Raw genomic sequence first — 55,913 nt, 5'->3', positions numbered from 1 at the left:
GGCTCAACACTGATGCCGGTCGGCCTCAACTCTTCATTGATGCCGGCTAGTTTCGGCTCGACTCTGCTGCTGCTGCCGGTATCTCCTCGGCATTGCTGCGGTGTCGGGTCTGTAGAATGGGCTGCTTCTGGAACATTTTCTGCGGCTGTACTGGCATGCTTCGGCTGATGGTGGCCTCGGCGCTGCCGGGCCGAAAAGCGGATGATGCGGACGATGCTGTTTTGCGAAAAGTTGCGAGTGCTGTCGAATCGATGCTGCTGTGGCTTTGCTTGTCCCGGTTAGAATGAAAGAAAAAAAATCGTTTTGCGCTATTTTATGCCGTCTCAGCAGACCCAGCGGCAGCTCATTCGCTGGTGTCTGCACCAATCAGAACGCGGTAATGGATACTTTGCATTGAAAACAGTTTTAGGCCTATTGAAACAAGCTCTTCGTGTCTAATCAATGATGAATATGAAACGTGTACTTATAATCTTTTGATTAAGGGGTTTGTTGTATAAATCTGTTCAGTCAGATGGACGCTATTCACCTTCAAAATCTTCTATTCCAGCGTAACGCTCTCGATGCTAAAATATTGAAATGACACCCGGTATAGTAAAGAAAGACATAAGTCCTACGTCAAAATTAACCTTCAAATATGTTCTTCAGAAGTTCAAATTATCCTATGCTGTGCTGTAGGATCTGTCAAAGTTAACAGCGTCGGTTGTCTAGTTCTTATTTCTTTACTTGGATTCATCTATACCATTGTAAATCAATTGTAAATCGATTGAGCGGACGAACATCAATCGCAGCGGCAGTGTCGGTAGCGATCATCTTGTGTCGTCGAGAGCAGCAGAGACCATGCAAGTCTCGTTTGGATTGGTAATTTTGCTGTCGGAGATTTTCTTTACAAGATTGGGACCATCGTTTCCTCAAGTGACAAGACATTTCGAAATGATTCGAAATGAAAATATTTTGCCATTATTTCTTCAGCATAGCATAGGAACCCAGAAGCCGGAGCCGAAGTTCCGCCTTTTCGATGGATAATACCGTTATAAACCACTTGTTGGCTCCTACTTTACATTGACCAATCAAGAGGAAATAATTTGTCACATGTAATCAATGTTTTGAGTTTCAAACTCCGCCTTTTTGGTATTGTTAGCGTTGTATGCCGTTCTTTGGCACCACCTTTTTATCGACCGATATCGTAAATCACTTAGAACAAGAATAATCAACAACTTTCTACCAATCTTTTAGAAGTAGCGCAAAATACATTAGCTGTTTAGTTATGTAAATAATGAAACCAACATGATCAAATGCCCATGATAGCTCTCTATTTCGAGAACATTTTCCCAAATTGTTCACGAACAACTTACACTCAATATATGAATTTTTAGGGCTATTTTTATAAAAATATGCCCAAATCTCTCACATATTGGAAGAAGAAAACGGCGATATCATTATTATTACCATTTTCGTGACCAATTTAGAAAAAATATTTTAAAACAGAAAGCTATCAATCGATTTTTTATTTAATGTTAATATTTTTGTCATTGATGAAAATATGAAAAAAGATAATTCTTTGACTTCTAGAGATGACACCATTATTCTCCCTGTCGTTGGATGTTGGTTCCCTGCCGGCTGGTCAAGATAAAATTTAAGCCGGAACTGAACTCGCATGAGCCATGATTTTGTCATTATATCAGAACAACTCTAGCCGAAGCTCCACCCCTTTGATGAATAAGACCATTGTAAACCGCTTGTTGGCTCCTCCTTCACCTAGACCGACCAAACGAAAATGTCATGTTGTGAATTACAGACTGTCTGTCAGCGTAATTTACCATTTGTAGCACCATCTATACTTCAACCAACACTGAAAACTACGTCGAACAATAATAATCAAAAATGTTCCAGCAATCTTTTAGAAAGTATCAAAGAGTCATTTTTCTACATATTTTTTACCAAAATCAAATAAATCCAAAATTCAAATAAATCCAATAGATAGAAAATCGATTCATAGCATTCCGTTTTGGGATATTGTTAATTGGCCACGAAAATCTTGAAAATCTGCTACTTGCGTATAACATTTTATCTCTAGAAGATTGAATTTGGCACAAAAGTACTATTTTTAAAGCGGAAGGTATTGAAAGCTTTAATATTAAACTCTTTAGTAAGTATCAGTGGCTCTCAGAAGAACCGTTTGCTTTGATGGCATGCATTTTCTATCTCCATCTGCTGCGTCATGTTGCAGTGGACTGTGAAACTGAAACTGGGTGCTCTTTGGTGTGCGACGTGTGCTGGTTCCCCAATGGAACCAGCGGGATGCAAACTGCCTTAATGCAGCGACCGACGAACCAGTGATGAATGCCAACCAATTGCGAAAATTATAAACAACTCTCTTGGCCCTGATAAGGGCCGGAAATTAACTCTTTCAAAAGCAACTGGTTGACCGTGGGAGTTTCTTGCTCGAAACCAAAACTCACACACGCGATTTCATCTAGAACACCGCCGTAAAAGCGACGAATTCCAACCTATTGCGAAAATTATCACTAACTCTCTTTTATGGCTTATTTTGGTGCGCAGTTGCAGCTTATCCGCTGGCGTCTGCACCCATCAGAATCAAGCGAACAAATGACGCGAGGAACAAGCGGCACCCATATTTATAGGTTTCAGTGCAGCCAATGTTTTGCTTCGAAAACAGTTTTAGGCCTATTGAAACAAGTTTTTCGGGTCATATCAAGTATGAATATGAAAGGCATACTTGAGATCTGTCGATTAAGGGGTTTTCCGAAGAGATCCGTTCACTGGGACAAACGCTATTATCATTCAAAATCTTTCAACACAGCGTAACGCGGTCGATTTAGAAATATTGAAATGACACCCGGTATAGTGAAGAGAGACGTAAGTCCTACGTCAAAACAATCCAGCATGTTTATGCATCTTCAGCATCAAGAGCCGAAACTAAAATAAACTCCACTTACCGTACAAATCTGGAACAAACTGATACAATCAGGCTTTGTTTCACCTTATTATTCCGTACAAGGAACAATTTGGCAGGATCGCCAAATGTGTGGCCTCGTTTGGCCATGGATAGCTCCATTGGTGGAGTGCATGCTCGCGTCCGCACCTGCTGGTTGTCCGATGATGAAGAAGGGCCAGTCATGGCCCGCTGTTGGCTGATCGAACATCATGAAATCTTTCGTTATACGGGAGAAGCTTCCATCTGTCAACTAAACACACACAGCAGTTGAACTTCCCATTTTGCAACATATATTTTACCCTCACAGAGACGAACCAATAGATTTCCGGTGGCGATAATTTACAATATCATTGATATATGTACTCACGACGCGTTTCATCTTTACGTAGCTGCCCATCCCGAGTTTCGACCAGAGGAATAAAGTAAGAAGAAATATTTTTTGGATTGGCTATCCAAAGAAATGGCTTTGAACCATGTACGCAGACGGGAATCAAATCCCAATATCCCGAAAGATGTGTCCATGAACGTAAGAATTTTGTTGGACAACTATAAACGATTGTATGGCACGTGCTACAAATGCAATTCGCATCAAAATTTGAGGAATTGTACAAAGTGTGGTGGCTCATGCTGCCCCTTATACACTTGTCCTTCGTGTGCCAAAATAGATCAAGTTAGCACAAAATACTTGAAAGGCACGAATATAAGACGATGTTCAGTTTGTCCACGTTCACGAGATGTTAAAACAACAGTAATCTGTCGCAGCTGTGGTATTGCTATATGCAGTCGACACGAAGACCGGATTGAAGGTAACTATGAGGTTTGTGGAAAATGTTTGGAAGAATAAAACTCTGAAAACCAAAAACATTCAGGTCTTGTTACAAAATACTTCCTAAGGGTACCGAAATCCGATACATTTCCAGTTCCAAATCAAAGGAAGTAAACACAATGGCTGAATTTCATTGCATGAAAAGTTTTTGATCGATAAGTAGCCACTTCAAATATCAGGGATATGACCATGTAGGTCCAAATAGGAACAAAAAAGACAAAACGATTAACTGGAAGAGAGAGTCATTATGATTGATTAGCCGCTTGATGTGGTTCCATTCCGGTGGCCACTTAGGGGTACCACTATTCAGGGCAGGTTCCTCCAGTTGTTTAGCCTTCCAGGAAGTCTAGTCAGAAACATGCACAGGTGGAAGCGAACATTTAAATAGTGATCGAAGTGATCAGTCATGAACTGGTATTGCAAAATTATGAAGTTTGATGCGCCGCATGACATGGTTTGAATCGAACCTATAAGTGGTCATTCCCACCAGGGTACCTAATCTGGAATATACTCCGGTGGAAACAAACAGAATTATTTGCGCGGAAAGACCATCTTTACACTGGTGTTGAGCAAACATGAAGATTTATATGTCGCATGATATAGTTTGGATTGGATCAACAAGTGGCTACCTAGTGGCAGGATACCTAGTCCAGAACCTTCCCAGGTGGAAACATACACATAAACAGTGTACCAAATGACCAGCAATGAACCGATATTGCAAAATCTTGAAGATTGATACGTCGCATGACATGGTTTGGATCAAATCGGTATGTGGCCACTTCCCTCAGGGCACCTAGTCTGGAATATGTCCAGGTGGATACATACATAGAAATATAACACGAAATGGCCAGCGATAAACTGGTGTTGCAAAATCATGAAGTTTGATACGTCTCATGACATAGCTTGGTTCGGATCGATGAGCGGCCACTTCCCCCAGGGTACCTTATCCCTAGTCTAACCAGGCGCTTCTAAAGGGGCCTGAATAAGCACAGGGACTATTTTTGGTCATTTCACATAATGTACTAGGATATATGATTGAAAATTCTATTTTGTAATCATCAAATTGCTGTGAAAAGTTTGATTCTCCATACAAAAATAATCTATTACCCCAACGGAATCCGGAATATCTCCGGAACCATGAAACGGACCGTTTTCAAATTCCGGGAACAAAAACTATTTTACAAAAACCGAATTTCTGGATCGAACGGTACCTTGATCACCCAAATCGGTGGATATTTGACCAAGTTAGAGCAGATTCAAGTTAAAAAAGTGGCCGAAAAAACAGGTCGGTACAGTAAAGGTTAAGAAAAATGTTGGGGTTGTATACAAGATACGACCGCTCGACGTAAACTACGTAAAACCAAATATAATACATATATACCACATACAGAAACCATCCCACATACAGAAACCATCCCACAACACTACTACCCAGCTTTACCTGGGCACCTCCCACTCTATGAGGGAGTAGGGACTCCACTGTCTAGCGGCTGGGCCACCCCATTCATACAACCCAGTTCAATAATAGATAATAACCTAAAAGTAGGCAATTACCAAGGATTGGAACGCGCTGTATGGGGGATGCATGATGCATAAAAGAACTAAAATTTTCAATAGTTTAGAGTTGATAATCAATAGTTTCAATACTACTGGCAAATTGGTGGAAAGTTTACGAATCGATTGATATATAAATCATTAAAATCCATTGAAAGATAAAGGACCTATTAATGTTACAACTCTTACATGATTTCGTGACGGTCTCCAGTTTTGAAATTCTCATTTGACACCCTGTATCCGAGTCTTCCCCTTAGACGTAGTTTACGTCAAAAGAAAATAAGCACTTACTTTGGTTATTTTGAAAATGTATAAAAAATATGTACCGAATATTTTCTGGCCCGCCAGCAAGTGACCATTCTGAAAATCGGCCCGTGGCTTGAAAAGGTTGGGCAGGCCTGTTGTAAATTAACGTTCAAGTCGGGTGGTTTAATCCCCAGAAATAGGCAATTAACTTTGATTGAACAGAATCTTCGCAAGCACAGACATCAAAATCGTGCAACCTACGGGCTCGACTCCAATCCTCAGTTCAACTATTTTTTTTCATTTAATTGATTCTGTTCGTCCTGCTGGTGCTGCTGTTGCAGTTGTTCCATCTCTTCAATTTCACGGCGCAGGTGGTCGACCGGAGCCTTCCCGACCGCCCCCCGCCTCTTCTTCCATTTGTTTTGGGCTGGTGGGCCGTAAAAAATTGGTTTGCCGCACTTATGACAATAGATCATATTCGGCATTGTGACGAGATGACATCAACGAGTAGTAGTAGTAAAATTCTTCTTTATTTAAACATTTTTTGTTCTACAATTTTTTTTAACATGTACAGTGATCGGCCGGCTTGGCCCTCCAACTTCGATTTTAATTATTATTATTATTATTATGTTGTTACTTAATTTTTTAAATATAATGTATCATGACGGCCTTCAGGAGGCGCTAGTGTTTTTTTTTTTAATTTGATAACCTAACTACTATGTACACTAATATTTACAATAAAAATTTGATAACCTAGATTGGAACTAGCGCCCTAAGCGCTTGTTGGTCCGAGTACAAGCAACGGACCCTAAACTTTTCTTTACACTCACCAAAGCGTTCATGTAAGGTTTTTATTCCGGCCAGACGGTCGACCTCGGATGTTCTTGTCCTGGGAGGGGTGTAGAGGATCATCCTCAGGAATTTGTTTTGGACCCGTTGAAGTTTGAGTTGGTGGGTTTTAGCACAGCTCTCCCAGACCGGCATGCCATATTCGATCACAGGGAGTATGATTTGCTTATAGACAGCAAGCTTATTTTTCAGGGACAATAACGACCGGCGGTTGATCAAAGGGTACAGTAGTTTCAACAAAACGTTACACTTTGTCACCGTTTTGTCAACCTATTGCCTGAAAATAAGCTTGCTGTCGAGGGTCAAGCCAAGGTAGTCGGCCTCATTGGCCCATTCCACAGTCGTGTCATTGAGGATGGTTTTACAGTCCCCAGGCGGAACAAGTTTAGGGGATTTGGAGTGGGGGAAAATGATGACCTGGGTCTTCGCCGCGTTGATACAGATCTTCCAGCTGGTGAGGTACTCTGTCAGGGCATCCAGGCCTCGTTGGAGTTTTGCCACTAGCGCTCTGATCACTCTACCGTTGTAGACGATGGATGTGTCATCTGCGAACAGAGACAGAATGCCGCCGTCAACGAAGTTCATTCTGAGACTTGATACCAGCGAAAGACATGTAAATCTAGCGATGGATAAAAGCACAAATAAAGAAGTGCACGGTTAGAAAAAAGTACCTAGTATGATTATTTGCAATAGTTGTCCTACCTCTATATACCAGTACTGTGTCAATTATGCGACTATTTCTCAGCACCTTAGCCCTACCGAGGTAAACTAAACCACCTGGGACCTTCTTAGTACTTCCCTTGATGAGGCCACGGGGTGACTGAAGTGCCTAAAACACTCTACCTGAGTAACACACTTGTTACATATCAATTACTGTGACTGATATGCGACCAAATCCAGTCACATTAAAGTTGCTACAACAAAATCGATCTGAATGTGCTACTAGGGTAACTATTGATTATTTGCAATAGTTGTCCTATCTCCATATACCAGTACTGTGTCAATTATGCGACTATTTCTCAGCCCCTTAGGTCTACCCAGGTAAACTAAACCACCTGAGACCTTCTTAGTGCTTCCCTTGATGAGGCCACGGGGTGACTGAAGTGCCTAAAACACTCTAACTATTGATTATTTGCAATAGTTTTTTTTTTAATTTCCATATATTAGTAAGTTTTATTTAATCGAATTAAGCCGTTCTTATGAAGAACGAAAAAGGATTTTCATTGTCGCATCATACCTTATAGCGTTGTTGAAAAATACATTTTAACCACAAGGTGGTTCATCATCTTTGTTTGTGACGATTCTTTCAATTTATATCCAGATCAGATTCAGATGTACGAATACCATAAATACAAAGATGGTTTATTTCAGTTTTATTATACTACAACATTTTTTTACTGCTGCAACGATTTTCTGTTTAATATATGCGTCAGATTTTCTTTTAACCCAGTATCATTCATCTTTGCACCTTGCTGCGGCAAAATTTTAAGATTTGCGCGAGCACCTTGCATGCAAGTCTCCAACCAAATCATTAACAACATTCTACGCAACTCTTCGCTTACTTGTACTTACTCTTTGTTACCATTTTCTAACACTGAACTCAAGACAAACACTGATCTCGGCATGCAGACAGTGCCATCTTGGATAAAACTACCCGTAAGACGTGATGGGCGAGATGATCCTCGAGCTGAAGTGGGGCATCTCGCAAAAGGGCGCCGCCTGCAAGAAGTCCTAGGCGAGACGGTCAAGGTGAGGGCACTCACTACGGAGTTGAATCTAAGGGTTAAAGACCTGGACGAGATCACCGAAGTCGAAGAGCTCGTCACGGCACTGCGGCGACAGTGTGAAGTAGAGACGCCCACCGCAGCCGTTCGGCTACGGAAAGGTCCGGCAGGGACGCAGGTAGCATTGGTTCGGCTATCTGCAGCGGACGCCTCCAAGGTAGTCAAGTTAGGGAGCGTCAAGGTGGGATGGTCGGTATGCCCTGTGGGCATATACGAGCAACCCGAAGTTTGCTTCAAGTGCCTGGAACCGGGGCACAAGCAATGGGACTGCAAAGGCCCTGACAGAAGCAATCTCTACCGACGCTGCGGATTGGAGGGACATAAGGCACAATGCTGCACGAACCCTCCCAATTGTTTGATTTGTTCCAGCAAAGCTGTGAACAGCAAGCACCCCATGGGGGGTTCGATGTGCCCGGCGTTTAAGCGTGCTGCAAAATCACAGTGCAGGTAACGCAGCTGGCTTGCTTGTGTTTGGTGTGCCCACGTTTTCAGGCAATGCGTGACCACATGCTTGCCACATGTGGTCTGGACACTACCCCGGACAACCTAGTTCGGAGGATGTGTAAAGATGAAGTTGGCTGGAACGCCGTTTTATCGGCTATCGCCCAAATTGTCTCGGAGCTACACAGAAGGTGGCGCGTGGACTCAAGGATGGCTAGTTCAGGCTCAAATAAGAGGTGGTTCAAGGGATCGGAGTCGGCTTCATGGGTCATACCGGTGGTCATGCTCTGTGGTCGAACTCGATCCTTTTATCGAACAAGTGGCCGCGCGAAGAACAACATGGTATCGTCGCTTTCACGGCGTCGGTCAACCGGGCGGGTTCCGAGCCCAAGGACGGAAAGGGGTCCTCGTCAAGGCTGGGGCAGGCGTAGGCACCGCGTCGGCAAGTCCCTCTGTGTGCTGGCGAATAGGCCCTGTCGCAGAAAGGTCAATTTGGGGTGCACGCGGCATCATCATTCTTGATACCAGTCGTGCAGAGGGAGGCCACCCGGCGTGGTAAGGCCACCTGGAAAGCCGGCAATGCGCTGGCACGATACCATGGTGTTCTTCTAAAAAAGCGAGTAACGAAGTTCGGTGCTGCAAGGACACGCAGCTAACCTCGAGGGTGCGTTGTGCACTGGCCCCCTTTTGAAGCATTACTTTCTGGTTGTATCGAAGGGATTATGGGCTTGGCGGCAATGGAAACGGTTTAGCGGGTCGGGGATGTAGTCCTGCCTCCCTCGTTTGCTGTTGGAGGTTGTCCCTAACCCCGCACTTCCTGGACAACCCAGGATGTCTGTTGAGCAGATTCCCCCTCCATTGCTTAGGAAGAAAAAAAAAGTTTTCTAGGGTCAAATAAGCGAGACATCTCCGACACTACTAATCTTTTTGTGACTGGTTTTGCAGCGCAGAATTGTGGTATTTTGAAACTTAGTGTATCTGATTGTGGAAGCCATAGAAGACCTAAGGTTTTGACTACTATGTAGAACTCCACCAATTAACGAGATTAGTTGCTTGCAGATTTCTTCAATGGTGGTTAGGTCGTCGTGGCCTATCAAAATGTCATCCACGTAAGTTCCCTTTCGGATGACTGGCACTGCAAGAGGATAATGTTGTCCATCATCTGATGCCAACTGCTCGAGGACTCGTGTGGCTAGGAACGGAGAACTGGCCAGACCGTACATAACTGTCTTCATTTGGTATATGCGAATAGGCTCCGACCGATAATCTCTCTCTAAAGTTTGTTTTTGTGTTTGATACTTGCGATCCTCCGGATGGATACAAATTTATTGGAACATTTTTTGAGCGTCTACAGTGATGACAAATCGTGGCATCCTGAAGCTTAAAACCGTAGCCTGTAGAGGTGGCTGTACCGTAGGACCGATGAACATGACTTCATTGAGGGACAATCCATTAATGCCGCGGCTTGATCCATCAAACACCACTCGAGTCTTTGTGGTAGTGCTTTCAGGGCGACAGACGGGAACGGGATTAATTCTTCCCAGTGGTAGACGAACAATGTAGCGTCCCTTATCATCTCTTGATACCGTGCGACTAAAATGCTCCTCAACCAATTGTTCGTCTGGTGTAAAAGATTTTACGACATCCATGTTTTCGATCTCCCAAAATCGCTCCAATTGGGAGTCGAGAGATTCATTCATGCAGAGGTGGCTAGACGTAAATGCGCTCACTATTTCTTGTTCTGGAACTTTTCCACAAACGACAAAGTCGAGAACACATTTTTTTGTAGTATGTAGATACCCAGTATTAAGTATAATTTGCTGGTTTTCAAGAATAGTGTAGACGAGCTCTGCACCGATTATAATGTCTATCCCTTGACGACCATTGAACTGCGGATCGGCTAGGGGTAGATGTTGAGGAATCTTCTACTTTGTCACGTCAATGTGACAGCTAGGTAAAGCAACTGCTAATTTGGGTAATACGAGGCAATTCAAATTAGATGTGAAACTACCAAATCGAGAAGCGATTGATATTGCTATTCCATATCGAACGTTGTCTACAGACTGTCCAATGCCACTAACCGGCGAGTTTAGTTTTGTGCGCCGCAAGTGCAGCCTTTGACACAGTGTCTCCGAGATGAAGCTGGGTTGTGATCCGCTGTCTAGGAGTGCTCGCGCATACTGATATTTGTTATCAATATCCATGACCTTGATAACTGCGGTTGATAGAATAACCATAGTAGGGGAGAACGGTCCAAAATGCACCCCTTAAGCTTTTTCGATGTTTTCGCCCATACAAACAAAAATACCCAACCGTTTCAACGTATAGGTGCAAAATTTACAAACCCAACTACATTTCACAATGATCTCCTATTCAAAACAATGAGGTTTTCATGACTTTCTAAGGCATTTAAAAAATGTTTTAAAAATAGGCCTGGGGCAAAACGCCCGAATGGTGGTCTAAAATTGCTTCTTTACAATTTCTTATAATCCATATTTGACTTTATTTAGGAAGAAAATGATCAATGACTGTGATGGACCATATACAGATATAATAACAGTACTAGATGTAGCTTTAATATAATTTTGTATCCTCTGAAGTGAAAATTGTTTCGTTTTGGTTTCACAAATACATTTAGAAATTATGTGGTTCAACGGTAAAACTATTATATGCGTTCTTTTTTTGCAATGAGTGTGCGTATCTCTTAACTGACATCAGACTGCCTTGTTTTGTTTAGATTCGATGATTGCTTTTTCCTAAACCAGAAAGTTTTTTTTTTTGTTTGTGCACAGTTTTGCAGTATTTTATTTTGTTGCATCACTAAAAAGGTAAGCACATAAACAAATATCTATATAATCTACAAAATATTACTTCAGTTTTCATATATGAATAAATTATTATTCCCCAGTTTCAAGCGCTGTAGCTGCCGCAAACGGGAGGAAACTTGTCCCGGTGTTCTTATCCACACGGAACTGATACAGGGAATACGCTGCCCGATTGATGCAATGATGACGAAGTACTGGTCGTACGTGGTCACTACACTACAATCGAGTCGGCAAAGTTTTGAAGGTTTACCGGAAATAGTTCATTGCCATAGGACGGATCCAGCGGGAGAGCGCCTAATCAGAAAACTGAAGATGGAAAAAGATTGCAACAAGACCCTGGACCACCGGACCGCTTGACGACAAGCGGCGAAAGTTAAGAGCACGTATACCGAGGAAACGGCCACGAATTTTGCCCTGGAAATCAACTTTTCTTGTCCTCTCAGTCTTGCTTTCCTTCATTCGTAAACAAAAATGCAGAATTGATTTATAATAAGAATAAGAATAAGAGGAAGATAACCCATGATTATAAGTAGATTTTCCTAATAAAACAGAATTATTATGTAACATATTTATCGTGTTTTCATTAAATAAATGAAAAAAATACCAATAACAGTTCCTACGCGTTAAAGATAAGGGGTACGGTCCGTCGATTTTTCATATATCATTCTAATGTATCTATGTTATAATCCATAATGTTTCATCGAAAAACAAGGATTGTAACTGAACTACATCACATATTGTGTGTGGATAAAAATGTTCCGAAAAACGCCGTCTTTTGAATAGTAATTATACTTAACCGCCTATTACCCATGTGGTTGATAAAACACAATATAACATACTGTAAGAACCACTTATGATGAGGTTAGTTTATCATAATTATAAACAGCAATTGGAATAGTAGGAGTAACATAATTTATCATCAGAAATCATATAAGAGATAGTTCAATTATGGTTCAGAATTGTGCGGGTCGACTGTGCAAACTAACAAAGAATAGCAACGTGGTTGCTATCGTTGATAATTCACCATACAAAACGTTTACTGTCCACTTTGAGTTAGTAGCACTTCACTGCGAAACATACAGTTCTATTCGTGCCAACGGCGACAGAATAACGCCAACCACGCACTGTTGGTGTTCTGGACACTGAACAGCTTTTTTCGGTTCTGTACGAGGTTGCGCGTAACACAAATGGAGATTTATACCGTCGTGGACGGTTCTAAATTGAACGTGAGGACACGGTCCTACAAAATCCTAATGTTTTACTGGACATAACTGAGTCTCGGGCTTCGGCACCATAAATGTTTCGCCAAATTACTTGCTACTTAGCAAATCACACCGATTGTTTCGACGGAGGAATTTTGGATGTGCGAAGAATAAAGTGTGGTAACTTTAATGGTCTCGAGCATACTAAATATTATCTTTATAATTCAGAGTTGAGTATAGGTAACATTGAGAGTGAGTGGAATGATTTGTGTGGGTACAAAGAGCGAGTATTAGAACTGTTCATGATTTGGGGTTAATGATATTATCGCCAACAGAACTTAAGATAAACACAGTATCGGAATGCGGTCAAGGATAGAGCTTAACAGGTTCTAGAACGTCATTCTCTTGCATCGAAATCAGAGAAAAAAACATGAACAATATTCAAGGCAATTCAATGTTTATTCTGAATTTCAGTAAACCTTTGATTTCGAACATGCAGTCATGAAAAGAGCGTGCCAGGTTCTAAAGCATCAATCTTGCCTTCAAATCATACAATTTTCTCTACGCGCACACATAATCATTCTCCACGCGAATTACTAATAAAATATATATCCAAATAAACTTTATGTGTGGTCTCGAATTAGCAATTATTTAATTTATGTGTGGTTCTATATCGATTATATTAGGGTGGAGCTATTGCAAAAATGTATAAGGGCGACACATATATCTCATATAGTTATTTTTGGCAGTGCATATAAAAATCCAAGATGGCTGAATCATGAAATTGGCATACTGCTACACCTGTTTGTATTTACCTTGGACAAATGACACCCATACCTCCTACATGTGGCTGTTTCGTAAATTTGTTACTCGATATCGACTCATGGAAACAAATTATACCACATTAAAAAAAGATTTTCTAGGCTACTGTAGTGGCCCCGTCAAGCAGCTTTCCAAGGATTTTCTATTCCTCATCTCGATATTGTCGATGGTCCCTTCAATATCGACTCATGGAGGTTTGACTATAATCGATTTCGAGCGCATAATCACCTATTTGGAGGAAAATCACATCGAAAGAGCCGCCGCTCAGCATATATTGGTGTAAAAACGGAAATGTCCCCTTCTGCGGGTTCCCCGGGGGCACCTCATAGATCCCAAGAGTGGCCAATGTGGTCACTTATCAATTTCGATCGCATAACAATCTGTTTGGTGGAAAATCATAACGAAATAGTCGCCGCACTGCAAATTTTGGTGTTGAAACGTAAATGTCCTCTTCTACGGGTTCCCCGGAGGACCTCTCTCTCATAGGTTCCAAGGGCGGCCAATGTGGCCACTTATCGATTTTAAGCGCAACGAAAGAGCTGCCGCACGGTATATTTTGGTGTTAAAACGGAAACGTCCCATTTTTGGGTTCCCCGGGGACACCTCATAGGTTCCAAGAGTGGCCAATGTAGCCACTTATCGATTTCCAGTGTATGAGCAACTGTTTGAATCAGAATCATAACGAAAGAGCCGCCGCTCGGCATATTTTGCTGTTAAAACGGAAATATCCCCTTCTACTGGTTCTTCGGGGCACCTCATAGGTTCCCCTGGGTGGTCAATGTGGTCACTTATCGATTTCGAGCGCATGTCCATCTATTTGGTGGAAAATCATGACGATAGAGCCGCCGCACGGCATATTTTTTTGTAAAACGGAAATGTCCCCTTCTGCGGGTTCCCTAGGGGCACCTCATAGATTCCAAGAGTGGCCAATGACACTTATTGATTTCAAGCACACAATCATCTATTTTGCGGAAAATCATGACGATAGAGACGCCACACGGCATATTTTGGTGTTAAAACGGAAATGTCGCCTCCTACAGATTCCCCGGGGGCACCTTGCAGGTTCCAAGAGTAGCCACTTTCATCGGAGGCCCTCTCATGGACCATACAGTACCGTTTTATGAGAATCTATGTAGAATTAGCGATCGGAAGCCATATATGGAGCGATTTTTGTGCTCCCCTTATATGACCGACAAGGTCCCAGTGGAAGTCGTTTCCCGGTGGCCATTGTCTCCAGAACCAGCATATCACCACATACAAAATTGACGAGTTCATCTTTCGAACGGTATACATACTTTGTAATTCGGTTATAATTTGACTATTTTATGAGCATTTAAATTTCTGGGTCAATATGACCCTAACATCTTATTCGTAACTTTTTTTGTGGGGTCGTTCCTGTTCTTGTTGGTCGTTCCATTAAATAGTAGTTTGTGCAACAAGTTGCAAAAAGATGAAATCGAGTTTTGCACCGAGTTGCACACGCTTTTTTTTGCAATGACGAAAAATGAACTTTAATTTGATAAATCTTTTTCAAAATTGTAGTCCAATTTTCTCCACATGATCATTAAGGATCCAGTACTGAATCAGTTGAGCAGATCTGGGTAGCGATAAAATTTCATTCACACACTCTATATATATATGCGTGCTTTATATTCCTCCTGATCGTACTAATGATTCTAATGTAATCGACCAGCACATTCATTCGCTTCACCAGATCACCTCTAAAATGAACATCAAGGATAATCTATTGATTCTCGGTGATTTCAACCTACCTATCATCAAATGGAAACCAAGCCCATCGAATTATCTCTACCCTGACGCTGCACACTCATCAATTAGTACCACTGTTGCTAAGCTTTTGGACAGTTATAATGTAGCACGCGTGTTTAAATTAAATTTCATTCAAAACAATAACGGTCGTATGCTTGACCTTTGTTTTGGTAGTACTGATGGTGATACACACTACTCATTGACTGAGGCACCTTCCCCTCTTGTTCGTTCATCGATTCACCACATGCCACTGTTAGTCGAAGTACGCAGCATTTCTCCATGTGTATTCAATGATCCAGTAGAAGCAGTTTATTACGAATATAGAAACGGCGATTATTCTGGAATGAACAACTTTCTCTCCAATATCAACTGGCTCGAATTATTCAATCAAGACCTCAACTCATCAGTTACTGTCTTTTCCAATATTGTGTTATATGCTATTGACCAATTCGTACCAAAACGATCTAGGAAGCCTCCGCTAAATCCACCGTGGACCAACAATTATCTCAAGCGCTTACGGCGTGGGAAGCGATCTGCTTTGCGTAAATATTCTAAGCATAAAACACACCGGTGCAAACTTCTATACAACTCCATGAATGTCCGCTATAAACGCCTGAACAACAAACTTTTTTTCGCCTACCAACGCAAAGTTCAACGGAAACTTCGTCGCAATCCAAAAGGTTTTTGGAGCTACGTCAATCAACAGAGGAACGAGTCTGGTCTACCTACAGTCATGTTCAAGGGAAGCAACGAATGTTCATCTCCAGAAGGAATATGCGATTTGTTCCTAAGCCATTTTTCGAGTGTTTTTACGCAAGAATCACTTGGTGTCAGCCATGTTTCCAAAGCCGCCAACTTCATTCCCCCGCGTCCTCCAGTAGGTGACCATCCTTTAGTTGACGCGCAAACAATAGCCAATATGTGCTGTTCCATGAAAACCTCCACTAATCCTGGACCAGATGGTATCTCAGCATTCGTATTAAAACAATGTTCGAGTAGTCTATCCGTACCATTGTCATGCCTATTCAACACATCGCTTCAAGCTGGAATATTCCCCAATCATTGGAAAAAATCGTACATCTTCCCTGTCTTTAAAAACCCAGATTAATCCACCTAGCAGTGATGATGCCTTTCTCGTGCATTATAAAATATATTGAAAAAATCACATTAGAAAGGTCAAAAAAGCTCTTTGGGGGAATAGATCACATTTTTTCGATCATTTTTAATATTTTTGCCTTGCCACCATTCAAAAAAAATTGTTCTTTGAATTTTCAAGGGGGACCTTTGGGGAAAAACAATGTTTTTTCAATAATTCCGAAAAGCAATGATCGGGCCCGTTTCCAATAGCCAACAATTCACCGTCGAATGCAACTTGTTGCGCGTAAATCGGATAATTCTAAGTGTGCCTACAAAATTTGTACACATACACACACACATACACAAAAAAACAGACGTCACCTCAGTTTGTCGAGCTGAGTCGATCGGTATATAACACTATGGGTCTCCGGGCCTTCTATCAAGTTTTTAGCAATCATATAGCCTTTCGGTACAACTTTGTTGTACGAGAAAGGAAAAATGCATATGTTACAAATATGCGATCGTGCGGTAGTACAATGATTAGCGATAGTAAATACAATGATTAGCGCAACGGCGCGTTTTGAAAAATACATATGGATTAAAATTCGATATGTTTCCAACTTTCCTGATTCCCACGTAGTGTTTTTTCACCAATGTAATATTAAAGTTCAATAATACTACATAGTTGTATGTCATACATTGATTTTGCATCCCTTTGTATAATAATTGTACAAGTACATTTGTGAAAATGAAACCAACAATTCACATAAATATAAATGAAAAAAAAGCCGCATAATATGGAAATAAGGAGGTGTATGAAAACGTTATGTTCAAATCACCCATATGCCCAAACTACACCATCATTCCACCCAAACCAACCAAACCACCCAAACCAAAAAGCAGTTAGCCTTAATGACGCGCCTCTTCTTTCCTTCCAAAGCATGAAACAAAATGGCAGCAAACGTATAGTAGATCCAGTTGAGAACCAAGCTGAGCTCTCGCGACAATCGCATTTTCTCCCATTTCCAAATGTCGCAACTGCATCGCGAGTGGTGCGCATAATGGCGCACGGCTATGGCATAGATGCGCACTACTTGCGATGCAGTTGCGACATCCGGAAATGGGAGAAAATGCGATTGTCGCGAGAGCTCAGTTCGGTTTTCAACTAGATCTACAATAACGAGCGCACGAGAAAGCATGTACGTAGGTATGCGATTTTTATTTCCAACGACGAAACTTTTACAGCTGTGTTGAGGCGAGCGGCTGAAGTCATCGGCTTCGGGTCTCTAGCGCGTGTGTGTTCGTCCATTAGTTTTCGTGTTCCACATTTGAAGCTTTGGAAAACTTTGCTTGAGAGGTTAGCATCATCAATAAAGCACGAAAGAAGCAACACAAACATTCATGCTGTCAGTTATATACACGGTGCGAAATTTATTCACCGCATGCAGAAATGCTACACCCTTAATTTGTTTTACTCAATATTGTGCGGTTACTTGCTAAGTTTTTTTTAAACTTTATTAAGTGTTATTTTAATCTCCAGATTATGTTCAACACCGTACTTGCTAAATGGACACGGTCGGTTGAAGTAGCTGTTCCTTAAATAGTTCGTTAAAGTAGTCGCTAGATTATTCGCTGTTGGTTTGAGCAAGACAGAGTATATGTCAAAAAAAAATTAACCAGCAATCCGCGGTGTATTGTTCGAAATGAACGTTTATCAGCAATGGACTTTCTGCTGTACTATAGATCTCGCATAATTTATCAAAAGGACCTAAGTAACATGTTTTTCATGAATTAATTTGAGTACTGCAATCAACAGAACAACATGAAAGCTATTGCGATTCTTTTCTAAAATTAGCATACTGGCTCACCAGTTACGCGCCGGGTCCCATGCGCCGAGTTGTGCGCCATGCAAAAAGTAAATAAACCAATGTCAAATAGATGTGAGCTTTCGGTAAGCTTTTCCACATTCGCTTGTAAGGTATGTAGCATATTGTCGTCCCTTTACGAAAAGATATTTTAAGTGAAATTGTTCGAGGTTTAGTAGTTTTTTGCTTTTCTTTCGCCTGTGTTGCGTTCGGGATATTGTTTAAGTGGATATTAGTAGTGCAATTATGTTTAATTTGTGATGTAATATTCTACACTTAAATTGAGTAAAGTACCATAATATGACACAATACCTTAGCGGCGCACAACTAAGCGAGGCAGAGGTGAATGAGCAAAATGCTATAATATCTCGAGAATCACAATATTGATTGCAGTATTCAAATTAATTCACGAAAAAAAATGTTACTTACGTCCTTTTGAAAAGTTAAGCGGGAAATGTAATAAAATGCGTAAAGCCAAAATAGAACTTTTTGGGAACTTGCAAGTGTTCTGATTGTTTAAGTTGACTTTTTGTAAATTTATTGGTCAATATTTAAGAAGTGCAGTTAAAAGAAAAGTGCATACTTAGTTTATTCAAATTTGATTCAGACTATCTTTTGAAAAGGGTCAAACTTGTTTTTACTGATTTTTTCAAATGGATATAATCGAAAAACGACCCTTCCTACAAAAAAGTGTTGTATGGGTGACTATCGCAAAATCAGTCAAACTTTCTAATAAAACTTTTTGAAAAACTCAAAATTGAACCCTACACTAAAAAAATCGATTTAAAAAATTAAAAGTCGATTTGCAAAAAAAACGCCCTTTTCGATTTGGACGAAATTTTGTCTCAAGATAGGTGATTATGTTCCCTACCAACCGTCCATACATCGCAAGCTGGGCACTTTGAAGGGAAAAAATTTTTCTAACAAAAACTTTTTCTTGACGGAATTGATTTTTTCAGTGTCTTTAAGGGGTGGATTTAACATATGTATACATAATATACTCATATTAAGTATTCCTGTACAGTCAGGCAGAGTACAATGTTTTGGTCGTAACTGGTCGCAACTAAAGAAGCTAATAATGGAATATAATATTTTTTTTGAAGATATAAACCCTTTCTTAATATTACTCTTAATTTAAAAACAAACTATATTTAGTGACTAAATTAGACAATGTATCATAAAAATAGATTTGCTTGGGGTTCTATAACGATGGCTTTCATTGGTTTAATTTCAGATGAAAATACACTGAAAATAATTCCGACAAGAAAAGTTTTTGTTAGAAAAACTTTTTTCCTTAAGAGTGCCCAGCTTGCGATGTATGGACGGTTGGTAGGGAACATAATCACCTATCTTGAGACAAAATTTCATTTAAATAAAAGGGCTTTTTTCGCAAATCGACTTTAAAATTTTTAAACTGATTTTTTTCAGTGTAGGGCTCAATTTGGATTGTTTCCGATATTTTTACTAGAAAGTTTGACTGATTTTGCGATGGTCACCCATACAACACTTTTTTGTGGGATGCGTCGTTTTTCTATTATATCCATTTGAAAATATTAGCAAACAAATTTCAGCTCTTTTCAAAGGATAGTCTAGATTAAATTTGGAAAAACATTTTTGTTTTCATTTCGGATCATCTGGTGATTTTTCATTTCTCATTCTTCATTTCTTACTTCTTACTTTTCACTCCTCACTTCGCACTTCTCACGTCTCACTTTTCACTTCTCACTGCTCACATCGGCCCATAGGGGAAAGAAATGGCAGAAATGACGCTTAACTTTTAAAAAGAACATATGTCACCTTTTATTCATGAATTAATTTGTGTACTGCAATCAAAAGCTATCATATTGGTCTGTTGATCGCAATATTAAAATTCATTCATGAAAATATGTTTCTTAGGTCATTTTGAAAAAATAAACGAGAATTTTCAGTGTATACATGAAATCTTAAAATAGGTACTTTTTAACTCATTAATGGGTTTCTATGTTTCTTTGTGAAGTTTTTCTTCCGTGTAAGCTGTGTATTCTATGCTGTCAGTGTGCCGGTTTCGAATAAATTGTGTCTTGGGAGAACATAACCTAGAAAATCGATAGCTTCTTTGTTACGAAATAATGATGTCTCATAACTCTTTGAATATTTACTATTTTTGAGAAGTGCCATCATTATGAAACTCAATAGTGAACAAGAAGAAAACTTTCCCCATCGAATGCAACTTGTTGTAGCAAAATCGATTCAGGTTTAGTACTAGAAAAATTGGCTAATGTTTCAATGTGCACACACATACGCACACACACACACGGACACACACACGGACAGACAGACATTTGCTCAGTTTGTCGAGCTGAATCGAATGGTATATAATACTATGGGTCTACAAGCGCTCTATAAAAAGTACGTTTTGGGAGTGAAATGAAAGCCTTTCTGGTACAACTTTGTTGTACGAGAAAGGCAAAAAGGTAGCAAACGTGAGGTTAGCAATTATCGTGGGATAGCTGCTCTATGTGCAATCTCAAAGTTGTTCGAGAAAGTAGTATACAATTTTCTGTTCCACAACTGCAAAGACTTTATCTCCGAGCACCAACATGGGTTCATGCCAAAGCGGTCAACAAATACCAATCTGATTGTCTACACATCCTTCATCACGCAAGCTCTACAGAAAGGACAACAAGTTGACTCCATCTATACTGATTTCTCGGCAGCATTTGATAAAATTAATCATAAAATTGCTATTGCCAAATTCGAACGCCTTGGATTTTCTGGATCATTTCTTCGTTGGCTCGATTCGTACCTATGCGACCGTGAAATGGCCATTAATATTGGTGATTCCATTTCAATTTATTTTCCCGCCACCTCAGGTGTACCGCAAGGAAGTCATTTGGGGCCGTTGATATTTCTGGTTTATCTCAATGATGTAAATATGCAACTTAAATCTTTTAAGCTCTCCTTTGCTGACGACTTTAAACTATACTGGGTCATCAAGGGCGTCCGTGATGCATTATTTTTACAATCTCAGCTTAAAGTTTTCACTGAATGGTGCGAATTTAATCGCATGGTTCTCAATGCCGATAAATGCTCTATAATTTCATTTTCCCGTAAGCGCACGTTAATCGACTTCAATTACAAAATTGGTTCTACAAGTCTTAAGAGAGAATCTGTCGTTAAGGACCTAGGTGTGTTTTTAGACTCTAAACTATCTTTCAAGGATCATATCGCTTTCATATCATCTAAGGCTTCAAAAGCACTAGGTTTTATATTTCGCATAGCAAAAAATTTCGATAATATTCATTGTCTCAAATAATTATATTGCTCATTGGTGAGGTCTTTGTTAGAATACTCGTTTGTTGTATGGGCCCCTTATTACCAAAATAGTATATCGCGCATTGAGTCCATTCAGCGCAAATTCGTACGCTTCGCCCTACGTCGCCCTACGTCGCTTCGCCCTACGTCGCCTTCCCTGGAACGACCCAAATAATTTGCCCAGTTACGAAGATCGATGCGGACTGATAGGTTTAGAGCTCTTAAGTACACGTCGTCAGGTATCAAAAGCACTTTTTATTTCTGACCTTTTGCAATCTAAAATAGACTGTCCGTCTTTGCTATCAAATTTAAGCATTCATATTCCTACTCGAGAGCTTCGTTCAAGCGCCTTTATTTTCATCAGGGGTGCCCGAACAAATTACGCACATAATGAGCCCTTTATAAGCATATGTCGTATATTTAATCAATGTTCTACTGATTTTGACTTTTCTCTTTCTCGTTCTGCACTTCGAAGAAGTTTTCTCTTAATATTATCCCCACCTCGCCACACGTAACATCAAAATGAACTGGTGAAATAGATTCTAGATGGAATTGTCAATAGAAGTAGTTATATAATAGTTAAGAATAGTAGTATTAAGCTAAAATTGTATCATTTGTAAACATTGTATTTTCTGTTGATATGAAAAGAAGAGGAGGTTTTGCGCCCATTTGAGAAAGAGCGTAAAGTGCTCTACTCAAACGGGCTTTTCCCTGCTCCAAAGAAATAAAGAAATAAAGAAAGGTGGCTCAAAAAACACTTTTTAAAATTTTTTGATGGGCCGCCCTCTTATTCGGTTCTATTTGAAGCCCTGATGCTCTGGACAAAATTTCAGCCAAATCGGTCAACGTATATTCTACATCTACTCCGCAACGAACTTCAGATCGCGAAAACATCAACGATTCGTCTCAATTGAGAGGTGGTTCTAACTCCGAAATTTTATCTACTGGATCTAGAAGATTCTATATATTTTTTGCAAGAGTTGCAAAGCACGTCACGACGGATGCAATGCGGGAAATAGTATCAAGCTGTTTACATTCGACTGATCGAATCGATGTCACAAAGATGGTTCCGAATTGGATCAATTCCGAAAACCTGAAATATGTTTCCTTCAAAATTGGTGTTAATTGGATGTTGAAAGAGAGGGCACTTATGAAGTCAACGTGGCCGACGGGATTACTCTTTCGAGGATTCGTGCATCGGGAAACCAGTTCCTGGGAGCCATAGAAAACCAGACGTATCGTTCAGTTCTGTTCAGTGTTCAGTGTGTGTTACCGATTCTGTTATTGCACTTTGTACTATAATATTAGTTTATTCGGTCCGAAAGTTTGCAAATTGTAATATAGAATAAGTAGATCATTTGGGCTATATTCAGCCTGTTGATCGTAAATAAATAAATAAATAAATATAAATAAATTCCATTAGCCCCGCCCCTTCATTAATCGTTATGAGTGCGAAATATATTTACACTCATATCAGTCACAAAAGAGCAGGGCTAACGGACTCAATTTATTGAATACAAGAAAGCTGCTTTCCGGCGCGCGCGAGCCATTTTGATAGGGATTCCGCAAGGAGCGATTCGACAAAATCTGATGTAGCGGATCGGACACTGCAGCACGAAAGCGTGGATAGCACCAGTGGCAATGCTGGAAATTTATTCCAAATGGTGGATGCTTAGCGAAAAACCATCGAGTGGCGGTCGAACAATTTCAACGGAAGGTGCCGACAAGCATTTGGATGCATTTAGTTATTGTAAAGGCGCATTGGGAAAAGAAAATAGGTTCTTCTCAGAACCAGCATTTTATGGAAAGAAAGAGTTAATTGCGAAAATGAACTGTTTCGGTGGCATCGGGTTTGGCGTGGTAGCTTGGTTGCTGTTAGTGATTACATCCATTCAACAAATTCATTGCATCATCCCTTCAATCGAGCGCTTGTGATTCTGCTACCGAAAAGTAGCTTTCTGACGGCACAAAACGATTAAGTTTTGCACTTTGAAGAAAGTTTATCTCGGATTGACCTTCTTTTGTATAAAATGATGGCTCGGAGAAAACTGATTTCAATTCTAATGACTAACAGAAACATAACCAAAGAATCTTGCCAGAAAATTTCACTTTCCGCCGATGACAGCCAAATCGATGAAGGCGCCAATACCTCTTCTTGGATAAATAGTTTCCTGAAAAGAACTATGTGTGATTCATTCTTGAAGTTCTCTTCACTTTGCCACGTACGTTTCCATCGCGGGCAAAAACCAAACGTTGCAAAAAAAAAATATTTGCGTGCCACTTCTGATTCTGCTTATTTCTCCTTTATTTCGGACATTTTTGAGGATGGTGTCTTCTAAGGTTGTGATATCCTCCACTGAAAGCCAGTCGAGTGGCTTCAGCGTAGATGCGGCCGATGAGTCATGTTAATTCCATGGTTAGAGATCAAAGTCCATCCAAATGGGGGCAACTATTCGACTTCTTGATTCAATTGACCTCCGAGCAGTTTGCTCAGAGACTCAAATTATTATGGCAAATACTATCCATTTCGTATAGCTACGTAGTCCTACGTCACCTTTGCGTACAACCCGATTGGGCTGCACCTTTGAGTTTTTTATCTAGTGAGATACTCATTTATATATTAACAGGTGTATACGCAGGTGTTGAGTGCTAGATGTCGTCCAAATATATACATGTAGTCACTATTATAAAAATCGATGTTTTTTGTGTAGAGTTTCTCCAAAGAAAATTTCTATATTTGCTCTGAGTGTGTTATATGTATGTGCTGACCCAAACTGATCGAGATGATTGAGAATAAATAGCCAGTTGGCTTTTGACCACCGCACGATACGGTCCTTTCATTTTACTGCAGTCGGATCTTTTCCTTTTCATTAGTAACAGTGTCCGAGTTCCCCAGTTTTCCGTGGCCACAGTCTACGCCGCGTGTGGAGTTAAGCGAAGAGTGAACATAAAAAAGTGGTTCTTCGAACCGGATGTAACCGGTGGACTCTGTGTTGGACAAAAAACGGTCTCGTAGAGTGATCTCAGGAAACCGTGGAACTCGGACAAGTGTGCATGTGCTGTGTGAATGTGAAATGGGCACTGAGCCTCGAATGCCTTTGTGGACCTTGGCATTGTCTTCATGGACATTGTGATCTGAAAGCAAATGGACACTAACTGAGTGATTTGGTTGCAAAAGGTGTTCATCGAAAAAGTGGTCTTCGGACAAGAAAAATTGTACAGAGAGTGGATATCGTGCTGTGTTGGTCAAGCCTGCGGTGTGGTGTATAATAAGCAGTTCCAGCTAGATCGCCGCGTGGTTTGATCGCTGATGCATGTATGTATGCCTTTCATGCCTTCCAGGTCGGTCCTAGGTGGAATCGGTAAGATTAGAAATCAGGTAAGATCGTGCAAGTGGGTGCGTTGTTTCCGGTAGTGAAGCTTATCCAGCAATGGCCGCTGAGAAGAAAATCCTTTTGTCCTCGTATTCACGTATGATGGACAGCATTGAGTCCCGTGCAAAAAAGCTGTTAATTTATGTGCGTTCGTTTGATTCCGAGAAGCAAGACAAATCTCTTCTCGAAGACAAGCTACAGTCAGTTTATGAGATGCGTTCTTTTTTCCACGAGACAGAGGCCAAGCTTTATGGACTGTTGAAAGAAGATGAGGTAGAAGAGTGGAAAATGACCAGTGAACAAGTTGAAGACACTCTCGACGAGATCCGCCATCTTATTCGCAGTAAACTCCGTGAGATTGACCCACCCAAGCCAGTTACCGCGCAAATATCGCAGCCAACCCCCCAAGTACCTCATCCCAAACTGCCGGATATCCCCCTTCCCCGATACAATGGCCAGTTGGAAGATTGGATCAGTTTTAAAAATCAGTTCAATGCCCTTGTGAAACGTCGTGAAGGTCTTTCGGAAAGCGAGAAATTGTTCTACCTCAAGGCTGCCATACAAGATGGTGCAGCACGCCATGTTCAGTCACCAGAAGACTCATTTGCGTCTCTTTGGAAAGCGCTTTGTTCTGAGTTTGAGAACAAAAGGATTCTGGTGGACAAGCACATTGCCCAGTTGTTCCAGGTAAAGCCAATTACTCGCGAATCTGGTTCTGCGTTACGAAGCTTATTGAATGACGTCACACGAAATATTCGAGCTTTGGCCAATCTTGAATTGAAATTAGAACCCCTTTCGGAACAATTTTTGATCCATCTGGTCTGCACTCGCCTTGATGCGCGCACTCGAAAGGATTTTGAGCTGCAATTGACTGTCAATGCCCTGCCGTCGTGGGAAAAAATGTTAGATTTCCTACTAAGCATATGCGGTATTTCGAAAAATTTCGTTTCGGGTGGTTCGAAACGAAATTCCGCGGAATTTCGCGGAATTTGAGCATGGCGAAATCTGATTTCTTCATTTCGTTTCGTTTCGTAAAATTACAACAATTTCGCTAAAAAAAATAGCTTCTCACGAAATTTAACGGAATTCCGCGGAATTTTGAACCAATTTTAAATTTAAACCACACTTTATATTCTCAAAAATTTTGGCTGCGCCGCTGAACTATATCATAAAACTATTTTCAAAACTTTATGTTATCTAAATTTTTCTATTAACGCTTACTTCTTCTTCTTCAATGGTTCTATATGCCAACTGGAGCTTGATCTGCTTTTCAACTTAGTATTATATTAGCACTTCCTCAGTTATTAATTGAAAACTTTTCTATGTCCGCTTTTGCATGAGTATGTATCTTGTGTGGCAAGAAAACGGAAACACTGTGCCCAGGGTGTCGAGAATGTTTCCAACCCGAAAACATCCTTGACCAGACCAAGAATCGAACTCGCTATCTCCGGATTGGCAATCCTACGCCTTTGCTCGCATTGCTGTTTGAAATGCTTACTACATAACCCCGTTCTGTTGTCGACGTATTTAGTTTTCTTCTTTAAAACGTCTATAGTATTTTGTTTGAAATATCTAATAGAAAACTAAAAGTATCTTTAACTATTCTATCCTATTTGTGTAAATGTAACCAAATATGAATCAGACCAGTATAACTTTGTCAAAGATGCAAAGCCGTGCTATGGATTCCTAGGGCCCCTTTGAAGTCTTTTTTCAGTGCCTTTTATAGGTATCGTGTTGTGAATCTTGAAGTTGATAGTCATTCTAATGCCGTGAATTTTATCAGTATCGTCGTGTATATCATCGAAAAAAATTATTTCGCGCGTCGTAGTTTATGTCTTAGAGATCTTGCATCGAAAAAAGCATAATAAATCCGTACTGCAGCGGTTCTATAGTCGACAAAGCATTCCGTTCTGAAGCTAAACCGTTGCTGTGTGTTCGTTCAACATGGGCTCAGATTCAACTATAAAACGGCAATCCACATGTAAACTGTGCGCAGAGGATATTGCATGTGGTTCAGATTGTATTGGTTGTGAAGGATTCTGCAGGGATGTTTTTCACGCTGCGTGTGTAAATTTGAGCCACGATGACTTGATCCAATATCGCCAAAAATCAAATTTCTGGTGGTTATGTACAGCATGCATTAATACGATTCGCAAGTCTCGAAATGATCGTTGTAATTCCCCTGCGGTATTGGAAGATCAATCGCAAAAACCGAGTGCGAACGAAATCACTCGTATTGATAAAGCATTAGCTGAAATAAAGCAACAGATCGCTACTATTAACCAATCTCTCGTGCATGTCACTAATACTCACGTCGGAACAAGTGGAACATTGGATCTCAATGAAAGCCGTCCCCTTGCAGAGTCATCACTATTGTCTCTAACAGAAATTCGACAAGGCACAAAGACCGCAAGCAGCATTGTAGAAGAGAGATCTCCAAACGATCGTTTTTGGTTGTTTTTTACGAGAGTGAAAAATAACGTAACTAAACGACAAATATTGAAACTAGTCGCAGATGCTCTGGGTACCGATGATGCTTCAGTTAAACTACTTGTACCTGTTTGGAAGGATGTGTCATCAATGCCATATGTATCGTTCAAGATTGGAATAAATGTTCGTCTTAAAGAGATTGCACTACGTTCGTCTACTTGGCCAGCTGGACTCTGCTACAGAGAATTTCGTGATAGTGTTTGGGAGCCACTAGGATAAAATGATGATCTACAATATACAGTCTTATATTTTTGTTTGTTTTTTGCTACGTGTTGCCAGAAAATGTGTTATTGTAACTTAAATTGTTAATAGTGTTTATTTTCTGTGTATGTTATATGTAAAACCTAGATTAATTATTCAATTAGACCATTTGACGTCCGTTGAATTAACAAATAAATAAATAAATTAATAACCGATTTCTTAACCTCCACTTATTCCTCAAACCAGGTTTAAGGACATGGGGAAGCACCGCTTAAGACTTTAAGAGTTAAGAAGGCTCTAAGGGATAAATTGACTGTAAAGTGTAAACACATGACCGGCATCATTATTGGCCATGAATTGGAAACTCCGAAGCAAGTGAATAACTTTTTTTTTATCCAGAGTATATTACACCCAGTTCTTTTTAACACGGTTGGTTTTTTACACGATTTACGATTTTTAGCGTCAATGAAACTATGAGTTAACCCTATGAAAAAAAATCACAAAAAATCAAAGAAAATTAACCGAGGTAAATTAATTATGGTTAACCGAGGAATTAAAGGATTTCAACCGTGAAAAAAATATTGAGTGTAAACAATTGGTGAGCTGTGCATATTTGCTGTTTCTCGACCAATAATGATCAGCAACTACGATAGTTAACTAAGCTAAGCTCTTCTTTGACTATTTGCACAATATGAAAGGAACATTTTAAAGTCGTGGGAATTTCTAGATCTTTGCATGAAATTAGCAAAAAAACTAAAATCCAGAACAGGTTGGATGATCATTAAAATTGCTGAGTTCTTTACTCATGATTGCTTTCAGCTCATACTGACCATAACAGCTGTTTCTTGGACTTAATTGAAGTCGGTTGATGATGAAAATTTGGCACCAGTTTTTGCATTCCTGATATACACAAACTATGGGCGAGTCTCCTATAAAAAGTTTTAATTTGGGAGGAATGATAGCCTTTTGATACAACTTTTTGTAAGAGAAAGGGAAAATTATTTCATATGTGGAAAACTGCTGCCGTAAAAACTTTGCGGTCACATTTGTGAAATACATATTTTTGTGCATTTTACAAAGGTTCTCAGGATTCTTCTAGTTACAAATGTATGCTATTACCAATTCTTTATCTACGTATACGCACGGCAGAGTATTTCATTTTCTAATTTCGAGTTGGCTCATTATGAAACAACGCTGATAAGTCAAAACGAAGTTTGCTTCAGCATAATCACATAATTAAGTGAAATAAGTCGAGTCAAGTACGAGACACTGAAGACGGCCTTACTTTTGAGGTCGAAATACGTATCTGTCAAGATACAATTAAGTGGTGGAATTCAATGGGATTGTATAAACTCGTCTTATGACAGGTGAAAACATTCCACTAAAAAGCTCAAAATAATTTTCTTATCAAGTGAAATAAGGTTTTTAACGAAATTTGGAACGAAAAATCACACCATTTCTATATTTTTACATACTTACTAATATTAAACTGAACTGATTGGTCAGATTCGGGAGCACACGCTTCACGATTTGAAAACGGTATAAATGCTGAGGTATTGCCTAATCGCCAATGGTCTATAAACGGGAACGAGGCGATTTATCACAGACTACTTCTTCTCTTATTATAAATCTATTGGTCGCAAAGACTGAGTGATATCGAAATTCCGTACAAAATGTAAAACCAATTTAATAAAAATTCCGCGGAAAAAAATTTAAATTTCGTTTCGTTTCGAAAAATTTCGAATTAAATGGACCCTGATTTCGTATCGTTTCGAAGTCTCGAAAGTAAATCTATATTTCGATTCGTTTCGTTTCGAATCAACATAGACATTTTAAATTTCGTTTCGTTTCGTTTCGTAAGGAAAAAAGTGAGTTATCGCATACCCTTATTTCCTACAGTCTCGTTGTCGTTGTTTGGAGAACATCGAACAAGATGGAAAAGAAATGGTGTCAAATCAATTGACTCGTTCTAAACCTGAACGATCTGGATCCCATGTCGTCAGAACCTTCCCAGCAAAAACAAGTTCCAAAAAACCCACCTTCAGTAACTTAACTTGTTTCGTCTGTAAAGGTGCACATTTTTTAAACCGATGCGACCAATTTTTGAGTCTGGCAGCCAACGATCGTTTTGCTAAAATCAAAAGCATTGGCCTTTGCTTGAACTGTTTCAGCAATAAGCACTTTGTGCACGAATGTAAGGGCAGCTCGTGTCGAAAATGTGGACGCCGACACCACACACTGCTTCACGACTCCGATTCGTCTTCATCGTACACCGAAAATGAAAATCGCCATCCACCCGAAACTAGTACTGGTCAACGCGTACCTACCAGGCAAAATACATCCTCGATAAATTCGTCTGTTGGATCTGTTTCTTCGTCTACCACCCGATCATGCCAATACGTTCTCTACACAGCAGTAGGGCTTATTGAAGACACTCATGGGAACTCAATCGAATGCCGAATATTGCTTGATTGTGGTTCAATGCATAATTTGATCGCAGCACGACTCGTCAATGTATTGAAGCTCCCCAGATCAAAAGCGAATGTAAATATTCTTGGTGTCACAGGGTCATCACAATTGATCAAAAGCAAGGTCAGGGCAACGATTCGCTCTTCCTTAACGCATGGTACTTCGTTCAATTTAGAATTTTTGGTCATGAATAAAGTCACAACCGATCTACCAATAAGGTCATTTCAGGTAGATATCGATCGGATTCCAGCAAATATGAGTTTGGCAGACCCTTCCTTCAATCGATCGCGACGAATCGATATGCTGCTGGGAATCCAAATTTTCAATGAACTGTTCACCGGTCAAACATACTTGATACCAGATGATCACATGTTTTGGTGCAAAGAAACTATTTTCGGTTGGGTTTTTGGCGGAGCAGTAAACGAGCAGGAAGCAGAGCAATCTTCCTCGAATATATGCGCAGTTGTGACCAATGAGGCATTGAGCGAGCAGATAGCAAAATTTTGGGAAGCGGAATCCATTCCCGAGTCAAGACATTTGACTGAAGATGAGCAAGCTGCAGAACGGAGCTTCAAGGAAACATGTCGGAGGCTTCCGAATGGGCGATATGAGGTAGGACTACCAGTCAAGAACGATATTGCGGAACTAGGTGACAGTGAATCAATGGCATTACGTAGATTCGTGCAAGTTGAGCGAAGGTTGATCTTCAATCCAACCGTTTATGATCAGTACAGAGAATTTATGGCAGATTACCACGAGCAAGAGCATATGATCAAGATAAACGAAGAGACCGACGGCGCGTACTTTATGCCGCATCATGCAGTGTTCAACCCGACAAGCACTACTACGAAGACGCGGGTGGTTTTTGATGCGTCCGCTGTTACCACGAGAGGAACATCTTTGAACGATCATCTCTATGTTGGCCCAGTAATACAACGAAAGTTGGCAGACACTGTTTTGCGATTCAGAATTCCGAAAATCGCATTCACTGCTGATATCACCCAGATGTTTCGACAGATCATTATACGGGTACAAGATCGCAAATGGCAGCAGGTTTTTTGGCGTCCTCATCCGGAAGTGTTTTGGAGGTGTATCAATTGGCAACCGTCACCTATGGCACTGCTTGTGCGCCCTTTCTAGCGACACGTGTGCTGAAACAACTATGCGAAGACGAGAGCGAGCGTTTCCCCTTGGCGTCAAAGGCGGGAACCGAAGATTATAACATGGACGATTTGTTGAGTGGAGCTGATACACTAGAAGAAGCGCTGGCAATGCAATCAGAATTCCGTGAGATGATGGCAGTCGGAGGATTTGTGCTTCATAAATGGGCGTCTAACCATCCGGCGGTTCTGCAATCTGTTCCCAATTCAAGCGCTGAACAAGTGGTATTTTTTGAAGACGAGACGACTACGCGAGCATTAGGACTAACCTGGCAACCCCGTAACGATGTATTTATTACCAAACTACACGAGATTCAGTTTCACACTGGTCAGCCGACGAAACGATCGGTTTATTCGGACATAGCAAAATTATATGATCCATTAGGATTACTCGGTCCATTGATATTCTTGGCAAAGGTGAGACTGCAAAGGCTGTGGCACCTCAAAGTCGATTGGGATGAAATTCTGAACAACGAAGAAACTGTGTCCTGGGAGAGTTTCCGGAATCAAATCATCCATATGGGCGAAATTTCCATACCTCGCTGTGTGCTTCCGTACAATTCATCGCCACTAATTGAACTGCACGGTTTTTGCGATGCATCCGATCTGGGCTACGGTGCATGCGCTTACATTCGATCGATGGATGATAGACACGAATGTTCGGTTATTTTGCTTACCTCTAAGTCTCGAGATCCAACCCACCAAAACGCCAAACCGACTACCGCACGCCTTGAACTGTGTGGTGCGCTTGTACTTGCACGATTGATTTCTAATATAACGCAAAATTTGAGCATATCCTTTTCTAGAATTACCCTCTGGTCCGATTCCACCACCGTTCTATCTTGGATCAGGACCGACCCAGGCAGACTGAAAATCTTCGTCTGCAATCGCGTCATCGAAATCCAAAATTTGACGCACAACATGGAATGGAGATACGTCAACACTCTCGACAACCCTGCAGATGTCCTATCCCGGGGACTATTACCAAGTGAAATAAGAAGCTGTGAAAAATGGTGGAAAGGGCCACCGTTTCTGTGCAATGTCGACAAGCAATGGCCGTGTCAAGTCCAAAACACACCCGCAGAGCAGCTCCCGGAAACGAAAAATAGTATAATCAACCTCACAGTCACTGATCCTCCTGTACTGTTCCGGCTGTTCGAGATTGAAAGTGAGTTCAGATAAATGCAACAGAAAATGGCATGGATTTTACGATTCATTCGACTTGGTAGCAAAAGAGAACATCGATACGGAGAGCTAAGCGTCCTCGAGCTGCAACAATCAACAGTTGCCCTGACCAGCATTACCCAGAGAGAAGCCTTTACAGATGACTTCAAGCGCCTACAATTTGGAAAGGTAATTCACAGTAAAAGCAAATTAATCACATTTTCTGTGTTCCTAGAAGAGTCTCGCTTCACCGTGTTGCGCGTTGGTGGGAGAATCCGTCATGCCACTCTCCCTGTGGATCAGAAGCACCCCATGGTACTACCGCCTGGGCATCCGTTCACACTGGCCCTTATCAGATCGTACCACGTCGAAATGCTGCATGCTCCGCAGCAAATGTTACTTGCAGCTCTACGACGACGATTCTGGGTTCTACATGGTCGCAGTTCGGTACGACGAGTCATCCGCAAATGTGTCACCTGCTTTAAAGCGAAACCAGTTCCAATGCAACAGTTGATGGGCGATCTACCGAAATATCGGTTGGAAGGAAGCTACCCTTTCCTCAACACTGGGGTGGATTTTTGTGGGCCAATTTACATCCGTCAGCACAACAAGCGATCCACCGTCACCTACAAGGCATATGTAGCGGTGTTCGTATGCTTCGCGACCCGAGCGATACATTTGGAGCTTGTGGGAGATTTGACCGCCGACGCTTTTATAGCGGCACTTCAACGATTCATATCACGTAGGGGAAAATGCGCCAAACTTTTTTCCGATAACGGTCTTAACTTTGTCGGTAGTAAGAACAAGCTGAGAGAGATGTACAAGATGTTCCAGTCCCAGCAGCTGAAAACCGGGCTGCACAATTTTTGTGTCAAATCAGTGATCGAATGGCACATGATTCCACCTTCTGCCCCACACTTCGGCGGATTGTGGGAAGCCGGAGTACGTTCGGCCAAATACCACTTGAAGCGCATTACTGGAACTGCCAATATGACTTTCGAAGAGTACACTACTGTGCTCACTCGTATTGAAGCCCTCCTAAATTCACGACCCATCACTGCGTTATCAGAAGACCCTTGTGACGTCAGCCCTCTTACTCCTGGTCACTTTTTGGTGGGACGCCCCCTGACCGATATCGCAGAGCCTGATCTAACCGACCGTAAGCAGACCACTCTTTCTCGTTGGCAGCGTCATTCTCAGATGGTACAACATTTCTGGGCTCGTTGGTCGAACGATTACATCACGACATTGCAGCACCGGAACAAATGGACCAAATCGTTACCTGTGATCCCTGGACAACTAGTTATAATCCGAGAAGACAATCAGCCACCCATGGCCTGGAAGATCGGTAGGATCGAGCATGTATTCTTAGGTGCAGATGGATGGGTACGGGTAGCAGATGTGCAATCAGGAGGCAAGCTCGTTCGAAGGCCCATTACGAAGCTGTGCTTGATACCAATCGATGAAAACAACGTGCAGCCGGACAAAGGCCTCCATGAAGGCGATAACGACGACGAAAGATGAGATTGAAATGTGCCAATTTCAATGGGGGCAGTATGTTGAGTGCTAGATGTCGTCCAAATATATACATGTAGTCACTATTATAAAAATCGATGTTTTTTGTGTAGAGTTTCTCCAAAGAAAATTTCTATATTTGCTCTGAGTGTGTTATATGTATGTGCTGACCCGAACTGATCGAGATGATTGAGAATAAATAGCCAGTTGGCTTTTGACCACCGCACGATACGGTCCTTTCATTTACAGCAGTCGGATCTTTTCCTTTTCATTAGTAACAGTGTCCGAGTTCCCCAGTTTTCCGTGGCCACAGTCTACGCCGCGTGTGGAGTTAAGCGAAGAGTGAACAGCAGGTATATAATTGCCAGGCGTATACGCAGATATAGAATTGTTAATAGCCTACATTTGCTCGCAACTGTACCTTTTTAAATGCACAGAGATATGTATTTCAGACATGTGATCGCAAAGTTTTTCCTGGTATAAAGAAATAATTTTCCCTTGCTCATACAAAAAGTTGTACCAAATGGCTATCATTTCCTTTCAAATTCAACCTTTTTAAAGGAGGTTCGGAGACATATTTGTTCCATATGAATAGGAAACCCAGCTAGGATGGGACAGATATACGATTCACGGCAGCATAGTCTTATATACAATCAGCTCGACGAACCGAGCTAATGTCTGTTTGTACTTGTATATGTCTTTGTGCATGTGAGGCATGCAAAAATTTTTGCCAAATTTTCATCCTCAACCGGCTTCAATTGAGTGCAAGAAACAGCTGTTATGGACAGTATGAGCCGGTCACGTCCTTACAGTCAATTTAGGATTAGGAGAGGAAAATTAGTTTGACACTCATTGTTATGACTCCGATGAATGCTCTGCATCTCCGTGAGCACCACGGGAAAGGAATCGTTGGATAGTCGGAAAGTTAGCGACTAAAGCGACTAAAAATGCATTGTAAACGAAGATATTTTGAAAACTCTAAGACGCAAACTGTGTTTCAAATCAATCCAAAGCAAAATTAAGTAAGTTACTACAATTTCATCACTTCACGTGCTTCCGCACTAACTGGCGTGATCAGCATCAACACGATCGATTGCACACTGATTAAACAAATTTCTGCTCTGCGAGGCAGACTTTTTTCCACTTCGCGTTCTCCCGGACTAGCTGCCATCCCGTGACCAGCAGCAACACGATCGATTCCGCACTCATATTGTGCAAATAGTCAAAGAATATCACAAAATTTAAATTCAAATCTTAGGGACTGTATTTATATTTCGATGATTCGCCGAATATTGACTTAATTATTTTAGAGCGTCTTAGAGGAAATGCTACAAGGTTAAAAGACTATTATTCTTCCATTTACTTCCACTATTCACTTTTTATGTATCAACAACCAGATACGTATTTCGTTTCCTACTTGGAAACTTCTTCAGTGTTTGTTATCGACACTGAAGAAGTTTCCAAGTAGGAAACGAAATACGTATCTGGTTGTTGATACATAAAAAGTGAATAGTGGAAGTAAATGGAAGAATAATAGTCTTTTAACCTTGAATATTGATTGTTGTGTGGAGTATCTTCAATCCTCTGAAAAAGTTTTCCTAAAAAAATCCTACTAAATGTTGCATTTTGTTTTTCTTAGAACCTTCTTTACTCTTTATAAGAAAGAAGCGCTCTAAAAGACTTCACAAGGCCAAGGACCCTAGGAGTCGCCACAGCTTTGCCTCTTTGACAAAGTTGTACTGATCTAATTATATCTGATTACATTTCCCTAGCAGCACAATCTAGACCGATTTGGTCTACTCAAATGTAACTAAATTTGGTTACATAAGGGTCACAAACACTTTTGTGCAACATGTGTGCTGCTCGGGTTACACTCTGAGTCTGTCGTCTTAAATATTGAGTTGGATCACTTTTGAAAAACTAGGATAAAATAGTTAACCCTTATGCGGCCAACAAAAAAAACACACGTGGATGGCCGACAGGGTACCCGTGTTCCCATAAATTGATATTCTCATAACTTCAACAATTTCCAACCGATTTGGATAATTTTGACAGTTTTGGAAACAGAAACTCATATACTTTTTGCCCATTGTCAAGGTTTACAGCTTATGCCCATGGATATACAAGAAATCTTTGAAGTAAGGCTTAAGAGTCTACACGCGTAACCAAAGGCTATTCAACCAGTTTCAAATATGCTACAAGCTCTTTGCGCTTCTTAGAATTGAAGGTGTTCACAGTATATGCTTCGGGTAATGAAAAATCCCTGAAATGAGGTCTTAGTCATCCGAGAAATCTCTGGAGTAAAGCCTAAAGATCTACTCGCGTAACCAAAGGCACATAATGCAAATTCAAATACGGTACATGCTCTTTGTGGTACTTAGCATAGAATGCGTTCACAGTATATGTACCGACTCATCCAAGAAATCTCTGGAGTAAGGGCTTAAGGTCTACACTCGTAACCATGGGTCTATGGACTTGTCTCAAAAGTGGTACATGCTCTTTGCGCATCTTGAAATCAAATGTGATCACTACATATGTTCTGCGCTATCGAAGAAATCTCTCGGATAAGTCCTCTGGCGCCTTCATTGCATATGTTCATGGTCATCCAAGAAAACCCTGGAAAAGGCCTTCAGGTCTACACGCGTAACCAGAGATCTTTTAGATTGTTTCAAAACTGGTACATGCCCTTTGTGGTACATAGAATAGAACGCCTTTATTGCATATGTTCATGGTTATCCAAGAAAACCCTAGAAAAGGCCTTAAGATCTACACGCGTAACCAAAGATCTTTCAGATTTTTTCAAAAGTGTTACATGCCCTTAGTGGTACATATAATAGAATACGTCCATTGCATATATTTATGGTCTTCCAAGCATTACGGAGATTGATCTACAGAACATCGGTGGCGTTTGATCCCACGAAACCAGTACGCTAGAGAGGTGTTTTCCCTACTAAGCTACGAAGGACCTCCGTCGTCCTCCGCAGCTTGGCGGGTACTGATGAAACCAAATTTACAGCACCGGGCATGTAGGCGAACTCTCGCAATACATTCTCAGAACTAACTCAGAACAACCACGTAAGATGAGTATTTAGTATTATCTGGCTCCTACACACTTGCTTCATCACCAACGGCGCTCGATGAAGTAGGGTTGTGTGAGATTGTGCCAGTTGGTCGTCAGATCCCAACCCGACCACATAAGCGAAGAGGGATCGCCTTTCAAGTTCAGTACATTCAAAGTTAATTGCCTATGTTCCGGGTATTGAGCCACCCGGAGTGGAAATTAATTAATTTGTCTGAAACTCGATTATGCATATGCACAACATGTGATAGATTAAATTCGGAAAAGTTATTGGAGGAAAACCGCTACCTTCCGTCCCTCCCAGTTGTTCTTCAATAACTGCATCCGTTACGGAGGTTGATCCACCGACCTTGACTCTATGGAGTTCGTAGACTACCTGGAACTCACGACAACAACAAGAACTACATGGAATACAAACATATACCAAGAAGGGGTCACACAACTTGTTTATTATTCAATAACTGCCTCCATTACGGAGGTTGATCCACAGAACTTGAATTTATGGAGTTTGTAGACTACCTGGAACCAATTACAACAACAAGAATTACTTGGAATACAAACATATACCAAGAAGGGGTCACACAACTTGTATATTCTTCAATAACTGCCTCAATTACGAAGATTGATCCACCCACCTTGACTCTATGGAGTTCGTAGACTACCTGGAACCAATGACAACAAGAACTACTTAGAATACAAACAAATATCATGAAGGCGTCACACAACTTTTTTATTCTTCAATAACTGCCACCGTTACCAAGGTTATATCCCATACCTTGACTCTATGGAATTCGTAGACTACCTGGAACTCACGACAACAACAAGAACTACATGAAATACAAACATATACCAAGAAGAGGTCACACAACTTGTTTATTCTTCAATAACTGCCTCCATTACGGAGGTTGATCCACAGACCTTGAATCTATGGAGTTCGTAGACTACCTGGAGCCAACGACAACAACAAGAACTACTTGGAATACAAACATATATCAAGAAGGGGTCACACAACTTGTTTATTCTTCAATAATTGCCTCGAGTACGGAGGTTGATCCACCGACCCTGAATCTATGGAGTTCGTAGACTACCTGGAGCCAACGACAACAACAAGAACTACTTGGAATTCAAACTTATATCAAGAAGGGGTCACACAACTTGTTTATTCTTCAATAACTGCCTCGAGTACGGATGTTGATCCACCGACCCTGAATCTATGGAGTACGTAGACTACCTGGAGCCAACGACAATGGAATACAAACATATAACAAGAAGGGGTCACAAAACTTGTTTATTCTTCAAACGCTGCTTCCGTTACCGAGGTCGATCCCCAGACCTTGACTCTATGGAGTTCGTAGACTACCTGGAGTCCTCGACAACAACAAGAACTACTTGGAATACACAGATATACCAAGAAGGGGTCACGCAACTTGTTTATTCTTCGATAACTGCCTCCATTACGGAGATTGATCCGAAGATCTTGACTGTATGGAGTTCGTAGACTACCTGGAACTCACGACAACAACAAGAACTACATGGAATACAAACATATACCAAGAAGGGGTCACACAACTTGTTTATTATTCAATAACTGCCTCCATTACGGAGGTTTATCCGCAGAACTTGACTGTATGGAGTTCGTAGACTACCTGGAGCCCACGACAACAAGAACTACTTGGAATACAAACATATACCAAGAAGGGGTCACAAAACTTGTTTATTCTTCAATAACTGCCTCAATTACGAAGATTGATCCACCCACCTTGACTCTATGGAGTTCGTAGACTACCTGGAACCAATGACAACAAGAACTACTTAGAATACAAACAAATATCATGAAGGCGTCACACAACTTTTTTATTCTTCAATAACTGCCACCGTTACCAAGGTTATATCCCATACCTTGACTCTATGGAGTTCGTAGACTACCTGGAACTCACGACAACAACAAGAACTACATGAAATACAAACATATACCAAGAAGAGGTCACATAACTTGTTTATTCTTCAATAACTGCCTCCATTACGGAGGTTGATCCACAGACCTTGAATCTATGGAGTTCGTAGACTACCTGGAGCCAACGACAACAACAAGAACTACTTGGAATACAAACATATATCAAGAAGGGGTCACACAACTTGTTTATTCTTCAATAACTGCCTCGAGTACGGAGGTTGATCTACCGACCCTGAATCTATGGAGTACGTAGACTACCTGGAGCCAACGACAATGGAATACAAACATATATCAAGAAGAGGTCACAAAACTTGTTTATTCTTCAAACGCTGCCTCCGTTACCGAGGTCGATCCCCAGACCTTGACTCTATGGAGTTCGTAGACTACCTGGAGTCCTCGACAACAACAAGAACTACTTGGAATACACAGATATACCAAGAAGGGGTCACGCAACTTGTTTATTCTTCGATAACTGCCTCCATTACGGAGATTGATCCGAAGATCTTGACTGTATGGAGTTTGTAGACCACCTGGAACTCTCGACAACAACAAGAACTACATGAAATACAAACATATACCAAGAAGGGGTCACGCAACTTGTTTATTCTTTGATAAACGCCTCCATTACGGAGATTGATCCGAAGACCTTGACTGTATGGAGTTCGTAGACTACCTGGAACTCACGACAAAAACAAGAACTACATGAAATACAAACATATGCCAAAGAGGGGTCACAAAACATGTTTATTCTTCAATAACTGCCTCCATTACGGAGGTTGATCCACCGACCTTGAATCTATGCAGTTTGTAGACTACCTAGAGCCCAAGGCAACAACCAGAACTACTTGGAATACAAACATATGCCAAGAAGGGGTCACACAACTTGTTTATTCTTCAAAAACTGCCTCCATTACGGAGATTGATTCGAAGACCTTGACTGTGTGGAGTTCGTATACTACCTGGAACTCACGACAACAACAGGAACTACTTGGAATTCAAACATATACCAAGAAGGGGTCACACAACTTCTTTATTATTCAATAACTGCCTCCGTTACTGAGGTTGATCCACAGATCTTGACTCTATGGAGTTCGTAGACTACCTGGAGCCCACGATAACAACAAGAACTACTTAGAATACAAACATATACCAAGAAGGGGTCACGCAACCTGTTTATTCTTCGTTAACTGTCTCCATTACGGAGATTGATTCGAAGACCTTGACTGCATGGAGTTCGTAGACCACCTGGAATCAATGACAGCAACAAGAACTACTTGGAATGCAAATGATCCGGAACTTATACTGTGAAAGCATTATATGCTAAGCACCTTAAAGAGCATGTACCGTTTTTGAATTTACACGGTAGACTTTTGGTTACGTTAGCAGCCCATAAGATCTTATTCCAGTGATTTTTTGGATGACTTAGGCCTTACTCCAGGGGTTTTTGGAGACCCAGAATATATACTGTGAACACCGACTATTCTAAGAAGCGCAATGAGCATGTAATATATTTGAAACTGGTTGATAGTCCTTCGGTTACGTGTGTAGACTCTAAAGCCTTACTTCAAAGATTTCTTGAATAACCATGGATAAAAGCTGTAAACCTTGACAATGGGCAAAAAGTATATAAGTTTCTGTTTCCAAAACTGTCAAAATTATCTAAATCGGTTGAAAATTGTTAAAGTTATGAAAATATCAATTTATGGGAACACGTACCCTGTCGGCCATCCACGTGGTAAAAAAATCAGATGCCCCTCCCCACGTCCCTCCTCACTCTATCAACGTGATTTTCTCACAGATGCTACATTTTATGGAGTTCTTAGATGTCACCGAGTTTCAGCTTTCAGCTATAAAAAATCATTGAAATATCACCACTTGAATTTGAAAAAGGAACACGGGTACCCCGTCGGCCGCATAAGGGTTAAAGATACACAGTTAGAAAATTTCATTTAAAAATACGTTAAAAAGCATGCACATAAAGGGAATGCAAGAATTGGCGTAATAATAAACTATGTTTAAAGTTTACATGTCATTTAAATTTACATGTTCTTGCTGTTGCTACGACTTTACACGCTGCTAGTTGAAAATTAAGACATCGTGTAATTTTACGTTTTATAGTAGTATATCATTCAAATTGATGAATTCGAGAGGCAAGAAGAAGAAAAAGACGGCCGATGGTGTGAAACAAAAGAATCTTCCATGCGGAGGTATAGGGCGATGATTTCAGAACGATTTAAAATTAAAAACTAATGTTTATTAAGTAGCTTCCTATTTTCCTCGTACATTAGTTTTTAATTTAAATTTGTATGGTATTTCATACACGCATTTTAAAATCACCGTTCCTGTACTTCACCATGAAGGGTTTTATTGTTTCTCACTATAGGCCGTTTTCATCCTTTTGCCTTTCGAATTAGTGAAAGCAGCTATATAGAATACTTTCAGCATAGGTCGCATGTGATTTCGTTGATTATCATTTAAATCAGTCTAAGTTTTTGATTGATATTACAGCAGTCAAATAATAAATTAACTGATTATTAGGCAAGTTCTTCGATGACACTGTAAAGAACAGTAATAGGCATAAATAGGGTATCTGTTCCATTATTAATAACATGCTCCTATATCAATAACATTCGCAAAACAGGCTATTTAGGCTCAATTTGTATTGTGTTTTGTTATCCGGCGTGCTCACTGCTGAAAAAACACAAAAATTAGAAATACAACATCTTGCGCACCAGTTCTTTGTTTTAGAATGGTATTGATTTGGGTACATGGTATGAATTCAAGGAGCGGTAACCCTATTATCAAATTTATCGAAACATCAACGATAGCACATGTAACCTATTTTTTGACTATAAATAATGACATAAACTTTAAAAATGGCCTATCCATCTGGTGTAAACAAGTATATTACAATAATTGATTGATGCATTTGATTTCTTAGCTTTGATTTGGCTTTACTTATCAAAATGAATATTTGCTTGCCAGAAACATGATTGCCCATTTTCTTGTTTATGCCAAACACGAGGGTGCTTTGCAATGTCATTGTATAATTCAAAAAGTCCTTTTATGTATATTTTTTTTTTTAATAATTTCTTTTTTATTTTTATTTTAACTTCAACGCATTACTGTTTAGAGAAACTTCTAATTAATCATTCTTATGTTTCCTTGTGTGATGAGGTATGAAATATAACTATAAAGAAACATTTAAACAATACCATTAAACCATTGTTTATATTTTTATTTCTATTCTTCTAGTAGATATCCACATATTTCTTGTACTTCTTAAAGTATTTTATGCTTTTATCGCAAAGTATGTATCAAGCAAATTCAATCTATTACTCTGTTTTGCTCATATCTTTGTATGCCTTTTTTTAAATAATTTTTGTCATTTTATCTTATTTTATACCTCATACATTCTATCCTGATTCTTATTCATATAATATAACAACGTATTCGCTTGGTAAATAATCTTCACTTTCATTCCTTTCCATCATCGCTATTTTTAGCTTTATCTTACACTACAGTTCATCTCATTAATATATCATCAAAGAAATACATTCATACATTCCGTTCATTCCGATTCACCTAACCAAATTTTAACGCAATTTTAGTTTCTCTCTTATAGTTTATACATTTATCATTTAATCGAATTACCAACATTCACATCAATTTTTTCGCAAACGCTATTTTGAACCACTAGCATCACATTCATGCTTCGCCAGGGCATCGATCACTCGCCGTACAACACGTTGTTGGTTGCCAACACGGTAGGCATTCGATTTTGAAGCAGTAGAAGGTGTTATTTTCAAAAAATATTGTTGAATCAGCTCCAGGAGTTTTGATACTGGTTTCAGGTACTTATAATTGTGAACGTAGTACGTGCACATAATATCCTGCATTGCACAAATTATGTCCTTGGTGCCTTCCGTAACTCGAGTATGATCTGCATATACGTAATACATGTAGGCTTTTTCTCCCAAATCTGTAAAAAGAGATGAATAATGGCGTCAAAAAGTTGTTAATTAACGTCAAATATAAATAAAGTACAGCAAGTACCGCTCGCCACACCTATTACATTTCATTGCAGTTACCGAATCCAGTTAACACTAGATTAGAATTTCTCGGGTACTTATTTAAAAGGACGTATGTGATTTTGTAAACAAAGATTCAAACGTCGATTTGTCCAATCTGATAACACTCCCACGCAAACCATCACGACAGAAAGGTAGGGGAAGCCTTCGGCTACCTGTTAGTGGTGTTGGTTTGCGTGGGATGGCCATCAGATTGGACAAATCTACGTTTAAATCTGTGTTTACAAAATCACATACTTCCTTTTGAATAAGTACCCGAGATTTGTAGTCTGTCTGTTGATGACTAATGAACACAAATGACTACTTAGCGCCGTAAGGAGCGGAAAGAGATAAGCTTAACTGTAATATTCACAACAGCACAAGTGAAGCGGTGTTTGCTACTTAGGTAGGAAGTATCCGATTACTGAAGGGTTTACAAGGTGTCTTACCTACAGATACCACCAAAGGACCCGTTGATTCCAAATGAATTTCATCGATGCGTGTTCCAATCTAGAATAATAATAATTATGAGATACGAATATCGAATATACAGAATAAATTAATAGCAAACGCATCGATCGATTAGAACAAATATACGTACTTAGCGTACGAGAATGGCAAAACGTTGCAAATATCGAGCTTTGCCTATGTGTAGTATAATACAATAAAAGGAAGTATTCATCTTATAAACATTTGACGAACTTACCTCTTTCTTCAAAATCAAATCATTTATGTTCTCTCCCACAAGTCTGGCCAGGTATCCAAATATTTCCAAATCGCAGCACTCGTTACTCAATTTTGAAATGTTTCGATCGGAAGTGCTTGAATAACTGATTATTTTCGCACGTTTCATGCAGTAATACTTGCGCAGATCGTCAACGTTAACGCCTGTTGCTTGAACAAAATGATAATTAAGCAAACTTCTCCTTCTGAACACAGGATACTCGGCCAGCAAGTTGCCAAGATGTTTACTTTCGCTCAGCTGGTATCTTATATACGCTTGAGATGCCGCAAGAAGCTCATTCGTTAGAAGCTCAGGTTCGTCACGGCGAAGTTTTGACAAAATATCCTTTTCGCAATCTTTTTTTGTAGTTGACCAATAAACTTTCAGAGTTCCAGCTCTTACGTTACGACCCTTATGGTTAGCTGTATCTTTCTGTTCAGAGGAATCTTTGAAACGATTGAGGTAATTGTTGTGATTTATCATCTTATGTTTGAAAATCACATAACTCATACCATTTCCACACCCATCGTCGTCTACAAGCTCGAGACACGGATATTTAGACAACAACTGTCTAGCTACCACTTCCATCACATTTGCTTTGATTTCCGAATCGATAATACGCAACTGATCAACTATGTTGTTTACCAAACTCGTGGTATCAGTTTTGGTCAATCGTAGTGATGCTGGAATGGGATCGTCTTGATGATTGGTTTTAAACTGCTGTATGTTGGTTAGCTTCTTGATTATACTGTCGCTTATCTTATTCCAATTAATTTCGAAAAAACGAAATTTCATTTCGGATGATGCGTGCTTTTTGGAACTTTTTTGCAATTCGATATCTGTATTCTGTTGTTGTTTCTGATTTGTATTAGGGGACTGATTTTCATCAAACTCTTGATTTTCCGCTGTTCTATGCTCTTCACGATGCAAGAGTTGCTGTCCATCAGCCGGTATTTCACTCTCTACTGATTGCTCATTGTCCATCTGATGTTCGATATTCGCCTGTTGTTGATCACCTGCTTTATCATCCTCTTGGGCTTCCGTCGGTGAATTTTCCTCAGCAATCAACAACGGCATTGAAAGTAGTTGATGATCGACGATTTGATGCTCTACATCGGCCATAAGCTGCATAGCGATCGGATCCGGAACAGATACTTGTTGGTTGGGTATGAATTTCAAATAATTGGAGTCAATATTAACTGGCTGCATAATTGGTGATATTATCTCGGCGTCTTGAAGTGTTGCAACTAGTAGCTGGTTTTTGGGTATATCATGTTGCTCTGCAAAACGTAATCAGTTCATGTTACATAAATAAGTGCACGTTTTGGTTGAGGTTGAAAGTAAAGAAAAAACACCAGATTAATCCACCTAGCGGTGAAAGCAACTTTCTCGTGCGATGCGTAAGGTAAATCAAACATAAGAAAAGTATAAGCTTTAGTTATAACTATGGCCGATTCCATACTCGTATCCTGCCAATTTTCAATAGAAAACAATAGGCAATATTCTCCGTCGAAAGCAACTTGTTGCGTTAAGGGTAAGTACACGAAACTGGATCGAGAATTTTAACGCGTATTTTGTGTAAAAAAAATGTATTTTGGTACAGTCAAACCTCCATGAGTCGATGTTCTATGACTCGATATCGACTCATGGAAGCAAATTATCCCATATTAAAAAATATTTTCTGGGTTACTGTGATGGTCCCTTCAAACAGATTTCCAAACATTTCCTATTCCACATGTCGATATTTCCATGAGTCGATGGTCCCTTCAATATCGACTCATGGAGGTTTGACTGTAATAGCATAGGTAATACACAGAAAAAAATAATGAAAAATAAACAGCGCGTAAAACTTAACAAGTAGAAATTTACGCCATTCTACGCTGAAACGCTGCTCTTCCTAACAAGATTGCTTACAACTTGTATGCAATATTGACGATTCACGTCAAATATTATATACATTTAGGCTATATCCCGTGTGGAATTACGCTTATAATAGTGTTCCATTTATGTGCATGATTCTTAGCGTACATTTCAGTAGATTTTTCTATCTGTGTAGGTAATAGGGTAACGGTACCAATAGTGGAGGTATTAGTAGATCCACAAAAGCAAATATTTTTTAAAAATGGATAATTATGGGAAATTTACTGCTTTATTATCTTAATCAATAGATAAACTAATAAATTTGATAACAAAAATGAGATAGATGTTATTTAACATCAACAATTACCAAATATTGCTTGCACCACTATGGGTACACTGTTCCTTTAGTGGCGGTAAAAATTAATTTTGGTTCCTATAGTGGTGCTATCCATTGGTTTCTTATGAGACTCGCCACTATTGGTACAATTGCACCACTATAGGTGCAAGGGAGTCAATTTTGTTAAGGAAAATCATTGTTTTCAATAGTTTATCAAGCGAAATCTTAAGGTAAGTTGCATTTAAAAGGATATTTAAAGCACGACGCATCAACTGAAACCATCGTAAAGTCTATAAATATGATAAATCTCATTAAAACCCCACTACCTCCACTATTGGTGCTACCTCCACTAAGGGTACGGTTACCCTAGCTTCCGGTCCCATCGATTTGGCCAATTTGCAATGGGAAACAATATGACAGGATTTCCAGTCGAATGCAACTTGTTACGAGAGCATAGGTTAAGAGTAAAAAAAGTGAGCAAGACTTTTTGCGTACACACGTACATACACATTAGGGTGTACCAAAAAACAGTATGTTCGAAAAGTCATGGTGCTCAAGCCTTAAATGAAAGATTCTAACATCTGGAGCATTTCTGTAGAACAACCCAAAATTCTAAAAAATAGTTTACAGCTTTAGACAGAGCTGTTTTTGAAAAAAGCTGTTTTTGCACTTATTGTCATATATTGGCTATTTTTGTCACATTTTAATTACTTTTTCAATCGTTAAATATTTTTTGAATTTTTAGTGAACCATAATGGGTGTCATACATGTTAATACGGAAGAAACCGAATTCAGTTATAAATACATTGCAGAAACCTCTATGCCACATGTGTGCTGCTTGGGAAAGTGCGTCGCGGCTGATGGCCATACGAAATCAAGTAGACAGTTTTGGGTTTATTCTACGAGTCAAGTGACGTGAGCTGAGTCGATTTTAGCAATTCTCACGTAAGGTGACCATGTTATTCAAATGGGGCTTTACGACTCTTCTCACGTCATTCGAGCAATCTCACGTCACTCCACTCGTAGAATATGCCCATTTATCTTGCGGTTCGAGGGGAAGCAGGGTAACAAAACAAGTAAAGGAGGTTTTGTTTCTCTCAGTCGAGGTTTTTCCTCCCATCACAGTGGAAGTAAGTTTCCATAGACTCAAGGGTTACCGAATTGTAGAAGGTAACCTAGCAGGCGTGATCCCCAGAGCTCAATATTCTTTAATCGGTGTTGACAGGACCGACAATTATCCACTTTCGTATGCATCGAAATTGATTCAGCGGAGATTTCATCAGTGTAGAAGATTAACAGCCAATTAAAATTCAAGTAGATTATTTAAAAAATGCTGCATGCTTTACTTTGAATTCCTGTTTCTCAAATGATTTGTATACCCTACTTATTTCAGAATTTCATTACGGTGAATTTGAGTGAATTTCAGGGGAAAAAATATCCAAAATTGTCGAGGTTGTTAAACTCTAGTCAAACTAATTTGTAGCTCTATAAACAACATACAAGTAGTTTGCAGACCTGTTACTTTGTTATCGGTCAAAACTTTGTCTTAAGAATAAACCTTTTATTTACAAATTTTTAGACCAGCCATGTTGTATGCTGTGCCAATATGGACTAGTTGCTGCAATACCAGAAAGAATACCAGAGAACTCTAAATAAAATTTTGAAAATGATTCTGAAGTTGCCTCCATGGTATAGTACCAATGAACTTCATAGAATTTCTAATATTGAGACATTGCAACAAATGTCCATCAAAATAATTTTCAATTTTAGACGAAATTCGTTGCAATCTTCTATTGCCACGATTAGCTCCTTGTACTCTTAATTTATACTATATTTAGGTTAAGTTTAGTTTAAATTAAAAACATTGTAATTCCTACATGGTTCAATTCAACCAGAGGAAAATTCCTAACTGCCAGAGGCAATTGAAATATATTAATAATAACTCAAAATGTAACATAGCAAATAAGGATGATAGTGTTAAGAAAACACGGAAAACCTAGTCTAAGAAATGAATGCATGTATTAGATAATTAGCAAATAAAATTAGTAAAAAAAATGAACATGGTCGCTGAGGGCCTGAATGAATATCATCGTGCTAGCCTCATGATAAACTACAGTCAACTTTCCCTTACTCGATGTTCTGTAACTCGATGTGTTCTTTAACTCGATGCGAAACCCAAACTGCTTTGATCAGTTTCTCCTTACTAATTTCAAAAATTTACCTCTCTTACTCAATGGTCTTTTCAATACCGAGTAAGGATTAGGAAGCTCGCTATCGCTATTAATAAATATAAAAGTGCATAATGAATACTGTGGGACTGCAATGTCTTACTGGGGATGTAATGTCAAAAAAGAAGATCAGTTACCGCTATTAAGTGTGGTTATAAATGTATTGTTTCTATGTATCATTATCTTCTTCTTAAATGGGTCTACATTCCATATGGAAACTTTTCCTGCATTTCAACATAGTATTCTATTGGCCTTGAAAGTTTTTTCAATACCGGCCAATTGCATGACTATGTATCTTGTGTAGCAAGGTCAATGGAAACCCTATGCTCACTGCTCAGGGTGTCGAGAATAGTTCCTGCCCGAAAACATTCTAGATCGGAACAAGAATCAAACTCGCTATCTCTGGACGTGGCTATATTTTAATTATTCTTCAATATATAACAGCTTATTTTACACCATATACCTATATTTGGTGTTGAACTAAATCTTAATGTAAAGAATACCTTAATAAAGAAAAAACCTTTATCTCAAATACAGCATAATAAACGCACATGATCTTATAAAAATTCCAAATGAGAATTATGAGTTTTCATGACTCTCAAGTCTCGATACATTAATTCACATGTCTGTAGTGAAAGAATTGAGTTGAATTGTAGTTTCACGGCGGAAATGTTTTCGGAGATGCATTGTCTCATTCATTTCAGCTATTGGAATGTACACTTTTCACAAAGATGTCTAAAAATCTATAGGGAAAATTACAACTTTGGAAGGTTTTGTTCTATCATTATCAGAGGGTTTCTTAGGACCAGATTGTTCTCAATTTTGTATGTTTACAAAAACATATATAGATTATATTTTCTCAAGCGTTAGATCTACGAAAACCGAATACAGCAAAACTTGCCGAAGCTGTAATTTCACCTAATAGGTATAGATATTAAATATTATGAATTCATTAGATAATCTGATGTAATCTTTTGCACTTCGTCTTTATCAAAACATTCTAGTACCTGTAGTGGGTTGACATTTGTAGCTCGATTTGTACAACAAGCAGCATGAAAAAATCCAGATTCCACGTCCACATACCAACCAAAACTCCGTCTCCGGCTTAAAATTCTATGTAATTTTTAATTAAATTGAATTTTACAATTTTAGTAATAAAGTGCGAGACAGCATAAACAAAAATGACTTTCAAAGTGACGGACTGTCAAAAACACAGGGCTGCGTAATGAAAAACCTTTTTTGGGCCTGTTAAAATATTACGTATTGTGATTCTCGAGATATTATTATACACGTAAAGAAAAGACCCTACAGTTAATATGATTATAGACGAATCCAAGTAAAAATAAGAAGAAGACACACGACGGTGTTAACTTTGACAGATCCTACAGCGCAGCATAGGAGGATCATTTTAAATTGCTTATAATAAATTCTAGACAAATTGTAATTAAAATCTGATTGATGTACGATAAGGAAAAAGTTCTCAGGTACTTATTTGGAAGCTTATCTCATTTTTTTTGTATATTTTTCAAAAATGTATCTATCATAAACTTCGGAACTTTTTCCGTATCATACATCAATCAGATTTTAATTACAATTTGTCTAGAATTTATTATAAGCATTTTAAAATGATCTTCCTATGCTGCGCTGAAGGATCAGTCAAAGTTAACACCGTCGTGTGTCTTCTTCTTATTTTTACTTGGATTCGTCTATTGGCGAACAAACGTTGCATAAACTGCCGCTAATACTAAAGACACACATGCACATACCATGGTACAAGAGGACAAAAAAGATTATTCCAAGACTATCTTGAATAAAGACAATAATTGGTATGGTAATCATTTCAAGATTCTTGTACCATGATACTTATACCACCAGTATGTCTTTAGTGTAACCGCAACTACATCATTTTGATTAAAAATTTTATTTGGGATATTGCACTTTTATACACAGTATAAGAAATTTCCGACCCCGCACTGCCAACCGTTTATATTTAAATTGGGGGTCGTTCAACAATGATGTCACAGGTTATAGGGGGGGAGGGGGTCCAAGATGTTGTGACAGTACATGTACTAGGTATACAAAAAAGCGTGACAGAGGGGGAGGAGGGGGTCATGAAATCCAAAAAAGTAGTGGACGTCATATTTGAATCGCCCCTTGCTTCTAGAATTTTTAAAAAGAGTTTCAAAATTGTCTACGTATATAAGCATACATATATGCTTCCCCGTGCAATTTTTTTTTCCAATTTTATCTTTATGCTTCTTCTTCTTCTTCATTCAACGTTTGTTCGCCAATCCGGGTAGTCCCTCTCACGAAAAAGAGCATACTTTGCCCGAAAAGAGCATACTTCAAGCTCTATATGGTGAAGGGGCGAATGTCGCAAGAGAGAATTCTCTACGTCGATTTCCCCTCTTTTGAATAGAAGTGACAAGCAGACGATTTCTTTGCAGTTTACTACCTCAGAATTCAAGTTTGCATTGTTTTCTATCGTTCTGAGGTGATAAACCACAAAAAATCCATTGCTTGTCACTTTTATTCAAAAGAGGGTTAGTCGACGAAGATAATCATCTCTTGCAACATTCGCCCTTATTACAGATAGAGCTTGACTTTCAATTTTCCGTGTGGAGAACTCAATAGGCCTCTATGAAACAGCAGGGCTGTCACATAAAAACAATTATTGACTGATGCATTTTTTGACATTTTATTATCTTCTCATTTGGTTTTATTTTGTTGTTGCCGGAATCTTTCTCTTTCCTTTGTTTCAATTTTTCTTGCTGATAAGAAAGCGTAAAAATGTAGGTATTCAATTTCGATAATTTTACTTTTGCCCGAGCCTAGAGAGGACTCAAACAAAGGTTTAGTATTTAAAAAAAAGGTTTTTATGTTTGATTTTTTTTTTGGACACAAGGATTGTGCTGGTAAGTTTTCACCGCGAAGGGATAACGGATGATTATACTGAAATAACCCGTTTTTCGCTTCGATCTTGTAAAATATTGCATTTGTATACCTTGCCTACAACGCCTACAACTCTCAGCCTTGTATGTACATGCAAATAACAAATGCGAATGGAAACACATCCGAATGGGCCACAATTTCAATTTGATTAATAAAAAATGTTTAGATATTCAATTCGCCTTCAATACAAGTTTGAAACTTATTTTAAGAATAGATTATGCCAGGATTACACTAGTGAATTGAGTACGTTCCTAGTACAGATACAATGTGGTAAGAGAATAATTTAAAAGCAATAACGTGATGATAAATATTGAAAAATAGTGGAAAATACATCTTGATATGTGAAAATTTGGGTTGGGTCAGATATTGCCATTATTAATAAAAATTTAGGTACGACTCACCTGCTGTACGTTCCATGGACTGTATTCCAGTAGTATTGATACCTTGCGGTGTCCATATCTCTCCAGGAAGCAGCAGCATTAGAAGATCTCGGTTGAAGGCACTCAACGCCAGGTCACTAGTAATTGCGCAACCGTCGACTTCGAGAACCACTTGTTGAACTGGTTGTTGAAATGTATTAGATCCTAAGCAAATTTATTCCAGTTATTTTCAGTATGTACATGTGAAACAAAAGTAAATACCTTGGTGAAGCAAGCTTCTTAGGCTGGCATCGGCGATAATGATGTGTCTTGATCTGCGAGAAGAGTCACAAACTCTGTACGGCACTATTGAATTCATCACGTCTAATTGCGTTCCGGAAGTGGCGGAATTGAATGTTTGATGAACAAGTATGATTTACCGTTCTCTTCGAACGAATGAATTGGAGCTCTGTCGATGCAGTCTAAAATCCCGACACACACTAGATTGTCTGAGTCTTCTTCGTTACGGATAATTTCCAAAACTCCTTGCTCGTGAATATTCCGCACAACTGTTTCAGTTCCACATAACGTTACGTTTTTGAGTTGCTGATTGAAAATCAATAGCGTAATTTTTAAGAAAATGATGTTTTCACCATACTCGTCATGGCGCAAAAATATATAGTTTCCGGCTGAATATATGTAACCCATAAATTTCCCTTTCTCAACAAATATGTTTTGCTGATTGTTCAATTTGAGAGGACGTAAAGCAATTTGCAATGAGGAAGGAAGATCTGAGAACTTTTCTACGTATGACTCTAGTAGGAATTCATTTTTAAAACGACTATTTTGTGTGTTTAAAAGACCCTGAGTGTATTGGTGTTGCTCACTGCAGAATTTTACAACATTTTTGAAATTAATCGTGGTTCGAAGGCAACGTTTAAAAAAACAGTGTTTTCTTTCACAGAATAGTGTACAATAATGTATGATGGGTCCCATCCAAAGCATGTATCGAGGGTAGTGTAGAGTAAAATGGTGTTTGGGTCGCAATGGTACATTGAAGTTACATGTTCTCATTTCTATGTACTCTCGCAAATCAGTTGCTAATATGTTTATCTGTTCTCGTGAAACCACTGGAGATGTAATTATGTCTGTGATCTTCTTGATTAAAAACAGCATGATAATTTCAGTTTGATTATAGTTAATGTCAGCTTTATCAGTAAATATGAATGGCAGAATTTGTACAAGATGCCATATGTCGCATGCTTTTGCCTTAATATTCGACGCTGTTCTTGCAAAATTTATGGAAATTTTTGTGTTTATTTGTAGTTGTTTGAACAAACTATTTATTCTGCCTTCCAAATATCTTACTGAAATATTACCACCAACCACCATTTTTCTAAAAATTAGAAATATATCGTAATTTACCCATCCCTCAAATAGATCGTGCGCCACACAAGGGACGGCACCCAAATCAAACATCTTGAAGTGTTTTAGCTCGTTAAAAATGCAGCATACTTTGACACCACGATGAGACGATTGGTTAAGATTCGTGTAGATTTCTTGGAGGTCCAAATTATTGAGTTCGGGTGTTCTGGCAGTTGCAATTTCGAACGGATTACTTCTGAATGAGTCTAACGTCGTATAACACGTTCGACAGAAATAAGAATTTTTAGAAAAATTCTCAGTAAGCCCAGCAAGCTGATGCGCCCCCAGATTATCATTCATAGTAGCGAAAACTGATCCATAGACCGTTTCAGCTTTGCCACCTCCATGAATAATAATCCCCTCTTCTTCGAGCACTTTGATGTCTTCAATAAACCTACGGAATATTGCAGATGTACCGAAATATGCGAAGTCCTTATTCTTACAAACTAACACTAAATGCACATTATCGGTTAGGCATCTCAAGTGAGGAGGGATGTTACCTAGGACCATGTACACTAGGAGAAGTTTGTGCCGCCCTACTGCACTTCCTAGTTGGTTTGGTACTACTTCGGCTGCGTCCTGATAAATAAATATATTTATCGTCTTTTTCGTGAAAAATTCACTATTCTGAAATTTAAGGCCGTCGGAGTAATCAAAAAGGTAACCTGAAACTTGTGGTCTGTCACCAAAAGCAGCACTGTAGACGTCTTTATCATTCAATAAACTCCGAAGCGTATCAAGCACTGGTACATAATAGTAAAAGCAGTCGTTATGCTCTCTATCTTTTTGGAGGTTTACTTGTACGGGCGACACATAGGAAAAGTTTTCACTATAATACTTTTTTCTTGTATACGCTGATCGGAAAATTCCTCCCTCACCAAACACTTTACCCAATAACAACCCGTCACACAATTCGCTATGCAATTTCAATTTTAAATTTTGAGATATGTCCAGCTCTTCAATTATTTGTTCTCGTCTGTTTCGGAAGTATTTCTCCTGAATACGAGAAACTTCTCCAAGAGCTTCCACTATTTCTTGGATGGCGCAATTAGTCACGTGATGCTTTGAAAGAAGTTTAAGAAAAAGCGATCCTAATATTTGTTCAACTGCAGTCACCGGATGCAGATCATGGTGTTCTTCCACGTCTTCGTCATTTTCGTCACAACATTTTTCTTCGCCACTATTTTCACCATCACTTGGAAAGAAATGCGCATCTGGCAATGGTTCCGGAGCTGAAATTCTGAATCCGCCTCTATGGGCGTACATTTTGTGAATCCGGAAGCTGTTGCTTGTGGCAAATGGCTTCTTAGTGGGACATTTCAAAGGACAGTACACAGGCTGTCCGGAAGAAATATGAATAACCGCATGCTTCATGATTTGTTCAAAGCTTGACTCTTTGAAATCACAGCCCGCAAGAGAACACTTGAAACTTCTGGCTTGCTTAAAATTTGGATCCGAATGACGGAATCGAATATGCTTCCGGAAAGACGGAAATGAACCAAATTTCTTGGCGCACTCAACAACAGGGCATTCGAATAGTTTAACAAGCCTGTGAATTCGAATGTGCACTAAATAATCTTTCATTCTTGAATATGTTGCCTCACAAGCACTGCACTTTAATAGATTTTCCATTTTGTCACCTTTTTGATTTTTTTCTATCGACCGCACTCGAACAACACGAAACGAAATATGGCGGACTTTGAGCTTGGTAAACTGCTGAGCGGCGCATACTTCAAGCTTACTTTACACGACATCGTGTAAAATTCTAGGCGTGTTGGTTTAAAATTAGATACTATATGGGTGAAATTTCTGAGCATTATAAAATGAACAAATAAATTTACACGTATTTTGGCATTCCATTTATGTGCATGATATGAACTGTAAGTTTACATTTCAATTATGATTACGTGTTACAAATTTCCATGAGAATTTAAATTATGTGCCAAATAAATTTAAGGTTTTTTTTCTGTGTACTTTTCGCTTTCTGTACACACTGAAGATGTTTTATAGAAGAAAACTTAATACGTGTTTGTCTACTCAGAATGGGATTATGTATTACTATAGTAAGTTTTACTATAGTAAGCGTTAATAAAATTTTTTGCATAAAATCAAGTTTTAAAAACAGCTTTATGATTTTGTTCAGCGGCGCAGCCAACAATTTTGATAATATACGATATGGTTTAAATCTGATTTGAAAAACGAAACGAAAACAAGAAATCAGATTTCGCCATGCTCAAATTCCGTGAAATTCCGCGGAATTTCGTTTCGAACCATCTGAAACGAAATTTTTCGAAATACCGCATATGCTTAATTTCAATGACGAAACTTGTTACACGAGGAAGGAATTGTTAACGAAGAAGACTATATTTCGTGAGTAATCCGAAACTAATAAATTCTTCAAACCTAAATAAAATTATAGATAAATAATTGCAGCTGAAAACATACTCTGAACTTAAAGGACAAGTTTGCCATTGAGAGATCTAAACATCACCGTGTATCAGTAACAACCGTGCTTTGTCTAACTATGAACACTTTAACAGTCAACCAAGAACCGTTTGCAGGGCATGGCATATTACCGATAATAATCGAAGGAAATGAACTTTTTGTGCTCTCCCATTTAACATTGATAGCATCCCGTGATGTATAGTCCCTATAGTCAGCGTTAACCCGAAGTTTTATCTCGAATGGTGGCACATTGCTTGAGATAGGGAAGGAAATCGCACGCATTTCCTTTTGTTGAGAGTCAACATTTCTCAAATGATTCCGCTAAACAGTCCCAAATAAACTAAAACTGAAGCAGACCTAGGCAAGTTATGCGTACAGCGACAGTGTAGTTAGATGTATCGATTTATCATTTGTTATACTCTGGTGTTGGAACAAATAGACCGTCGCGTGGTTGCGTCTTCTTATCCCAGCATTATTCCACTGAAAGTGATTTCTTTCACTTGCACCCAAATCGAAAATCAATCAAAGTTGAATTTTCACGCAAGACGTAGCATGTGCTGTTCATTTTTCGCTACTACATTACATAAAACAGGCGG

At 39.4% G+C, this 55,913-nt stretch overlaps 2 protein-coding genes across 3 annotated transcripts; one reads left to right on the top strand and one right to left on the bottom strand.

Annotated features, from left to right (window-relative positions):
* Positions 1-24,942: 24,942 nt before the first annotated feature.
* On the top strand, positions 24,943-33,893 carry LOC134202877 (uncharacterized). The gene is made up of 4 exons (XM_062677864.1): positions 24,943-25,572; positions 30,274-30,986; positions 31,082-32,373; positions 32,605-33,893. Exons 1-4 carry the CDS (start codon positions 24,943-24,945, stop codon positions 33,891-33,893), a joined length of 3,924 nt encoding a protein of 1,307 aa, XP_062533848.1.
* An 8,438-nt stretch (positions 33,894-42,331) lies between these two features.
* On the bottom strand, positions 42,332-52,082 carry LOC134202880 (uncharacterized). 2 transcript variants are annotated; one of them, XM_062677868.1, is made up of 5 exons: positions 51,730-52,082; positions 51,490-51,672; positions 43,694-44,991; positions 43,437-43,497; positions 42,332-42,899 (listed from the first exon to the last, which is right to left on the bottom strand). In XM_062677868.1, the coding sequence occupies exons 1-5, from the start codon at positions 51,824-51,826 to the stop codon at positions 42,601-42,603; spliced, it is 1,938 nt and encodes a 645-aa protein (XP_062533852.1). In that variant the 5' UTR covers positions 51,827-52,082; the 3' UTR covers positions 42,332-42,600. The 2 variants fall into 2 exon arrangements, with proteins under 2 accessions (XP_062533852.1, XP_062533853.1); XM_062677869.1 differs by lacking the exons at positions 51,490-51,672; positions 51,730-52,082 and adding an exon at positions 49,144-49,324.
* Between the last annotated feature and the right edge of the window lie 3,831 nt (positions 52,083-55,913).

This window comes from Armigeres subalbatus, unplaced genomic scaffold (assembly GCF_024139115.2).
Source record: "Armigeres subalbatus isolate Guangzhou_Male unplaced genomic scaffold, GZ_Asu_2 Contig1491, whole genome shotgun sequence".
NCBI lineage: Eukaryota > Metazoa > Arthropoda > Insecta > Diptera > Culicidae > Armigeres > Armigeres subalbatus.
The sequence above is the reverse complement of the archived record's forward strand: the minus strand, read 5'-3'. Positions and strand labels throughout refer to the sequence as shown.

Excerpts from the sequence above, each read along its gene's own strand:
- LOC134202877 (XM_062677864.1), top strand. The coding sequence starts at position 24,943 with ATGGCCGCTGAGAAGAAAATCCTTTTGTCCTCGTATTCACGTATGATG. Across the intron at positions 25,573-30,273 it reads ACATTGCCCAGTTGTTCCAG|GTAGATATCGATCGGATTCC; the intron begins GTAAAGCCAATT and ends AGGTCATTTCAG. Across the intron at positions 30,987-31,081 it reads GGCCCAGTAATACAACGAAA|ATCGCAAATGGCAGCAGGTT; the intron begins GTTGGCAGACAC and ends TACGGGTACAAG.
- LOC134202880 (XM_062677868.1), bottom strand. The coding sequence starts at position 51,826 with ATGAATTCAATAGTGCCGTACAGAGTTTGTGACTCTTCTCGCAGATCA. Across the intron at positions 43,498-43,693 it reads ATTTGATTTTGAAGAAAGAG|ATTGGAACACGCATCGATGA; the intron begins GTAAGTTCGTCA and ends TTATTATTCTAG. Across the intron at positions 42,900-43,436 it reads TCCTTTGGTGGTATCTGTAG|ATTTGGGAGAAAAAGCCTAC; the intron begins GTAAGACACCTT and ends CTCTTTTTACAG.